Source organism: Cupressus sempervirens, chromosome 3, assembly GCF_028749045.1.
Source record: "Cupressus sempervirens isolate cs-2001-9-10 chromosome 3, ASM2874904v1, whole genome shotgun sequence".
Lineage (NCBI taxonomy): Eukaryota > Viridiplantae > Streptophyta > Pinopsida > Cupressales > Cupressaceae > Cupressus > Cupressus sempervirens.
In genome coordinates, this window is record NC_143120.1 from 892188780 (window position 1) to 892255354 (window position 66575).

Here is a 66575-nt window from a genome sequence, read left to right on the forward strand (position 1 = left end):
TTTTACTTTAGAATTGACCCTTCTATTTCTATCTTATTCTCTCAATGGCGGACTCTTATGTCGCCTGCCTTACACCTCACAACTACCATAATTGGAAAGGACAGATGACTAGATTGCTTATGGCAAAGGGGTTATGGTCATATCTCGATGCGGCTCAGCCAGTTCTACAGAGGCCTTATGAGCTTCTTATGCAACGCAATAAGATGGATGAGGCAATGGGCCTCATTGCAATGAATATTTCAGATGGGTTATTGTTTCACCTGGATGGTTTGAATACACCCAGGGCTATGTGGGACAAGTTTTCAACCTTACTTGGTACAATGAATCAATTCAAGATTCTATAGATAGATGTGGAGTTTACCTCCTTGATTCCTGAATCATTTACTAGCATTGAGGATTTCTTGATGAAATTCAAGTCTCTTCGATCTATGTTACAGGTTGCTGGAAAGAAAAAAAACTAATAATGAGTGTATCTTCCTAATACTGTCCAAGCTTCGAGGACCTTATCAAATTTTCACTTCTACCTTCTACTCCACTATGGATGCTCTAGGAGCACGACATGTTATTCCCTCTTTCGAGACCTTTTGTGACCGGTTGACTCGTGAGCAATCAAAGCTCACTCAAATGGATTCTCTTACAGGTTCACAGTCACAAGCATTGCTTGCCAAGCCACCTCAGAGCACATAGAAGCTGAAGCAAATATCAGATTCCTCATCTCAACACTCTACTAGCCCACCATCTTCTTCTAAGAAGGAGAAACAGAAGACTGAAAGACCTACATGTTCCTATTGTTAGAAGGGAACACATGATGAGTCACTTTGCTATCAGAAGAAGTTTGATGGTTACGAGAAATAGATAGCGGATTTGCAAGCTCTTCTTCAAAAGAGCAATCTTTCCTCTCCATCCTCTTCTGGCTCACAGGGGTCTACTTATCAATCTTCTTCTATCAATCCTACAGTTGGACAAGATCTTGGAAAGGGTCATGCATTACGGGCTTCTTTCACATCCCCTTCACAGGTCCCTTGGATACTGGATTCAGGTGCTTCTCAACATATGGCATCTTCTTGAGAGATCTTCTCTTCTTTTGAGGCTTCTCCTATTCCCCATATTATCATTGGGAATAACACTGTTATGACAGTCTGTGGGAAAGGCACTATATGCATTCAGGATGGCACATTCAATGATGTGTTGTATGTTCCATCTCTGTCTGCAAACCTTCTCTCGGTTTATCAGATTTCTCACAGTGGGTCTAGGAAGACAGTTGAGTTCACTCTAGATTCAATTTTCATCCAAGATAGTATGACAGGAGGTATTGTTGCTACAGGGATAGTTAATCTTTCCACCCATCTCTACTCCTTTTCACACTTTGGTCCAACTTTGCCAGAGCACAACTCTCCTCCTTTGAGAAAGCATCATGTGGTACAGTCAGGTTTCTTGAACCTCTATGTGGTTCCTAAGACTACTGTTGTGACTGCCTTGCTACCTCCTCTTGAGCTCTTTTCTGTTGAGCATAGTTCTTCTTCAACGCTGCTTGATCCTCCAGCTCCATTCATTGAGCCACTAGGTATAGTTGTTGAGGATTCTACAGAGGGCATTCATCTCCTCTTTGATGACAATGTCAACACACCTGTCATACCACTTACATTGGGGATTCCCTTTCAGGATCCTCGTGTCTACTCCTTTGAGCATCAGCTCAGCCTTCCAATGACACCTCAACTTTCGAGGTTCCCTCTACAGTGTCCACTGACTTTCACTCCTCTACATTGGAGTCACAATGGTTTGTTCATTGATCCAAGGGTTCTTTCATTCCGAGGGGGCTTTAGAGCCTCAACCCTCTCTCATGAGGGGGGTTGAAGTCACGCTTTGTACTTATGGCTTTGAGAGAGTCTCTTGAAGTCATACATCTCTTTTTGGAGAGGGGTTTTTCCCACTAGGTTTTCTCATTTACTCCGATTTATAGAGATATCCTCGTACTGGGTACCTAATCAGGCCTTGTTGTCAGGACCCATTTGTTCTTGTTTTTGTTTTCATAGCTTTGCTAGGTAAGCTTTCTCCCTGCTTTCAACTTAAGGGGGGGTATTAGAGTTTTTTTTGCTTATGCTTATTAATTAAATCATATTGATTTAATTATATAAGTTTATATTGCTCTAGTTACTTAAGCTTAATTTAGGTGCATTATTAATTAATTAATAATTAATAATGTGCAGCCTAGTTTTTTAGTTTAGGGTTTGTACCTCACCTTTATAAGGTTAAGCCTTGTACTTTTCTCATTAATCTCTTATGCATTTTTCACATTTGAGCTTTTCTTTTGTTTCCATTTGTTAGCAAAACCCTTGCCTCTTCTCGTCTTTCTCTTCTGTTACAGGTTTTTGCATGCAGGGATTCAAAGGCTTTGTGGATTTGAGTGGCTTATTTGCTCAAATCCTACAATATGCATCTGTATAACCAAGAAGTGCGAAATCGTCATTATGGGGATACCATAAACCAAAGTCAAGAGTACCTTGAATGTACTTAAATATTCAATTAATAGCATTAAGATGGGACTATTCTAGAGTAGATTGAAACCAAGAAACCATACAAACTACTTGCATTATGTCAAGTCTAGAAGTTGTAAGATACAAGAGACTGTCAATAATGGATCTATATGAAGTTTGATTAACCGAAGGTGAATCATCATTTTTGACCAATTTGCAACCTGTTTCCATAGGTGTGCTAACAAGTTTACATTCAGTCATGTTAAATTTCTTCAACATTTATTAAGCATATTTGGTTTGAGACAAGAATAAACCATGTTTAAGTTGTGATACTTGCAAACCAAGAAAGAATGTAAGTTCACCCAAAAGTGACATTTCAAATTCAAATTCCATGAGATCAGAAAAATGTTTTGACAATTCATCATTGGTGGATCCAAAAATAATGTTGTCCACATTAATTTCCACTGCTAAAATATCATCATTAACAACTTTATTAAATAAAGTGTTGTCTACACTACCACAAGTGAAACCACTTATAGTAAGATATTTATCCAATGTAGAATACCAAGCTCTAGGAGCCTATTTTAGACCATATAGTGCCTTTTTTAGGCGATACACATAATTTGGTTTATTAGAAGACTCAAAACCTTCTAGTTGTTCCATATAAACTTCCTCTTCAAGGTAGTCATTTAAGAGTTTTTTTTTAACATCCATTTGATAAACAATGAACTTCTTGTAACTTGCATATGCAAGAAAGATTCTAATAGATTCTATAAAGATTTTAATAGATTATATTCTACCAACTAGTGCAAAAGTTTCACCAAAATCAATACCCTCTTGTTGAGCATAACCCTTACATACAAATATGGCTTTGGTTCTTACCACTTTGCCATCTTCATTTAATTTATTTCAAAACACCCATTTTCCTCCTATGACATTTATGTCATCAGGTCTAGGAACAAGTTCCCATGTTTTAATTTTCTCGATCTAATTTATTTCATCTTGCATAGCATTCAACTATCAAGGATTTGTCAATGCTTTAATCACATTTTTTTGGTTCGAAGTCTGATATCAGACAAAAATGTTCAACAATATGAGCATGCTCATTTGTTTTGCCTTTTCTTCTAGTTAGAATACTTCCTTCTACGTCTCCAATGACTTGAGATTTGGAATGTCTTTTAGCAATAATCCTAGTTGTCATTTTAGTCATTTTCATACCAGTGTTTTTTACTTTAGGTGTTGAACAATTTTCTTGTTCATTTGTATCAAGTGTTTTTGAATTAGCGTCATCTGATTTTTTATAATCTAATATATTTTATGTTCTTTGAAAAGTAATATCTTCAAGATCTTTTTAATAATTATTGTTTATCAAGGAATTTTCATCGAACACCACATTTATAGCTTCTACCATTTTATTCAGCCTTTTATTGTAGCACTTGAAGGCTTTACTATGAGTAGAATATCTGAGGAATATGCCTTTGTTAGATCTAGAGTTAAAGCTTTCTAAAGAATCATTATCCTTTTTAATAAAAACATTTATAGCCAAAAATTTTGAATTTTTTTGAAATTTGTTGTTTTACTATTCCACAGTTCATAAGGAGTATAAGCAATCCATACTCTAATTTAAGCCCTGTTTAGAATATACACAGTAGTGTGAACAACTTCTTTCCAAAATTTGTCAAGTAACTTGGCTTCATTTAACATTGTTCTAGCCATTTCTTTAACTATTCTATTTTTTTTCACAACACCATTTTGTTGTGGTGTACGAGCAGTTGAATACTACCTTTCAGTGCCACATTTTTTGTAGTACTCCACAAATTCTCGAGAGGTGAATTTTCCACCTCTATCTAACCTTAAACACTTCAACTTCATATTAGTTTCCCTTTCCACCATTTTTCTAAAAAATTTGAAGCATTCAAAAGCTTCAAACTTGTGTTTCAAAAAGGTTACCCAAACCATTCTTGAATATTCATCTACAAATAGCATGAAGTATTTTTCACCATTTAAGGATGTAGTTTTAGTTGGACCACATAAATCGGTATGCACAAGTTCTATTGGTCTATTTGATAAGTATTCTTTCATTTTGAAAGATGTCCTTGTTTGTTTATCTTTTACACATTCTTCACGCACATTGGTTGGTTTAGAGGTAATCCTCTAACCTTTTTATTTTTGTTGATTCTAGCAAGATTATCAAAGTTCATATGTCTCAATCTTTTATGCCACAACCAGTTTTCTTCTACTTAACTTACAAGACAAGTATTGATCAATGATGATTCTTGTACAATAGAATCAATTAGATTATAAAGGTTTCCACCTATCCTTAAACCATTAGAAATGACTTTATTCTTTTCATTTTGTATAGAACATCCTTTCGCATTAAAAGAGATTGAGTATCCGCTATCATAAATTCAACTGACACTCAGAAGATTACGTTTCAAACCTTCTACAAAGTACACATCATGAATAGGTGTATCTTTGCTTAAGATTATTGAGCCACGACCTATGATATATGCACCTGAATTATCACCAAAATGAACAAACCCTCTATAAAAATCTTCTAGGGCTTTAAATTTACTTTTACATCCAATCATGTGGTGCGAATAGCCGCTATCCAAAACTCAAGTTGCAGTTTTATGGGCAACTAAGGTTGTTTCAACAATTAGAGATTTTTCATTGATTAGTTTCCATATTTGTTAGGGTTTCACATTTAATTTTCACTAGTTCTCATAATGTCCATAATGAAAACACTTTAACCATCTAATTGTTTTCTTAAAACCATAGTCATTCCTACTCATGTTACATTGATGTGCCTTATGACCAAAAATATTGCAATTGAAACAATGCCCTTTAAAAGAATATTTTGAACCTTGCTTAGAGACTTGTCTTCTTTAAATGTTTTGAGATTTAAATCAATTTGATCAGCCAATTTTTGTAATGACTTATCCTTTTCATCAAGCAACAATTTTTGGTTTTCAATAACCTGATTTGCTACTTCTAATTCTGCTTGAAGTTTTTTATTTATGGTTTCATGATTTGAGATTAATTTCTTTAACCTCTTCAGTTCCTACAAGGATTGAAGAAGTTCTTCTTCAAGATCAACTTCTTCATCTAAGTTGAATGAGGATTCTGATTAACTGGATTCTGGTTTCAAAACATTAATTATTTCAGCCATAAATAACCTTTCTTCTACATCATCTAGATCACTTGATTTTTCATTTGAGTCTTCTTTTGAAAAGAGACTTTTCTTTTTAGAAAACTTTTATGTTTTCTCATCATCATCTTGATCTACATGGGGACATTTTGCTGCAAAATGTCCTAATTGACCACAACTGAAACATTTTGGTTTTCCTTTGTATTTCTTTTTCATTTTTCTAACAAACAATGCTTCTAAAGCATCTGTCAGGTCTGAACCACTTTCATCTTGTTTCTCAGCCTTGAAGGTTGTCTCCTTTGTTGAAGAACTAACTTGATTATTGATTCTCATTTCATAGTCAATTAAGGTTCCTTGCAACTAATGTAGGGTTATTTTTTAGAAGTTTTTCTTCTCTTCCAAAGTGAATATTTTAGTTTCGAACTTATGTAAAATAGACTTTGTGGCTTTTGAAACTATATCATGTTCTTCAATTTTATCTCCTAAACCTCTTCTTGCATTTACTACTACATCTAGTCTCAAAAAATATGCTGCCATGTTTTCATCTTCACTCATCTTTAGCTTATCAAACTGTGTTTTAAGAGTTAACAATTTTGACTACTTGACATTCGCATCTCCTTGATAGATAGTCTCTAACTTAAATATCATTGGCAGATTGACAATGTACTACTTTGGCAACACACCTTTTGTGAGACCACATAGAAGAGCATATCTAGCCTTTTTGTCTAGTGCATATGTGAGCTTATCATTTGGATCAGTGGGAACTGTTTTTGGAACAATGTATTTGGAAATAACTACATTCCACATTCAGACATCCAAAGAATGTATAAAAGCTTCCATCATAACCTTCCATAAAACATAATCATTACCATCAAATAAAGGAGCCCGAGTAAGAGAGGCGCCTTCAGCCTATGTCATTACTTTCAAAAGTCCCTTGGAAAATTCCTATAGGCAAACCTAGGGAGGAACCCTAGCTCTGATATCACTTGTTGGAAGTGGATGTTGTTCTGAGAGGGGAGAGGTGAATCAAAATAAGGTATTTAAAAACTTTTAAACAGATGTGAACAACATATATACAACATTCATTCAAGATTAATTCATTTATACAAGAAATGCAAGATATTAGAGCAAGTGAACACAACTCACAAAAGCTAGAGACACAAGATTTGTGCGGAGTGGAAAACCCTCCAAAATCCTTACGGTTTTTTCATAAGGAAAAAAACCACTCCATGTAAACCCGTAACTTTTATTGAACAACAACTCGCCTTACACCAACAACTTCAACTACACTTCAACCCTTCTTCCTTTACAAAGTATTTTGCATTCAAATCACTTCCTTTACAAAGTATTTGCATTTAAATCACTTACATACATAATTGTATGCAACATATACACACACTTGTGCACATATATAACTTTAAGATCTTGTTTTAAAAGTCCCGGTCAAGTATTCCATGCACAAAGAAATATGCCTATGTTTTTCTTATAAATTGTCGCACACATTCCCTTATTCAGGGATATACAGACAAAATGTTTTCATTCATTATACAACATTGGTTGCATTTGTGCAACTACTTTCAGGAAACTGAAAGAAAAATTCAACTGTTTATCCAAAAACTGATATGATAAACACAACTCCTTGAGAGATAAAATCATCAAATATGTTGTCATTTGGAGAAGATAGAAAACCTCAAATTATTACACGTCCCTCAAATTTGTCAAGAAATACTTTAACTCATCAAGAACAAACCTTGTTTACACAAACTGAATCGACAATTGAATCTTCTCTTTCAAACTTCATTAAAAAATTATAATTTTGGATGTAAAATAAAATAGGTTGCAACAGAATTTACGTTTCCATGTGTAACTATTTAGATCATAACCATTTCCACAGCATTAAGCCTTCAAAGAACAAACAATGCCCAACTTAAGAGTCATTTCATACCTTGTAACCTGAATGATAGTCATCCCTTTCTTCCAAAAACTGTCATTTGAATCTACCCAAATCTGTTTCCTTTAAAACTTTTGAGAAATCCATCTCCAACGCAATAAATTTGAGCACACAACAAAAACATGATCATATACCATTTACCAAAGAACTCTGCAAATAACCAAACCAAAAAAAACTTTCTTCTCCTGTTACACAACAGCACTGAAAATAATACCTTTGTACAACGTTCTGCTTTCAAAAAATTAAATTAGATGAAACACCGTCCACGTTATTCTATAAGCCCACAAGAAAATAACAGAATATGCTTCACAGATCTGTGCAAAGAGAAACATAGTGGCTAGGATTTGAGATTGCCAAACCAGTATCAAAAACAAAATGATATCGTATATGATTACCAAAAAGTTAAACAGAAATGCTAAGTGATTCAAGTCTGTCATACAATCTTGCCAAGTGGCATTAGAAACAACCAAGTCTCATAAACCATAGTTGAGACCAAAGTTCAAACGCACGATCATGAAGGATAGCAATAAATTTCCATGATGTCAACTTAAACTGACGTTGAGTTGTAACCATGGTAAAGAACCGTTTTTAAAAAATTGTGCCACCACAGCATTAAAAAACCTCTTTTAAATGTGCCACAACTTGCATTTGACTATCCAAGAAAATCGCATTGACTCAGCATTGTTGGCGTTCCTTGCGTCAAGGAGAATACATATTCAACACATCACACTATGTAATAAACAAATAAGAAATAAAGACTGACCCCTGTAATTTGTTATTCCTTAACAATAATACATTATCACATTCGAAGGCTTTATATATGTCACTTATCCTAAAATGTATTGACATTTGACTTCATTCAGGTGTTGCCTCTATCTTGTAAGAGGCCATAGAGATGTAACTGTTTCCAATTTTAGCCCCATTAAATTGGAAAATCCAATTTCCACCGATAATGCATCCTTACATATTAACCAGCTCAATATCTCCTTAAGTGTCTCTCGACTCAAATCTCTAACAAAAAATATGACAGTAAAATACTAGACAGCATACAATGTAATATTTGATCTGAAGTTGCTTCTTTGTGTATTTCCTTCATGCAGACTTCTAATATTCAAGTTGCTTCCACGGTTAGTCACAGTGAGTTTGCAATGTCATGTACAACATAAATTGTGAGTGGGGGTAATTAGAACAGCTACGATAGATTATATTTATTGGTATTAATTGATCTTGACTGCAAGATTTTCTTCTCACTATAATTATTTAAACTCTTCAAAATAAATTAAGATGACCTTCATCCTCAGATTTTGAGATGCAACATTTCCTTGTTGTCGACTTTGTCACCTGTTAATAAATATATTACTTTTGAAAGCATGTGTTTCCGGTGAATCTCAAACTTCTTGAGTGGTAATACATTATTGCAGATTTAATGTATTGCCATATTTCAATCACAGAAATCAGCACAAGTTTTTCTCTGCAACTATCCAAATCAACCTGCAACTGCTAGTATGCTTTTACAACACCTTAGATTTTTTATTTTACTCTTTGATATTAAATATAAACATAATTGAATAAATGTTACAGAAATAATGTACACAATGAAAGAGAAAGGTGATGCACATGAAAGGCAAATATCATTGGATTCTTTGCAAGGTCTTGATAAATATACAAGGAGGTTGGATGCTACAAACTCCAAGTTTGACCCGAGGTCTATTGTATTCTGTAACATTTTGTTTGCACCAGTTTGACTTTACAACAAAAGGATAGAAATAAAAAATGTAATGGGATCATGCAACTTCACAATAACCTAATTAACAAAGGAGAATCAAAGACTAAGACCAATAAGTTCATTCATTCACAACTCATTATGACATTCAATAGTTTTATGTAGCCATACAACCTACAACTACCCAACAACTAATCTTTGCATCACTTATTATAAACAATACCATGTTCAAACACTTCTAACAGTAAAATACGGATATCAAAGCTTTGCTAAATCCTGAACTAAGTGTTTTCCTATCCTCGTCGGTGTTTTCCAATGAAAGAAAGTAACAACAAACACTCAATATTATAATCAACATTTAACATAGGTGGAATGAAATTAAAGCATCATTAATAAATATAAAAATGTCCAATTACAACCCGAGAGGCACTTAGTCTGGCAAGGTTGCCACAAAACTGAATGCCTTGAAAGGAATTCAACTGTAAAAAAGAGCTAATGAATATTGAGATTAATCATTCATCTCCTGAGATGTATAATATCTTTACAAACATATCCAGATTCACGATTTGTGAATCTGCCTTAAATTGAAGCCATGCTCGAGCAATGTACACGTTGTTTTATTTTTTTACATTAGCAAGAATCTTCAATATATTAATACAATGGGAAGGTGATTAAGGCTGGCAGCCAAAATCAGAAATAATAAGGGCGTGATCTAGCCCATCTAAGGAAAAGATATAAAATATACATAATCGAGACATCAACTGAACACTTAGTTGGGGATCAAGGCATATCATCTTCTTGCAAGGTTGGAACATAGGCCACTTCTGATAACCGACTATGGTTGATGCCATAGAACAAATAGATTACTACTCCAAGCACAAGCCAGATGGAAACTCGGATCCATGTACTTGCCCTGATTCAACATACAAGAGGCGGTTTGAATTAAATTTTTCATTTCTTTCAATGGTGATAAGAAGAACTTCGTGCGAATTGAAAGAAATATTTTACAAAATGCCACTATAACGATGAAATTTTTTGTTCAAAGTGAATCATTGTATTGGAGAATTCTCAGTCCAGAATTATCCAGTTCTTGAATGATGCCTTCTCTGATAATAAATTGGCATTACAATATTTCATTGTCTCAATATTAACAAGGAGTTTTCTGGTTTAGGATTACCCTAAATTGATTAACAAGTATGTGTTTATTAGAATGCACGCCACTGGAAGTACTGGCACAAATGGGCATATAAATCCTGCACAGATAGACATTGTTAAACAAGGAATACAAATTATGAGTATCTAAAATGCCCACTTTTAAATAGAAGTTCAATTTTCAGTCTTATAACATCCTTTGGCAGGGCATAAAATGGAACGAAAGGGTCGTATATGATGCACACCCCCACTATGTCCAAAGGTGTGCCGTCCTTCATCTTGCTCAATCATTGCCAGTACAATCGAACCACAAAACAAAGAGAGCACTCCAATCACTCCCATAAACCATCGAACCCAACTGCAAAGTCACATAGATATGATAACAATGTTAATCCATACATTAATAAGTCTTCTTATAAAATTGTGCTGGCAAAGATATATGAGGCAAGAATCTCACCTTGGAAACCACTCAGCAGATGCTGTAACAGTAACAAGTAGAACTCCAATGCATACAGAGGAAATGCTCAAGGCTGCAGCTTTTCGTCTCTTTTGGTCCATTAATTTTCTGGTATGGCCTAATAGAAAAAATCAAAGTATAAGTGCTCTAACAGGCATTCGCTTCAAATAGAGCACATGATTAGAATTCTTTTGGATGATAATAATTTGATCTATTAATTTAAGAAAGGAGGTCTCAAAATAAAGACATCTATAAAGACCTATAAAAAAAGGATAAGGGCTACTTGGTTTCAGACTTTCAGTAACTTGCATCAAGCTGGACAAGTCGTTAAAGGAAAGTTCATTATTTCTTTTAATATATCAATAAGAGACAAATGCTTACAAACACCTCCCTCACAGGATAGAAAATAATCAGACGTACTCTTCAACTTTGTGTATAAACTTTTCAGAGAAGCCTAATGATGACGACTGGAAATAGGAACTAAAAAAGTTATCGTCTGACCAGATCAAAGAACATAGTTGAAATGAATCATTGTAGAATGTGAAACTTAAAAATGATACGTACTACTATCATGCATCTCCTTTAAAATCAAAGGGCTTTCAAGGAAAGTGGTAACTTTTTTATCAGGCTCTAGAAAATCTGTCTTCTCTTCTGAATTTTGAGGTTCTTGAGATACCAGTTCACTCTTACATGTAAATTTCTCAACCTTGATTGGGTCTAGAACCATATTTTCTGTGGAAGATTCTTCACTGTAACTTCCTTGAGAAGTCTGTGGTAAGGAAACCACATCTGCTGATTCCTGAGCTGAAGGTGAAATAGGCACCCCATCTGGTGGCACATACCTTAGTATAAGAATAGAAACTGCCACAATTGTAAAGGCAAGTAGTGTACCAACACTGACCTGAAATGAGAAACATGAATGCAGTTATCAAAAAGAAAGCATTAATTACCAAAAAAAAATGTTAATAGACAAATTCATAATAGTCAAGAAATAAAGGATGGTTTCTAAAGGCAATCTTATAGATTTCTTGTACAGTTATAATCATAATTGAAAATTGATTATATGATGATTAGTAGAATTTTAGGTTCAAGAAAAAATGACATCTATCAGATGCTTGCAAGAGATATATTGACACCATTGGAAGCCAACAAACTGCACTTCCAAGATAGTACAGACTCCTATGATAAGGATGGATCCAGTCTGCGCCATTGATTACATGCAATTATTGGCTTCCCAGCCTGTATCATGATACATAAGACACCTCAAAACCATTATTTACGTAACTCACAAATAGTATCGTATATTATGTAGGAGATGGATAGACAATATCATGGTAATTTGAAGAACGTACCTCCACACCAACTTAAAATCTTCAGTTCAGTAAAGAACTACTATATGTAAATTCTCAGATTGCTTTAACCACGAATTTATTTATCTGACAAGAAAAACTACCCATTAAAGGAATTTGCCATTTAACAAATTTATTATGGGACTTCTAGATTATTTTTTATGCTCAGTTCCAAAAAAATACAACTGAAATCAGTTGTATTCATCCACTTCTCTTAATGGCATTTAAGGTATAGCTTTGAATCTCTTGCAGGAGAAAATCAACTTACCCATCATGACATACAGTAACTATTCTTCAAAACTAATAACAGACCTAACATATGAAAGAGCATATACTACAGTTGGGATTTTTCCAATGAGGATTTTAAAGGTGTAGGCTTAAAGCCTCATTTTTTCAGTTCTTGTATTAAGATGTTATAGTAATGCATTGTTGTTATGGAATGTTAGAATCCTATTACAGCACAAAACTCCATTGACTGTTGCTCCTTGATGTTTAACCTTCCAGTTCATTTACATTTTCTAGTTATCACTGTCACGACTCACAACTAGAGATTGCATATTGATTGTGTCTTTTCATTTTTCTAAGCTATGCGGTATGCTTATTATTATCATCCATCCATGTCTCTTATGTAAGTTTTGCTACAAAATTGGCCATCAATATTTAATAGTTATATATCTACACAGAAGAGTGGTATATGTTCATTCCATCTCTGAATTCTTGGATCATTATTAATATTTATACCTCCCACAATTCAATTTCCTTAAAACTCAGTTTAAGTATATTCTTCAATTTCTAAATCATTTCTGTTTAAACTTATTCTTTCCATTTTCTCTTCTAAATTATAAGAGTCGGTTCCCATTTTAAGTATGTGAGACTTCTACACTAGTACCTGAATCCTTCAAAGCAAGCCTACCATAGGTTTGATGAGGCCCTGTAATGCTATCTGTAAATCTTAAATGATATAGACGCCAAAGGTATCAGATTGAAAACTTTTACCACAAATGAGTGCAATACAATCTCTCCTACTAAAGATCATATTGCTGGAAGAGATTATATCATTTCTTTGTTCTCATAACACAGATTATGACTTGTTTTTAACAAATTAACATTTTGCTGCATGTTTATCATTAACTGGGTCCTATAATATTTTTGGGCATATTGTGAACACAAAGGGACAGGCAAGCTAAATGGCAGAGCATGTTAGAGCATAAAGGTCTAAAAATCTCGTTACGACATCGAACAACAGAATCAATGCTCATTCAGAAGAACATATCATAAATGCTAGGAAATTTCTTTTCTCATAACTACCATTCAGAAACATCCATAAAAAATGATCAAAAAAGGGCCTCGTAAGCTCTCTAAGCCAGCCACAAAAATCTAGAGGCCAAATATGTCAAATGAAAAATTTAACAAAGAATGAGAATAATGCTGAATGTATGATATTATATTTGTAGTGTCCAAAGACTAAAGAGAAAAAGATTACCTTTTATGGACAATGCAAAATTTATGACTCTTCTCCCAGAAAAGTATTTTGTTCTATTTTTAGGCTTCATAATCTTCTATAAATAACTTTGGCATATCATGAACAGAAGGAATAACATAGCATCATCAAGCTATATAAAATTTGTCTGATGTAGAATAGAAGAACCAATACTCATTCAGAAGACAACTAAGACATAGAATGGCAGAATCGAGATTTCTTCAGAAGACAATGATTAGCCATAGAAGTCGAATAGACATTCATTCCTAAAATAATAAAATCAGTGTAAGGAATATTATCTTACCATGCCTGCCAATTGAGAAACATCCATTGAAAATGACATAATAGCAGCACTACACCCAGTTAGTAAAGTACTATTGATGGGAACTAGAGTAGTTCTGTTGATTTCAGAGAAAAATGAAGGCAGCAATCCATCTCTAGCCATTGCCATCAATATTCTGGGCTGTCAAATAATACAACATCACATAAGAAATCTGCATTCAGATAGAGTATTAATTGCGAGCTCTGTAATTTAAGTGTTTGTAAAGTTCTAAATCATTTCCACTTAATCTCGAACTTTTCATCGAGGAGTATGAGAAACAGCATGTCGTACAATGATATCATCTCTAGTGTTGTTTACATACAAACAGAAAGGGCATTGCACTAAGATTCCTGGGTGATGCAAAACAGAGAAGAAACTGATGGGGGAAAATGGACAGTTCATCCATCGCAAATAAGTGCTAGTAACAGGGCTGATAGATGCATACACAAATTCTACAACAAACAGGGAATATGTACAGAATCTTCCTTCTTTTCACAAAAGACACATCTACACAAAATCAATCTGATTTCCATGACTTGATACAAATGTATTTAAATCAAGTACACTGTTTATATTTTATTATAAAACGAGCACTAAAGATGATTTTTCTCAGTAATAACATTCGTGAAATGTTGACCTTGAAGATCTGGAGAGAAAAAGAAGAGTAAAAAATGTTTCTTACGTATTATTCCCTAAATGTGTTGTGGATACATTGCTTAGCAAATAAACAAATGAGTAGATAAGTAAAGTTGGTTTGCACCCATAAATTTTAATAAAAGACTAAATTTTGTTTTAGAACATGTCATTATGGCTAAACTTTATAATATTGTCCTAATATCACATAAGATCATCATCTCTGAATGCTGCATATAATAAAAATAAGTATGTATCCTATACTTTCATGCTAATATCCTCATTTTTACACAATGTTGTTCTGTGAACATTTGGCCAGGTTTTTTTTCTGTAAGCCTTCGAATGTTCTTGTGATGTCCCCAATTCCAGACCTTAAAGATATGAGATTGAGTTGGTTTCAATTAAGGAATTAAACTTACAAGAATCAATTGTAAAGTTGACAGCCGGTTTATGACACACCATCAAAGATAAATATGATGTCCAATATATATCAACTTGGTAAGAAAGAGACGAGCATCGCTTAACCAGACAAGAGGACTCTTAACCTGAATTAATGGTATCGTTAATTACCACAGCAATTCATAATTATTGATTCATAGTCAAAGTCATAAAGGAAAGTTAAGAATGATGTATCTTTAACAACAGCCCATATGATGAGCTATCGTTAATCACAAAGATCAGGCATATGACTCAACATGATAGTAGAAGAGAATACCTCACAAATTCATTTCTTCTATCACTTCTATGAAAAGAACCACTGAAATCAAGAAACGACTAATAATCCAATAACGGCAATGACTTCGGTAGCCATCATGCCTGATAAATTGGTCGGCATTAAGGAAAAAGGAATTTACAAAGGATAGATGATAAGCAGCCTCCTATAACAGAATAGCAACCCATGCATGGAAGGAGTTGAAGCCTATAAAGCCGTCATTATCAATGCCAGCAATTAGATACTCAAATGATGGCTGCAAATAGATATTTCAGAAAACCGACCTGCATTCAACATCTCTTACCTACGTCTCATCGATGATTAAGGAAGAGCAATTAAATATTGGACAGCATTCATCATTATATATAAAAATGACATTTTAATAACTAAATGAAGGAATATATTAGTCAACAGACCAAACATGTGCTATCATCAGAAGTGGTGACACTAAAACCATTAACTATTATGAGGAATTGGGTAATTAGAGAGTAATGCTCCCCTTGTATGTGTTAATGTTTGGTAGCTTCAGTCAAATAAATTTTGAGACAATACTGTTGTAGATATATATATATATATATGAATATGAGATATGAGATATAATTTTATATATATAATAAGTATTATGATATGAAAGAGTTGAATATAATAATAATTCATGAAAATTATATATATATATTACTTAATAACGAATAGACATGTTCCATGAAGGGACATGTCTCTTCTTGGCATATTCTCAATATATAAATTCAAGGATTTGCTGCCTTTGGAAAACACATACCTAATATGACAGTGCCAATACATTTGCAGCGATCCTCTAAAACTAACATGGTATCAGAGCAGTGTTGCAATTGTTATCTGATATCGGAGTAGACAAATTACCTTCATCAACAGATTCATTGAACAAGTCACCATTGATATTCCCTGTTAAAGACGGTGGTAAAGGCTACAATTTTTTATTTATTTATGAACGACCAGAGTTATAGTTTATTGTTTGCCTTAAGTCCTTCAAATGCAGAAGTTCATGTCAAATGTGGTTGTCCTCTACGATAATTCTCGCGAAAACAAGTAGATAAAACACAAATATCTTAGGGAGCTAAATGATTTGTCTTATCTGAGAAAAAAAACAAAAAAACAATTTTAAGTGTTGGGCACAATACAATAAATATATATATATAGAATAACCTGCAGAGGCGGACACAGAAATAAAGGGCATCAAATGTCGTTTGTACACATGGCATTGAATGTTTTTAGAAGGAAATAAGGAGGACATGGTGCCGGAGGTCTCACCGCATGCCAAGCAAAATACGAATGCAAACCGGATATAGCAGGAGCATCTGAAGGATAGAAGGATGAAATAGTGATTGGTGGAGCAACAAGAGTGGCGTAGTCAGAATCAACAAACCAATAACTGAAGAAACAGAGTCAAATTGCGCAAGTGGCACAAATAGATGGAAGATTTATATTGCCATTAAAACAAACCCCGTCAACTAATCACGACATCAAGACCCATAAACCACCATCAATACATTGTAATGATCGAGCATTGGGTATCTTAAAACGGGACCCGTTAGAAGACTTCGAGCCTATTTGAAGAGCCAACAGCCCACGTGGACTGCACTGAAGGAGGATATTGCATTTATATATACACAAGCCAGATTTAAAACAGAACTGCCAGCTTCAAATCAATCCAATCGGTTGGTCCAATAACAAATCTGTCGACCAATATATTTGAATGAATATGCTTGATATTGCGAATGTAAGATTAAAGTAAATGTAAAGAGTCACCAAAATCTTAACAGTTTGTATAGGGACATTGCAGAAATATCAAGAGCAGCTCGATAAGGTAAAGGTGAAAATAATAAAGAGTGGAGGAAACTGGACAAGCAACTGGACAAGCAAGTTTAATAAAAAAGTAAAATAAGGTATGAGTATAGTTTTGATTTTAATATACCATTATATTTTATATAAAATTATCTTACCTTATTTCTATTATTGAAAATAGAAAATAAAGAGTTATGTTATAATCATTTATGTTGTTAGTAATAGGCAGGAGTTAAATTACTAACATACAAATTAATGATAACATTCTTATTTGTATTTCTATATTTACCATAAGAGCTATTTGCTTTGATCATTTCCTCCAAGTATGTTCTTACAAAAAAAGGGAGATTGATATCGGATTTAGAGGGGTCTGACACTTCTTTAAAGGTAAAGGTGCACAAAAGATTGACGTTCAGAGAGAGCCTAACACATTCATCAAAAGGAATGGATAGAGGATATGTTTCTATTGACTTTTGAAGATCTTGATTATATGAGAATTTGACTTCATGTAAACTTTTGGTGTTATACATGTGACTACATGATTTAATGGGCCTACCCTCTATGTACATCATGAGGCAGTGACAACTTCTAAATGATTATCCCTTGTATTTGCAAAAGTTATTGGAAGGTGACGATCTTATAATAACTTAAATCATGATATACATTTTATGTAAATGTTGAAACAAATCATGATAGATTATATCTTGCAAATCAACAAGTGTTCGATGTCATTCACTTAAAATTTGCGCATTGTTTGAAGGTATTTGGTGAATATCATGTGTTGATATTCTGCAAGCCATTACTCAAAATATTTGATGAATATCATATGTTGATATTCTAGAGGCCAATACTCATGAAATCAAAATGGTGGAGATCTTCTGATCAAAGATATCCTTGAAATTTGTCATTCCTAATATTACCAATGGTGTAATATTATCATGTGTTTATCCTCCCTAGCTAAGAGGGAGTGTCAATGTTTGGTAGCTTCAGTCGAGTAAACCTTGAGACAATACTGTTGTAGTTATATATAAAGAAATTTATTTATTTATTTATTATATATGAGATATAATATATATATTTTATGAGATATAATTTTATATATATCTAAGTATTATTATATGAGAATTTAATATAATTATTAATCGTGAATATTATATATATATAAACTATAATTAAAACTTATTATTATATTTATTAACTAATAATGAATGGACATGTCCCTTCATGGGACATGTCTCTTCTTGGCATATTCTCAACGTATAAATTCAAGGATTTGTTGCCTTTGGAACACACATACCTAACATGGGAGTGCCAATACATTTGCAACGATTCTCTAAAACTAATAGTATGAAGATGATTAAACATAGCAACAAATACATAAATTATTATGTAATATGATGAATAGCTATTGGTGGAGTTAAATATTTACTAATTAAACTTTATTTAAGCTTATTTAGGATAATGCATTGAATAGTAGTTTGTCATTGAGACGTCTAGGAGTTTATACCCCAATTATGCGCATGGTATTGGAAATTTCACTTTGGGTGGTGATAGTTGTTATCTCAATCCACATTTATTGCACATATCACATTATCATCTTGATCATTGCACATATTTCATTGCGTAATGGATGATGATCCACCTTTGGTGGACATGTGATTTTACCTTGTATAGGTGATAGGTTATCTTCTCCTTATCATTATCTATTATTGTCTTTCCTATATAAGGAAGCCTATTATGTATATTTTATCCATGTTCATGGAATCTATTGATGTTTATTATTAATAATATCATTCTTGCATCTCAATGCAATTGTCTTGCCACTCTCTTGTGGAAGTTATGTTAGTCTTTCATTTGATACTAGGGGTGTTGTCACCTAAAAATCTAACATGGTATAGAGCTCTCAAGGTGTGAAGACCTCTTCTCAAGAATATCAATCTTGGCTTGATTCAATTATGGGTGTAGAATTTGACAATTTGGGCATCATCATTGCATAGTCTATTTGAAAAACATTTGGGGTTTTGTATTTTGTTGACTTTCTATTGCAAGTGAAAATTAGAGCTTGCTGGTGGAAATCAAATGTTGGCATCATATAGAGGAGGTCCAATGTCCCCTAAATCGAATTTTGTTTCATCCAAATTGGTCATCTAAGGCCAAATCTAGAGCCATTTGAATTTTGGAAGTGTAGCAGCGGCAAATTTAGTAAAAATAATTTCAGAGGCGAATTTCAAACAGCGATATCTCTCATCCAGACTCCTTTTCTCAAGCAATTTTTTTTGTTTGGGGTAGAATTTTGTGGTCTACACAGTGGTGCGGGTGATTGCCACTCTACGTTCTGAAGTATTTTTGAAAATCGCAAATCTCAGTTTTGGAACTTCTAATGCCTCGTTTGGGCTCATATGAACTCATTTTTAGGTGCAATTTTTCTTTTAAATGCACAATTTTTTCTGTAATTTCCAGATCTATTATTAGTTTCCAGTGACTGTGATCAAAAATTGTATTTGTAAAATTTTGCTTAGTTTTACAATTGTAATGGATAGGCCTTAGTTTGGTCTTTAGCATAGTGATCTGAGTATATTATAGCCTAATTGTGGGATGTAATTAATTATTGATCTCAATTTGTGATGTGAAAAGTGTATCATTGATGTAATCATGGGTTATGAAACACATCCAACGGTAATACTTTCGACTAAGTATAGTTATGAGTCATGGTCAACAAGAATTATCACACATTGTAAATTCCTTAACCTCTTGCCTCATCTTTATGGACACGTTCCTGAGTCAAAGTTATAGGGGAAGCAATAAAATTCAAGACAAAAGAATGCTTATATTATATATTTGATTACTAATGGCATCAATTTGTCTCTTCAATGACATCCACCCCAAATTGAGAGGTATTCAATGCCCAATGTAATGATCCAAACTGGCTTCCAACTTAATTATTGAACACAACTTATTTTCTTTGTAATTATGAATAGTTTATAACAAAATCACAAGAATCAGAATCGGATTTGAATCGGCAAGGCCAAATCGAATCGTGATTTGGCCATGAATCGGAATCGAATCGCCCATGAATCGGCAAATTTAAAAAACCCTTGAAATTTAATGAGCAGCTTATTTCATAAACCCTTTATCGCTGATTCGATTCACTGATTCACAAAAAATCATTTGGCTTGAATCAAATCACCAAATCGCATGAATCGCATGAATTGCTGTGATTCTTGGAACTATGGTTTATAATGTATTTGCTTTATTTTCAATAAAAATTCGAATCAACAAATTTGAGAAGTTTTGAAAAGATAATAAATTATAGGTAGATTAAACTTCTTCAACACTTTATTTTGCAAGTTCTTTGAAAGCATACATCAAAAATCATAAAATATAGCTATGGCACCTAGACTGCATTTATTCAATCAAACCGTATTTCACAGCATGCTTCCTTATTGATTATAGTGACTCCTCAATGCTCAACCTTTGCAGATGATAACCTTCCCTCTAGTAGCCCACAGCAATGATGAGCAACTATATGAATTACGGTTAGTAGGAAGACCAATTGGAAGGCGTATGAAATATCCCAAATGGATATTTTCTCTGCTGCTACTATAATGTTTGATTATATAAATTATATTTTCCTATAGATTGTTCTTTGATCTTATAGAGCTAGACAGAAGTTGCAGAAGAATGTTGTTTCTTTTTGTATTTTTTAGAATAAAGGTATTACAACAAATAAATAACAGTGACTGATAAAATAGAAGTGATAGAAATCATATGCAGAAAAACATACTAATCTGGAAATGATTCTAAAACCATACCAGCAGAGTTTGATTTATTTCATAATAGTATCAATATAGATGTACTTCAAACAAGGTTGCCGCCAGCTGAAGATGGGAACCAGCTACAGCCAAACAAGTTCAAATGATAAAGCCCAAGTTGTTGCAATAAAACAAATCTAGTCTACTGCAAATAAACACCCCAGAATTCCTCACGTGAGCTACTATAAGGAAACGCCAAGTTGAACCAAATTGCCTTCCCTAAAAATCCACTGCCTGCAAAGTGTGACTACAATACTAGAAATCGATCATCTGCCTTGATTAAACTGTATGCATAAGAACTTTCGAATCTGATCTTGTTAAGGGCTACATCCCAACAAATCTACTCTCAGCACTAGGGTTTGCGTCCTAGGTGAGGAATGTTCTTCCAAAACAATGGCGTCCAAAATAGGCTGACAAAATGATAAAAGATACTCACCTTTAGGTTACCATCTCCTTATATTTCCTCTCTAAGGCAAATCGAACCCTAAAAGAACCCTAAAGTGGATTTCATTTGAACTTTATAATATAACATTATTTCCCTAATAAAGGCATCCAAATAGAAGGAAATCACTACTTTATTAATGACAAGAAGCTCCAAGCATCAAATAAGTCCCGACAAGTGATAATCAAATAGTAGAGACTGAGCTATTTTCAACGAGCTATCACATATAGGTAAATCGATCCAAATAGACTCAAAAAACTCCTTATTACTCCAAAATGGCTAAACACTTAGCCTTATTTAAATTATTAAAATGCTAACTTAGGAGAATATTTAAATATATTAAAATATTTCCCAAGTAGCCAAGAAACAACCCAAACACCTCTAAAACATAAAACTAAGTTTGTCACCTACTTGTGACAAATGTTGGACAACTTGGGCCAACTGGTAGTCTCACCCTCAAATCTAGGGGTACTACTAAAAAATAGGGAACACACCCAAATCTCTTGAAATTGAGACCAGGGGATGATCTCATAGAACCTCAACTCTAGAAACGTCACCACCTCCTCAAAGGTAGGAATCTCCTCCTACAATCAAGGAACTACTCTCAACTGATCTACTACTGCCTATAGTACCAAATCGAGATGATGAAAACCCTGACTGAGTCCCTAATCACCACTGCTAGCCTACGAGACTTCACAATAGACCAACTCTCATGTCACTGCTAGACAAAGCTAAAGAGGGGACATGACAATGTGACTCCTTTCCTTGACACGATTTATTGGGTAATATTGCAGGCCTTCAGCATAGACTCATGGCTCTTTGTCAACTGTCCCAACTCAATTTAAGGGTTGTAATTTGCATCTGAACTTCCAAGAAATTGATGCCTAATCCCTTCAATATCATCAGCATGCATTACAACCTTGGCCGTAGGCATATATGGAACAACAGACTCACAATATCAATTTTGTACTCCTCAGCTTCTTAGGCTGAAAAACGTGAGTCTCCACACTTCCAGAATTTATCAAAACAAGATTCTCCAAGCCACAATTAAACACAGCAGGAAAGAATTCAGCAAATATCGAATCCACTACACTTTAGCAGTGGAATGAAAACACTTCTCAGCAACAGTGATGAACAGTAGAGAAGTTGGGCAAACTTAGCAATACGTCAGCAACTAAATTGCAAAAGAAATTCCAAACCCTTATACATCAACAAAGGCATACAGTTAAGAACCCAAGAAAAAGCCACAAAAGCACAAAATCAAATATATAATCAAGCATGTTTTTCTCAACAAATGGGCTTCTATTTATAACCTCCAAATTCTCTTTTGTTGCCAAAATGTAACTTCACTCAAGAAGCTTCACCACACAACATTAATTAGAAGCTTCCTTTAGATTCTCTCACTTGACTTGGCTTAACTAATTAATAAATAGCACTTTCCAATGATAACTCTCAACTTAAGTGAAATATAAAGTTAAATTATAACTTTATCATAAATCATTTAATAATTAATAATAATTTGGCCACTAAAAATATAATAACTCCCAAAATACTCATCATTTAAATATGTCGTCTGAAATAGAAGTCATACCTATTATTTCTCCATGTGACCAAATGCACTTTCCAAAAATAGAAAGGGTCCATCTCGATCAACACCAACTTACTAGAAATAGTAAGTACACAAAACTAAGCCTAAACGAAGTCCAATCTAAGCCAAACAAAGACCAACTGGTAGCTTACTAAAATGTGGAGAAGATAAGACCCTCCCAAGCCAAGCCACTACCACAAAAGACCCGCTATCCACAATAATTAGCCTACGAGAATCACAACAATAGGCTAATCCCTGAACTCCAATGCTGGGAAAAATGAGGACATTACACCCACACACAATTTGGACAATTATTTGGGAGATTTTTTAAGATCCACATGTTCTTTCTTTGGGGCATGATCTTACTTCATATTTTTTTCATTCTACTTGATGATGCATATAATATTTCCTATGATGATTATATAGTGGAGGAGACTGAAGAATTTTCATATATAGAGAGAGCAAGGATGATCTAGTGACCCTCCTATAGCTTCTACTTCTCTAGTTGAGATCACACATTCATCTCTTGTTGGTGATTCCAATGTTTTATTACAAGACACATCTGTGTCTTCTTGATTGAGATTCTTATTTGCCAAACATTGGTTCTTTGTTTGTTAGTTCTAATTTTGCATATTTGGGAGAATACTTGAGGGGGTTACTCTACTCTTTGGTGACATCATAGATGGAGATACTTCACATTCTTTGGAGATTGAAGCCACTAACTCTTCAACTTCACTTGGTCAGTTTGATGCTCTGATGGAACCTTTGTGCTTGGAGATACCTATTCAGTCTTCAGAGATGTATACTTGGAGACCTTCCTCCCATTTTCACATGAATTGGCTTCTTCATTATTTGATGTTTTTATTTCTTTCTAAGGGGAGACATGGCACTTGTAGGCATTGGATTTTGTTTTGTTTGCAGGTACAATTCATCAACATTGGAGCTTCTTCATTATGCGGGGGATATCATGTCTCCTATCATCCTTCCTCTGGGGGGATTATTCTTTTGTATATACATGATGCATGTAATTCTTGGGGGGTCTTGAGTACTCCATCCATCCATGCATTGTGTGTTTTCATCTCACTTTTTGGGGGAGGGTTTTTTCCATAAGGTTTTCTCTCTTTCTCCACTTTATGAGAGATTGCATTTCATGGATTGCATTGCATATTATATGGGTACCTAGCATTGCCTAGTAGCCATGACCCATCTTGCATTGTGAGTTTAAGTGCATTCCCCTAAGTTGCACTTCAAAGGGGTATTGGTGCAATTAAACATTTAGTAGTTACACTTTACTTAAAGTTACATAGGATAATATATTCCATGATAGTTAGCTATTGAGACATCTAGGAGTTTGCACCTCAATTATGCACATGGTATTGGAGAACTCCACTCTAGGTGGTGACAGCTGTTATCTCAATCCATCTTTAGTGCATATATCACATTATCATCCTCATTGCACATACTTCATTGCATAATGGAGGATGATCTATCTTTGGTGGACATGAGATTCCACTTTGTGTAGGTGATGGACTATCTTCTCCTTATCATTGTCTCTTATCACCTTTCCTATATAAGGAAGCCTATTATGTACATTTTATTCATGTCCATGGAATCCATTGGTGTCCATTATCAATAATATCATACTTGCATCTTAATGCAATTTTCTTGCCAATCTCTTGAGAAAGTTATCTTGGTCTCTCATTTGATCCTAGGGGTGTTGTAGTCACCTAAAACTCTAACAATAACAAATTAATATCTATTATGAGCAGTGATTAAGAATGATGATAGCAGAATTGCCATATCAGCTATCATTAATCAATTGATTCCTGAAGGGTGCGATTAGCCTAAGGGAAAAAGTGGTGACAATGAATAGATATGAGATGGCTCTTTTGAGAACACAACCTATCATACCCTATTGTAATCTATATAAAGATCATAGTTGGAAAACTCTCACTCGGCAACAACTCGCCAAGCCCCCAAAAAACAATTGAGAAAACTCGGCCAATTTTTCAAAAAAACTTGGGAAAATCTCAAAAATCTAAAAACCCACTTATCTTTAATTAAAAATATATATTTTTGCAAAATTTAATGAGGAGATGCATTTAATGAGCTAACTAAAGAGAACACAAAAGAAACTAGCGGAGTTTATATATATATATATATATATATATAAATGCATACTGGGTACAAAATTGCATTCTCATGCAGAATGTTGATTGCAATAAGCAAAATAGTAAATAGTTTGTGTCAAACTAGAAGTAAATACATCATTACAATCACATCTTCCTCTTCCTAGGTCTACTAGCATACTGTAATTCTCTATTTTATATATAATATATATAGGCTTTTTGCCTTTTGTTTTTAACAAATATATATATATATATATATATATATATATATATATATATATATATATATATATATATATATATATATATATATATATATATATATAATAAGTTTTTTTTTTTTTTTTAAATTATAGTTTTCCTAAAAAACTCGGCAATTACTCGAAAGAGTTTTTGCAGGAACTTGGCAATTTTTTTGCTTGCTGAGTCGCGAGTAAATCCGGGAAACACTCGTCAGTCCCAAAAACTCAACGATTATGCCAACTATGATAAAGATACTCAAACTCACTTCAAGAAGGATTGTCCAATAGGAGATCATATAAATAGGTTGGGTACTAATCACATAGGAGGAGAATAATAAATGCATATAAATAAATTTAAATATATATACACAATTGAATTATATATTTAAATGATCTAATTATAAGAAACAACACAACATTGTTAGCAAGTATAAATATCTCATATTGGATGGAATGGGAGATATATAAAAGAGGGCATAAGGTTTCCATCTAAGTAGACCACCTTGGTGGATGTCAAAAGTCTACCACCAAGGCCAAGAGGGTCAAGTTTCTTCTTTTGGGCATAGATTGGGCAAACTAATAACCCACAATGAGGTGTAGATAAGAGGGTATAATTTTTCCATCTAAGTAGGCCACCTTGGTGTATGTCAAGTCATGCCACCAAGGCCAAGACTGTCAAAGTTCCTCATTGGGCTTAGATTGGACAAGTTTAGAACCCCACTACAATCTCCTTGTCTTTCCTACCATGATGAGCTAATCAACTAAAAGAGGTAAAATACAGATGGGAAGCAAGGAAAGCATCCCTCTAAGTAGGCCACCTTGTGTGGATGTCAAAGTCCTACCACCGAGGCCAAGGGGGCCAAAGTTCCACTCTTGGACTTGGTATGGCATTGGCTTGGCCAAACCTATCATGACTCAATTCTGGTGTTCAAGATTCATTCAATAGAATAGAGAAATTGTATTTAAGTTCATAAATCTTTATATCTTTAGCCTGTATAGGTATATCTTATATGTATGCAATTGTGTTCCCTATGTGATTGCAAGATTATAATTAGGAGAAAAAAGAAGAAATAAATTTGTGAGGTTCAACTCCCTAACTCTGATTTGTTGCTGATTGTGGTTGTAGGGTTTAGAGGGGGACATTACAGTGCTAGGGATAACTCAAAGGATCTTGGAGAGCTAGTGTTCAAATTTTCTTGGTTTCTGACAACAGTGTGATGACCAGTTAATATTCTTATTGGTTGCAATGCTATTTAGTATTTGCAGCATGTTTGGCCTTATAGGATGTTCTCCAAAGGTTCTTGGAGAACTCTGCTTCTTTTAGCAAATGCCCATTTTGTCACCTGACATCACTTGTCAGCATCAGTTGCTTCTTGGTGTGACCCTTTTTAGTGTTCAGTGCCATGGTGATGATATCCACAATGTGATTCAAATTTCTTTTTGAATTGGTGGTATATTACTATAAAAGGAGTCATAGGAGGTTATAGTTCAGATCATATAATCAGAACACACGAGAAAATTACAGTTCACATACATGTATAGTTCAGATTGCGAAAGGTCTCTTTGGTATGTGAACAGTCAAAACTGAAACAACAACAAAGGCAGATTAGATACAGCTTTCACCGTATACATCCATGTTGTTCCATCCTATAAGGGGCTGAATTGCGGAAATTCCATCATCAGATTGTAACATGCACCCTTAAATTCTTTTGGTTTGTTTCCTTGCTTTCAAAAGTGTTCAAGATAAAGGTTTTGATGGTAAAGCCACAATGCATTAATAACAATGCAATGGAGATTACTTACAATAATATTAAATGAAAATAATACTCAAATAAAAATAATGAAATATTTAAAATACCCACAACTGGAAAGTAAGTAGCTGGGTACTCCTTTATCCCTCCCTAGGCACATGTACTTTTTATCCAAAAAACTGCATATCCAATAGTCCAGATATACATTAGATATTGTACTCGTGCATGCCCAAAAATCCTTGACTTTCCAACCATTCCACACACTATGTGCTTCGATTTTTTATTCGACATAAATATTCCTAATTGAAGTTTCATAAAACTTTAATCACGCAGTTTTAGAAAAATGACAAACAAAACCTACACCAGATGAGAAAGATGAATGAAAGGTTTTTTCTATTTTAGCAACCCATTTTTTCGGTCCATTGTCCAATGCAACTTGACTTATTTTGCATATGTGAATTGTTTAAACAGCTTTATGTATCAATTATGTGCCTATATTGTTTTTGAAGCAATTCAAATCTGCTCTAATAACTTTTTTTTTAAATTATTAAACATGTGTATATGTTTTTAATGACTGTCGTATCCAGCTGCATCAATATCTGTATTTGTACCTGTATTAATGTCCATGGTACTTTGTTGAAAAAAATTTCATTTTTACTTCTAAGTTTGGACAGCATTATATCTTTAAATAATACCCAGATAGCCAAATTACATCAAAATATGATTACAAACATACCGATTTTCTGCTGTTACAAAAGGAGATATGTATTTGTCTGAAATCAGCATATTGCACTCCCCAAATGATGTCAAAGCACAAGAATATAAGGTTCAACTCCTCCAATTGCAAAGTAATGAGACTCGGACCCGGCTCTGACTCGGCAAGGGCAATTCGACTCATGACCCGACTCGGAGTCGGTTATGACTCGGCAGTGACCTGGCGAGCCACAGTATATTAGTAGAAATACCTTATAAAATATACGATATTTGATGACTTGGCAGGTCAAGGTCACGGGTCATTTTGACCCGGCAAGGTAACTCAACTCACTGACCCGGGTGACTCACGGCGAGTCTTGTTACTATGCCTCCAAGTAATATTGGCAGAAATAGCAAGCCCTAGGTGGCTCCTTTGCTGCTCCAATGAGCTCCAATAATTTTCATTCTAGCCATTACACATTAATTACTGTTTGCTGTAATGACCCTTACTATAAAGGCAACTGAAACCCTCAAACTGGACTTAGGAATTTTGTAAAACAGTTGGCATGTAACCGAATAAGGCTGCAATATTACTAATTGTTGTACAACGAAACCTCAATATATGATGCCAATAATGTATGAACAACAATACCAGATTATAACACTACCAATCTAAGAGATAGATGACAATATGAAGTCCAATGCAATTCTGATTTTATGACAGCAAATAGAACTAATTACAATGAGAGACTGTCACAACTATGCACTTCTAATACATCAAGCTCTTGACAATGCAATGTTATGACATGAACAATAACCCAGTTCAGATTTGGAATGCAAATGACGAAACTTTTACAACAGTTATTAATGACTGGAAATAACTATTTATGCAATGACAGTGCTGACTGTTCTAATCCATAACATGCAATATTTTGGCAATCAAAACTTCAGTTTGTGCACCTGGAATAGCTCCAATTTTGCCGAATATGAATGCTGAATTAATGCCACACGAAGACCTCACAATCTGCCCCAAACCAACTCACAAAATTGCTGCTGCTGCCCAACTGACAGGGCCATACAGGTACGGCCTGGTACGGCTGCTAGATAAAAATATTGCAGCGTTTTTTGTCACTCCAAAAGCAATAAATCTGGGTGCCTAGGGTTGCTGAATAACCCCCTAAACTATGAAATTCATCCGTCAAGCCAATTAGGAGTTATGAGCAAAAACGTGGGTCCAAACCCTGGACTGGCAGTCTGAAAATAATGCACAACTGTGTCTACAAACCCTGTTAATCAATCCACAAATGCTAGGGCACAACTGAAACCCTTATTCCAACCAAAGTAAACCCTTATAACTGAATCTCAATGAAGTCCAAATGAGATGGCTGAATTACCAACTCCTCAAATGCAACAATTCAGGTGATATTTCACACCCTCAAAGTCGCCAATCCAAGAGAGTGATTCGTTTCCAAAGATCAAATAATTTGCAGACCCAAGAGACTACAAATTTGTTCCACAATGGAAGAAGTAGAAGAAATCTCAAATCCAAGCATGTCCAAATAGAGAGGCTCAGCCCTCTATTTATTCACTTTTCTAAGAAGTTGCTAGAACTTCTAGAAAAATCCTTTATAAAATCTCATTATAATGCACTTTTTCTAGAACTTCTAGAAACATCCTTTATAAAATCTCATTATAATGCACTTTTTATAATAAAGTAATTTTATAAAATAAAAAGTGCAACTCAACTTAAAATTATAACATGTAGGCCCCAATAACACATAATAATAAAATATAACCTCTTAACACTTCTTCAAGAGCAAGATATGACCATCTGATCCGCAGAATTGACTCTCTCTCCACACCATTTGCCTACGAGAGTCTGGAATAGGCAAAATCCATGATCAATGTCATGTCGAACTAAAGAGGGGACATTACATTTGCCACAGAAGAGAGTTTTATTGAACAAGAAGAACAGCTTCTTGATTCTTCAAGATTTTTTATCAACATATCAGTGCACACAAGATCCACTTTTATCTAAGTTGTCGGTTCGTGGTTCGGTTCCGGGTTCGGGTTCGAGAACCGGTTCGCTGGTTCAACGAAATTTTGGAAAGGGGTTTGGGTTCGTTTGGGTTCGTTAGTACAAAAACATGTAAAAATTATATATATATATACATTTTTATGAAGCATGAGTTAAAATTAGAATGTAGCATAGTACCATAAACACATTTAAAACTTTAAAACAGCATAAACAATAACATATCAATGTATCATGGTGAGCATACCATCATATAGTAACATAGTTCAATCAACTTCAACATCAAAGATGAAAAATTCAAAACATTTAAAATATCAAGTTCAAGTGTCATTGTTTCACGTTCAATGTTTAACAGTAACTAATAGAACGAAAATTTATTAAAATTCTGAATTTCTAGTTCTAAGTTCTTCATTCTTCATCTTCATCTTCTTCATATTCATCTTCTTCTTCTTCATCTTCTTCTTCATCTCCTCCTTCTCTGCCTACGCTATTACTTGCACTAAGGCCAATGGGATCAGCAGCAGAATCAACAATGGTATTGGCATCAAAGTCATCAAAATCATCAATTGTAAGCGCAGCAGTGGAAGCATTCAAGTCCGCAATCTCTGCATCTACATCCCACTTCTTTGTCTCTCCTTCTTTGTATTCTTGACTCTTGTGCAAAAGAAGGCGCAAGTTGTTATGCACAAATACCAGGTTCTCGGCTTTTTTTGATTGCAACCTATTGCACTTCACCAAGTGGATGAAAGAATAGGTGCTCCAATTTCTTTCTAATGCAGAAGAACTAGCAACCTATAAAGACAACATAGGGTAGGCAATTAAAAAGGAATTAATTCAATCTTATTAAAAAATTCTTTTGAAGATAAAGTGAGCTAATTTTTTTTTAAAATAAAACTTACTTGTGATATAACTTTGATTGCAAGGGGCTGCAATGTTCGGAATTTTTGGCCATGGAGGTACCACCAACCATGAGCATGCTTCTTGAACCGATGACGAAGAGCATCATTACTTAGACCTGTAGCAGTGACAAATGCTATGAACTCATCCATGATTACATCTCTTATATCATCATCAAGAAATATTCTTCTAAATGCTACCTGGTACCCGTCAAACACTTCCATATCTCTATATGGTGGCAACCTTCCTGGTAGATCACAATATTGTGAGCTATAGTATTTGGGGGTCAAGGCATAGGCAAGCAAATGTAATGGAGTGGTCATATTGTTCTATCTTTCATTAATAATTTTTTGCACTTGTTTGAAAAAGGTCTCTTGCGGATCTTGCTCCTGCTCATTTATAACTTGCCTGATCTTCTCAATCATTAAGTCTATGCCATCATAGATCTCTCCAAGGCAAGGCCTATCCATGTCAGTGTACCTAAGAATGCTCATAATGGGCTCGGTCATCTTAAGGAGATATTCCACATGTTCCCACCATGAGTCAGCCAATAGCCTATCCTTTATTTTGTTTTCCCTTTCAGTGTTCTTTTGCTTCCATACACCCCAATTGTTGCTGATTACCATACCTTGAAGTGCATCTTTCACTTGCACAAGTCATCTTGAGATGATTATATGTGATGCAAAACGGGTCTCAGCAACCTGTGACATAAATTAGAGCAAAAAACAACTATTAGATAAATATTTTAGAAAACTAAGAAAAGTATACACATTGGCAATTGCACAAGTAAAATATGAAAAATCAGAAATTGTCAAATATTAAAAATTAAATTACTAATTTGAGTTCAAGTTCATTCACCTTCAATAGCTCCAATTTTGAGTAGTTCCTGAAAAGAGATTGAGTCATGTGGTGGTTTGTGACAAACATTTGTATGTCCTCAGCTTCTTCATATACTATTTTGATCCACTCAATTTGGTTCCCAATCTTTTGTAGCATAAGATTGAGTGAATGGACTGCACAAGGTGTCCAAAAGATATGTGGATATTGTGATTCAACCAACAAACCTACTGCTCTACAATTCTTTGCGTTGTCCGTTATGACTTGGACAACGTTTCTTGCACCCACTTGTTCAATGGCCTCAATTAAGATATCAGCAATAAATGGCCCATCTTTTACTTTGCCCTCACAATCCACCGCTTTCAGAAACATTGCCCCTTTAGGGGACATTGCAAGGACATTGATCAAGGGACGGTTCCTAGAATCCTTCCAACCATCTGAAACAATTGTCACCCCTGTCTCAACCCATGAGTCCCTTATAGGCTTCAATTGATTTTCAACTCATTGGACCTCATCATCCAACAAGGTGGTGCACACTTTCTCATACCCGGAGCCACAATACCCTTTTGAAGCTTCATTGGCACCCCTCAACATGTCCTTCCAAAACGAAGAGCGGACAACATTAAAAGACAACCCATTTGCATAGAGGCATCTTCCCACCTTAATGCCAGCAATATCTCAGACTTTGTTTTGAAAAGAAGTTTCTATTGGCCCCTTTCTTTTGTGTACAATGGGAACAGATTCAGTGTCAGTGGCCATTGTAGTATTGAAGAAGGGGTGGTCTAGTACAATAACATCTAAGGGGGGCTGCATTCCCTTAACTTTTTTACTTTTATTGCTACTACTACTGAGTTCTATTGCCCTGCGTCCTTCTCTCTCTTCTGCTGCCTCATGCTCTTCAATATATTTTAACACGGTGTGATTTAGTATAGGGACACCATTTTTGCCAGGGCATTTCTTGACTCCTCTTCCAGTATAACCACATAGATGGCCTACCACACGATAATAAGAACTATTTCTTTCTACATCACATCCTCGACATCTCGAACGGAATGCACCACCTCCTGGAATGGGTTTTATAATGTCTACATACTTCCATAGAGGAGAATCAGAGTTGGTTTCCATTCTTTGTTCGGTGTTGCCTATTGATGAAGAGGTAGATGACATTACTTTCGAACCTTTCCCTATGGCAAGAAATTACTAATTAGATATATGTTCATAATCTATATGCAAGAAAATGACATTTTGAAATAATGGAAAAGATTCAAGAACTTAGAACATATGAAGATTGAAAGAGAAATGAAAAAAAAATGGAAAAACTAGAACAAAACAATAGTAAATGGAATAAGATCTTACCTCTTGGTCCTTTTCCAGCCATTGCAAGTTTGCAAATGTGTATAAATGATGCACAAACACTTCAAGAACACCAACAAGTCAATCTTCAAACTCCTCCTTGCACAACCGAATGCTTGCTCAAAAACTTATGTGCTCTCCTTCAAGGCAAAACAACCTATTTAGAAACATCAAATGACTATGAGAGAGCAAAAAACCAATTCATAACACCTTTTTAGGGTATGTGGACCCCAAAAATTATTTTAAAATGCAAATAAATCACTTTATTTCCACGTCCGTGGGCGGGTTCTTGGCTGGGTTCGAACCTGATTTGATTTTCCCAACCTGGTCCGCCCGGGTTCGAACCATGGTTCGAACCAGTATTCGAAAATCGAACCTTGGTCAAACCGGACCAGAATCTCAAACCGGTTCGAACCAGTTCGAGGTTCGGAGGGGGGGGAGGGGTACCCGTGTAACTTAGACTTTTATCAATGATCCTTGAATTGATATATTTAAAGAAAAATTTGAGCCTTTTTCACCACTGGTATGTCAGCTCATCTTAGACATATTTCTATGGCACTGAGCTTTCCTACTTTGAAAGCCTCTGGAGTTATGCTTTTTAGAGACCATTTCATCATTTAAGCCCTCATTAGAGGGATCAGCTTTTTGAGTTATTTCTAAGAAACAGAGTCTGTACTGGAGTTCATTTTCCATTATCTCTTATCCATTCCTCCTTTTTTTCCCTATAGTTTAAAATTATACAGTCCAATTGTTGACATTTTGTTCCATTTCTCACTAGTAAAGAAATTTCTCAACAAGATCCTAATAATCTCTTAAAGATTACAAAATAGCATCATTACAATCTTCACACCCAAGCAAGGAGGTGTTAAGCATAAACATTATTCTTCTTGGCCTCTTTAGGCCTATCACTACATATTTGAATGCTAACTTCAACGAGTTGATGATCAGCGAGTGAGCTTAAGTTCCCTTTCAATCTACAATCCTACTCAATTTGGTCAAAACTGAAGAAGTCTCTATTCACATAAAATATGTTGAGTGTACAATACATTCTCTTACAGCCTTTTTGGGAGTTACACCAAGTGTAATACATACCTTTATTCTCATTTAGTCCTTCCAGCAGGTCAAAAAGGTTTACCTTATTGACAATTGTTCATTTTATACCAGAAGCATACCTCATTACCCTTCCAGCCCATATCTCATCCACCAACTTTATCATCATTGCTTTCTATCATATTGAAGTAGCTTCCAACAATCCGAGGGGTGTTAGAAAGGTTGTGTAGCCATTTCAAAAGTTCAATTCTTTCAACATGATGGTTGGGACACTTGGGAGCATAGCAGCAAAAAAAATTGGGGAAAAATCCGGCAAACCAAAACTACAAGAGTTTTTTTGAAAAAATCTGAAAATTTTTGATAGAAGATCAAGGAAATTTTGGGTTTCAGAGAAAGATGAAAAAAAATTATAGAAAAAGAGAAACTTTTTTGAACTTAGCATGGAAATATAAAGAGCAAATAAAATAGAGTTATAAATTGTAGACAATATATTTTTGTCATTTATACTGATATTGCTGATTACATAGGTAAATACTGAACTTTTTAAGAGAAAGTCACCAAATAGTTGTATAATTCTGAGATCAAATGTTAGATGTCTATGAAGCAACTAAGATCAACATTTATGATAATTATTTTTCATTAAAATAAAGGTGACTCTATTGTTCTCTCTAGTGCTCATTAGATCAATGAAAATGTTAAAAGTTTCATCAACTTGAATATTGAAAGCATCCTGAAAGGCTATTAGGATGATGACCAATTTCTTAGCTATATTCCTCATTATTATAGAAAAGCTAATTGTGCAACTGATCTCGCAGCTAACTATGGTCTTAATGGTGATTTCAATAATTCTAATGGCTTGGCCGGTATTCTGGTGGGGAATATAAATTCATATCCCCAACCCGTTCCCAGTAATTTTAATCCTACCCTTCTATTAAATGGGTTTAACATATTTTGATAACAGGGACTTGTTGCCTTGTTCCTCACCTATCGTAGGCTAAGATCAAAAAAGATTCAATTAAGCCTTGGAGGGATTTAACACTTCTTGGAACGTCAGATCACATTAAATGAAGAGGATGTCTCGATAACATAAGTTGTAAAGCAATACAGTCATCATTACCCAGATCTAAAGATATTTAGTGATGAAAGAGGAAGCTAGATACCATCTCTGATCTCCAATTTTCTCTGTTTCATTTTTACTTGACAATCTCTTGTGATTTCTCTTCGTAGGTAACAAATGATTCCCAAAATCAGGTCAGGTTTAGCTGTAAATTGAAGAGGAAGCTCATCCCAAGAGAAAACACAGATCCCTAAGGAATTTCAATTACAGATGAACAGAGAAGATTAATAAAAGAATAATCTAATATTGATGTTCAAAATGAATGCTAGATATGCATAAGTTAGACTTGCTGAAAAAGCCTTGCATAAGTTATAATCTAATTTCAAAATATGCTTTGAACATATATGCATATATTCAATCCTCAATATATATATTTTAGTCTATATTTTAAACATATTATTTCCCAGAAAGGAAAGTAAATAGCAACTGCACTGCCAAAAATAGCAACTGTCAAAAATAGACTTACTAGAAATAGTAAGTCCACAACTGAGACCCCCAAAACACCTTGTCAGCTCACGAGGGTCGCTATTATGAACTAACTCCATCAACTGCTTAGACCTACCAAAATCGGGGACATTACACAATCTCATGTGTTGATATTTTACAGGCCATTACTCAAAGTATTTGGTGAATATCATATGTTGATAATTCGAGAGGCCAATACTCATGATATCAAATGTGATATTGAATGGTGGATATCTTCTGATCAAAGATATCGTTAAATTTTGTCCATATATAACCCAATAACATAATATCTGTGTATTTATCCTCGCTATCTAAGAGGGAGGGCTAATGATTGGTAGCTTCAGTTGGATAAACCCATGAGACTAAACTAAAGATATATATATATATATATAACTGTTATATTAATTAAATAGTAATGAATAGATATGTCCCATGAAGGGACATGTCTATCCATGTGTTTTCCACAATATAAGAGAGAGATTGCTGCTCTTGGAAAATATATACCAAAGAGGCAATGTTAATATATTTGCAGCATCCTAATTAATCAACACCATTAACTTCAGCTACCGTCCACTCACCTTGTGCCAAATATGGAGCTGTGAAACAAAGGCTGGAGAAGGGATTATCTGCTGCTGTAAGTAGTGGAATTGCAGGCTGCACCAGACAATGTTCACAATCCTCTTTACCTACACTAGAAACGGCATCCCTTTCTAGATCCTAATTAACAGTTGAACTTCAATGAAATAAAACATTACTGCAAGGAAATTTGGAGGAAAGGCTTCATGAGAGAGAGCTCACTTGGCTGCAGTTAAATTCTTGTTTGAACTAGATTCTGAATAATCATGAGTTATCCTCCTATTGTAGCGATTAAAGCTGCAAAATACAATATAAATGTAGTTTTGAATTGCCAGATAGACATGTATGCAAAATGTAGCTGCATGCTGAAGGAACAAAAATTGACACACACCTGAACATGATATGGCCTCAATATTCACAGACTGTACCCATTTCCGGACATGAAAGAAATTGGAAATAAAGTCTCGGAAATTTTAACCATATGCAATTTATGAGAAAAAAGATTTGAACCACCTTTTTCCAGCATCCACTCAGCTCATGTTAATCTTGGAGCATTTTATAAGTAGGAAAGAGGCCGTATTATTTGGAAGATATTTAAGCAAGCTTAAAGAAACCTTTACCAGCATCCTCCAAGCATGTGCAGAAAACAGAAATTGTCCAATAGGATATGGAGATCTTTCAAATAATACAGGAATAGAAAGAACTCATCTATGTGTGTGTGTGTGTGTGTGTGTGTGTGTGTAGGAATGACCAAGCATAGGTCCATGAGACTTTAATGTACAAGTATTACAAGAGGAAAGTATGAGGGCAAAAAGGGACCATAGATTCAAGAGCTAACAAAATAAAGAAAAGAAAAACACAAAACTAATGAAATAATCAGTGAGGATAACGTAACAAAGTAACCCCACAAAACAAATATAAATAGATGTGTGAAGGAAGGAGCCCTCAAAATGGTGGGAGCTGATGAAGACCAAAGTTGCCAACCAAGGCTGGAAGCAAATACCACCAAATGTCTGTACTTCAGCATGCACTGGAAGAGCCAATGCCAGTATCATCAATCGCAATTGGAGGATGAATGCAGGATCTCAAAATGCTCATTGGGAAGTGTCCAGGGATAGGAAGATGAGTGTAGACAATCTTATGAAACAGGCAAGACCCGTTTGAGCCTCTCCTAACATCCATGGCCGAAGAATTGTTCGTGGCAGAGGGAAAAACCTGTAATTCGAATTTTCCTCCTGTACTGTGAGCCTGTCAAACTTTGCAAAAATGGTGACCATGGAAAGGCTTTAAATCTTTTGGATTCTTGATGAGTGCATTTAGTGCAAGATATGCACGTGTTATTGCTGATAAGCCTTGGAGATTTTAAAAGCAACTGAATTTGTAATGTGCATCGAATGCCAGACTCATAAACCTCTCATGGAATCTTTGTAACATATAACAATATTTGAGTCCTGGACAAGTGAAAGCAGCTCTTTATCTCATAAAACTAATAATTGTGACAACCATGATAGAGATATTTCTAAAATGCAGTTAATCGGTTGCATCAAAACATGGTTATTTCACAGTCTCCAATCACTATCAAACAGCCACAAATAAAATTTTTGCTATATCCTTTTAAAGTTATTTTCCAATTAAAATTAGCAGGTCCACATTTAGACTCATCAACTTCAGCTGATCCTCTCAGCTTACCAGGCTATGGAGATCTATGAAAATCACTGAAAAAAGATATTTATGTATGATTAATCAGTAGATATAGCAACTAGGCAAGAGATAAAAATATTTTTGTTATTCCTGATATCTATTTTAAGATAATGAGTGCACTTAACTTCATTTTTATTTGTTGATGTTGCACTTCTTGTTTATCTGACTTATGGATGGTGACCATTATTAACCCTCATTAATCCAAAAACAACCAATATGAAATTTAGTATTTTAATCTTGAAGAATTTGATCGAATTGATTCTAGTCATCACAAAATGACCTAAATAGTCCTTCGGTTTAATGACATTTTCCCTTGTGTATATCCGTAATGTTTGCAAGGAAAGAAGATCAATTTAGCACACACACACCTCTAAGAACCTTTTAGCAGGGAGGGGAATGAATATCACATTTCACTTCTTTGGGATTTAGACCATCTAGCCTCTTTCTCCATAGGAAAAGGTTCTGAAATATGCAGTGCCAGTAAGTCACCCATGTCTCACAAAGTCCAGTCAATGTGGTATTAATCCCAAGTACACCCAATCATGCATTAAAATGTTGTATCTATAGCATGCAATTATTTTTTATTAGAAGTTGAATCTTTGTGTGATTTGACCTATGTGGCTTTGAATCATCAAAAGAGGGCCTCCATGAGAAGTCATTTATTCTACTGACACTTTTCCCATTAATGTAAATGATCACAAGGCATGGAAACTCACTTGACACATGAGCACCCCTATGCACTTGTGAGTACTGGGGACGAAGTATGGATCATCATAAGGCATAATACATATTGCATATGGCAATGTTTTTCTAACATTGTATAATTATTAATAATTTCACCAATAATTCTTTCATGCCCACTTTTCAAGGTTAGCAATTTCCTAACACAATTTTGAGAGCCATGTATCTTTCCAAGGTTAAAAATAATCAATATCCATATAAGCAATTTATCATCAAACCTTGATTTTAATGTCAAACTAGAGTATACAAAAAAATGAACAGACCTATCAAGCATAAAAACATTATTACTGTAATCTGTTCCTATCTACTTAATTCTATAAACTTATAAATGATACTAGAAATGTCCAGTTATTTCTCATAATGTAAACTTACATTTATTTCTAGCTTACTTTAAATATTAAGGAGTGTGTACCTGGGGAAGAATGGAACCCATCAATGTAGATGAAAGTGCAGCCACTGCGCCAGCAGTAACAATATACCTAGATGTTGTAGGACATAAATAAAAAACCATAAATTATTGATAGGAAAAGTGTAACATGGATCAATTTTTTTAGTACAATATTACTTGGATAGATTGTTAGCTTAGCATGTCACTTACATCGCCCAATGTAAGCCATGAGCTGAAAATGCAGATGAGATCGGAGTATCTGGGTCCATTAAATAGTATGGTACAATGCCAACTATAACAGAAGACACAAGCATGTATAATCCACCACATATTGAAAGTGATATGCCAATGCCTAGAGGTAAATCACGTTGTGGGTTCTTGACCTACAAAAGAGTACTGATGTATGAAACCAGAGAATAAACCATTGGTATGATATTTCTCCAATTATTTACTGCAGTTTAGATTCTTGGTTGAATGAAAAAAAATATGGCTTAAAGGAGAATTATTTTTTAACATATTTTCTTTGACTTCAATCTAGGTAACTAAAAAACATGTTTTCAACTTTAATTCGGATGACTTTTATGAATGTCATAATGCTGTGTCAAGCATCTAAAAGCTAGATCAAGAATAAAACCTTGTTCTGTTCAACCAGACAACAAACTAGGTTAAATCATACCTCTTCAGCAGTACTAGCAACTGTATCAAAACCAATGTAAGAAAAGAAAACTGTTGCTGCGCCACCAAGCACACCATTGAGTCCGTATGGAAAATAGCTGCAAAAAGTAAACGTATACATGGTTGAATTTGCTACTAAAATGTAAAATTTGAAGGTTTGATAAATTCAAACTAAATAAGCATAATTGTTAGAGATACAAGTCCTCAAAGACAAAGAGTTCCCAAAGGTTTGCAATATCATTCCTCTTTACATTTTAATGGACATCTTCAAGGTTATGGATTTTGTGTCCTGAAACATCAATTTAATAACAGGAAATACATTGTGATTATGCAAGAAACAACCAACATAAATTTCCAACAAAGAAATGCATGTGGACAACCGTAAAAACAGTATTAACGTTGCATTTATAAAAAACAAGGGTCCAGTCAGGCATTGTGGCCAACTTGAAAGGCCGTTTGGTTCTCATGTTGGAGACCAATGTTCAATTCACAACATGGACATCTTTGTGCAAGTAGATAATAGAGTGATATTCCGACTTCAATGTTAGTGTATGGTAGGCCCACCGGTTTAAAGAGAAAAGTAAGGAGGGATAAGCAGCAGTTGTCCTGTAGAAATAGAAGGATAAAGCATTCCAGCTTTACAAGGAGAAAGCATTCAGGATATAAAAGAAAATGACGAAGAAGATGAAAGCAAATTCCCTGCAGTAGGGTAATGGAGATGAGAAGAAGATGAGGTATTCAAGCCATAGCTGCACTGCAAGAGTGGCAGTAAAATTTGAAATATGATTACAGTAGTACCGTACCTTCTTGTTAAAGTATTACTTAAAGTGGTATACCCACAAATGAATTGTTCGAGAAATTAACGATCTCTTTGGGTCTGGAAGACCTGAAGATTCTGGGTGTTTCCCTAGCTGTTAGATGGATTTTAAAGGTATTAGAAGATAATAAGGCTGGGGTGCCATGGAAGGGGGCTTCCTCAAAAATAGAGCTAGAGCCACTTTCTATTTTTTAGGAATATTTTAAAGCTCGCAGTCTCATGAAATGTGTTAAGCTCCAAAATTGAAGGAAGATGGTCTCTCTTTAAAATAATAACAAAAATTTTTTTTTAAAAATTTCTAAAATGATTTTATCACAAAAATCTAAAGTCTAAATATTCTGACAAGTGGCAAAAAGAATTCCTAAGCTGGTGGGGCTATTTCTAGCCACACCCCTTTTCCACCCACTTGCTAAAAAGTAGGGACTCCTATTTTTAAGAGAAAGATTCTAAATAATCCCATAGCAGAACAGAATTTTTTTCATGGGACCACCCTCTTCCTCAAAAATAGAGCTTAAGCCCCCCTCATGGGACCCCTGCCTAAGCCTTGGAAAATTCTGATTAGAAATTACATTCAATTGGCCTCTGTAAACATGCTAGGTTGTGGAAAGATATGCACCTCTGACTCCTTATTTGGCAAATTCTGGGTCAACCCCTCTCATTCTAATGTTTTTAGGTGTATCAGGAGAGCTTGGGAGCCTGTAAAAGGTTTAGTCATTGACAGACACTTCTTTAGACTTTAATAATGTGGAATATAGGATCTGTTGTTCTAGATATATTTGGTGGAACTTGACTCATAAGGATAAGCCTTCTGCACTCTTGCTCTCCTATGTTTTGGAGCCAAAAAGCAATTAAAGATTTTTAAAATATTCTTGAAAATGATATCTTGAGATCTCGGTCTTCTTTAAGTACAAAGTTTGAGCTCCCTCACACTCACTGGAGAACCTACACAGAGCTTAGAGAAGCTTGTAGGATCCTGTATTTTCCTATGGATAATCAGATTCAAAAATGATCAGTAATGCTAAATGCTGCAACGATATTGTTTTGCACAAAGTTGATAGTAAGCTGATGTATAACACTTTTGTGAACTCCTAGGAAGTGTTCAGGCATCTCAATGCATACTGAAATTTAAGCCTTCGCCCTTAATTCGGTCCCAGGAAGTGTTCAGGCATCTCGATGCATACTGAAATTTAAGCCTTTGCCCTTAATTTGGTCCAAAGTCTTTAATCAACTCTCATATAAGGTCCTTGAGCATAAAAAGGCATGCTTCAGATGGTTGCTGCTTTTCACAAAGCTGCCTGGCTTTGCCTTCTTCGCATCCTAATTTTACTATTTGTCCCATTTGCAGGGGTACCTTAAAATATTGGTCAATTTTTGTTTTGCTCCTTTGAGAGAGAAATTTGGTCTCTCTTCTTGTTTGGGTTGGGTAATAAGGGGGTAAATGACAATCTGTAAGTTTCAAATTCTATTTGGTCCTATTGCTGGCCTAAGGGATGCTTGTAACTGTATTTTGGCTATTTTTTCAAATTTTTAAGTTTATCTGGACATTTAGGAATGAGGATTGGTTCCAAGGCAAGAAGAGGTGTTCACTGAGTCTTCTCAAAGACTCAAATTTCACATTATTTCTAGCAGGTTACCATTGCCGTGGCAATTTATAAACAGAAACTTCCGGAGTTGATTGTCACGGGCAACGCTACCTTCAAACAAATCAGAAGTCAAATATGCCATACATTCGCTATTTTCCAGGGAAGGTAATAAAGAATCCATGAGGAACAGTCTGGAATTTCAGAAGAGATTTAACAAGAAATATTCCAGGAAGACTTTGATGGAAGACCTGGGTTTCAAAGATAAACAAATTGCCTATGATGATGATGCAACAATATTGTTAGCTAGAATGATGTAATATCTGAAATTGATCCTCCTGTTGGATGGAATAACATGGATATCTATACTAAAAGTTGTAAAATGTAAACTGTTACATTTCTAGGCTTTTGTGGGCACTATATGGCCTATATGTAAACTGTTCCATTTTGCAAACTGCTACTGTGTTTTGATGGTTAATCTACTACAGTAAGCAGATGTTGTATCCTTTTTATCCTTTTAGTAATCTATTACCAATTCAAGGCTACGTTGCACACGTACCCTCCCCTCCCCCTCCTGGACCAAGATAATTTCAAACCGGTTCGAAGTTCGGGTCCAGTTCGACCAAGGTCCTCTTTTTTCAGACCTGGTTCGATCTAGTTTGAACCGGGTTCGAACCCAGGCGAACCACCTTAAAATAATCGAACCCAGTTTGAACCCACTGCTACAGACGGCATTTAAAGTGTTTTAGTTGCAATTTTTTATAATTTTTTGGCGTCCATGAAACCTAAAAAGGTGTTATTAATTGGTTTTGTGCCCTCTCATTGTCATTTTATGTTTCTAAATAGGTCATTTTGTCTTAAATAGGTTTCTAAATACCATTGTTGATTTTGCTGCTGATCCCATTGGCCTTAGTGCAAGTAATACCAGAGGCGGAGAAGAAGAAGATGAAGATTGAAGAACTTAGAACTAAGAATTCTGAATATTAATAGATTTTCATTCCATTAGTTAAACAATGAACATGAAGCAAGGATACTTGAACTTGATATTTTAAATTTTTTGAATCTTTGATGTTGAAGTTGATTGAACTATGTTACTATATGATGGTATGATCACTATGATATGTTACTGTTTATGGTGTTTTAAAGTTTTTGTTGGTTAAATGTATTTATGCTACTATGCTACATTCTAATTTTAACTCATGCTTCATAAAAATGTATATATATACAATTTTTACATGTTTTTGTACTAAAGAACCCAAACCCCTTTCCAAAATTTTGTCGAACTTGTGAACCAGTTCTCGAACTTCAAACTTGGAACCGAACCCGAACTGGCAACTTAGATTCAAGGAAAAAAGGATCTCATGACATCATAATTTAACACCTTCAATGTGCTTGCTGCCCAACATCTCTGCATGCTATTAGCTTTTGTGTATGTCTTGGACTGCTTCTACCCCAAACATTGAGCTGCTGATTCAAGGGATGGTCACTTCATTCTATCCTCCCAATTGAAATTGAGCTTTCCTTACTCCTAGTTCTCCATCAAAAATTGATTTGCCTCTCCAATCTCAATTGAGAATGGGAAACAAAAAGTGAGTTAAAAGTTAGTATTCAGAGTGCCTGCCACCTACAGCCAGATGGATGGAAGCAAGAACGAAGGAATCATATAGCCCTTTGGTTTTTCTACAGCCTCTTACATATTACACTGGCATAAGAACCTTGGGCAATAGAAAAAAATTTAGTTAAGAGATTGAGATGGCAGATTTAAAACATCGGATAAAGAGTACAGTTTCACCCTTAGAAGGATAGAATGAAATGCCAAGTAAAAGATAAGTGAATTCATTGAGTCATTAAAGATGAGGATCATCCCATTCAGATTATCTGAACACAGGTTTTGCATTTCTTACAAGCTTTAACCTTCTACTTTGACAATATAGACAAATGTTGCCAAGCAGCAAAGAAACCATTGTATTAACTTTGCTCTTGCATTTGCATTCCTGTGCATAAACTAACCCTTCAGATGAAATCATGAAACACATACTTTTAGTCAAGAGAAGTGCAAGGAAAGGAGGCAAAAAGCATTATTGACAAACCCTACATAGAAAGAGTAGAAGGAGGCAGCAGATATCTAATCTCAAATTTAATTGTTTTATAAGCAAGTTACAAAATCATTAACAAATTCAAATTGTACAACTCTTACTATTATAGTTCACAGAAATGACTCACTTACTGTTGCGTGTAATGAATGCATTGTAAGGGGAAGGGGAAGTTGCGCAATCAAGGTCAGAATATTGCTTGGCTCATAGTAGTGTCCAAGGGATGTGTATTTTGTCAAAATTCACTAAGCTTTATTTTCCCTACATTGTTGTTATTGCATTAACACAATGCATGCTGAATGGAGCTTGAAATTCAGTCATCATCATGGCAACTGCTCTTGCTTTAAAACTAGCGCATAGCATACTGGAAATATTTTAATTTTCCAAATAGATAGAGGATTGATTTTATTATTAAAACTTTGGTTAATGATTGTCATAGTTGTATTAAGGATTCCCAAATGTCAATCAAAGTGACTTTAGCTTCTGCTATGTACCTTTTATGGCAACTTTGTACATCCCATACCTTGCATTAAGATCTGATTTTTTTTACTTGTGCCAAATATTTTCATCAGTTAATCATATTATGATGCCACTTATTTTTTTTGGAAACTTGGAAGAATGAACTTTTTGCACTACAAAGCAAATCACACAACACAATCCATCTTTTAATTATTTTTGGTTCTGGCTATGCTAAAGTAATTTTGGTTCACAGCAAGTCTCTTGTCTTACTTCTTTCTTTAATCCATTATGAAGCGATCTCCAGCGCTAATTCAATTTTTGACTTCCAATATCTAATTCATTTCTTCTGTTAACTTACAAGCCTTTGGTATCTAAAGAATACCACTCAACAATGGTTTACACGTAAAAACCTTTTTCTGTTACAGATTCAAAAATGGCAATCTTGAAAGAGATTACATAAATAGAAATGTCTCACCCATTAGCCAGCTCATATCCAGGCCAACCATTCTGAAAGCCAATAATACTGCCCGCTACAATGACGAATATCATGACACATACATTTGCAAGTGTAACAATGGCTTGAACAGTTGCACTCTGTCACCCCCAGAATTTCTGAACTTTAGAAATATATCTAAGACAAATTTCAAACTATAAAGTACAAAATTTTGTTAGATTAAATAAAACTTCCAAGCAAAATACTACCTCTTTAATTCCCACACATAAAAGTCCAGTCACAATAATTACAAGGATTGCAGCACATGGATCAACTATGATGCCAGTATCGAAAAAATGGTGACGAACTAAAAATGCTGGCAAGTTATCTTCCCCTCCAAAGAATAGAGCCTGAAAATTAAATCACCATTAAGTATTTAGAGCAATATGAATATTCCTAGAAAGATATTTTTATTTTATATCCCTTAAGAGGCAATATGGATCAGTTCCTGCAAAGCAGTTTCTCTGGCATAAAAATGGAATAGATTAACTTGCTCTAAATAATTTTCCAAACTAATTATGGCTTGTAGATTTCATCTTGACAATGGATGACCTAAAACATCAAATTTTTTTAAATATTGTATCACAAGTATATCCAGAAGTGTTTCTACCATGTATCTGCGTACTTTATTTCATAGAAAACCACCAATTGAAAATATAATCTTGAATTGCCATTACAGATCATTTTGGCCTAAGAAGCGTCAAATGAGAGGAAAAGTAATCAATAACTCCTTAATATGACTCTTTCTTAATATATAGGCAATCAATCTTACAACAATATCAATATATAATATAACTCACTCAAAAACACCAACTATGAATCTTCTTAGACTAAAATCACATTCTATAGACAATACACTAAGCTAATCACAATAATAAAGAAACACATAATATACAACAATACAAATCAATATAATGATTAACATTCTTATTATAAGTTAGGCTCTATACCAGCTTATGTTGTGATTAGCATTCTTATTATAAGTTAGGCTCTATACCAGCTTATGTTGTGAAGGTCACCATGAATGGATTAAAAAGAATGTCATTATGGATGAATGTATTGGTGTTAGAAGTCATGAAAGGAAATGTTGACAACTAGGAAGAGTCTGTAACAACCAAGATATAGAGCTAATTTCAAAGTTTCCATGATGATTCTTTGGATCTTTGCATGTTCACCCTTTCAATCAGGTTTTTTCAATTTAGGGCAGATTTTTAGCGACTGAATCTAATTACTATCGCCATGTTAACAATAGATGATATGATAGTGCAAAGCTTAAAAAACACATGATAGGAAGCACCTAAGTTACTTGTATAGGTATGGGTATGGGTATGGGAAGCCATTACAACAACGTTTTCCCCTCAGGTACACTACATGTGTATGTATATGTATATATAAAGTTATAAACATACATACACATATATACATGTACATATACATTCACACACATATATATATATATACAAAAAAACTTAAAAGTTTAAAGAAATATACAGAATTGTAAAATTACATACATTTAATAGTATGGTACTTCATCACTGATCAATGCCAAATGCCAATTGATAGTTCAGAGATTCAATATTGTATCATATGCCATATAATCTATATCAGCTGCCCTTCAAAATACTGAAATGAGAAAAGAGAGAGTGAAGAGAGCATGAAATATCCCAAACTCGGATACTATCTCCAATCTGATTTGGGAATACAAATTTTGACATGTTTTGCATCATCTCATTGCAAACTAAAACATACAAAGAAAACAATATATATTTCCAAGGAAATAAGCAATTTCAAAGACAAATCTATTAAAAATGATTTCAATGTAAAACATGCATAGCTGTTACATCGAAAATACTGTTGTTACAATGCTATAACATGCATAAATTTTACATGCAACATATCCACATGATTCCACTCCAATATCATCAAGCCCCTGTGAGATATGACCAACTATAGCATATGGAAGAAGATTGAATGGCTTGCAAGAAGAGTGACCAATACACAATTGGTGCTTCTGCTGTGAACAAACCCACAAAATAATCACTAGAATGTGAGGAACTGAACAATGTAATGCCCCTGTGAATCCTGAAGCGAATCCACCAAGGGGGCTGACCTGGATTTCTATTAAAATCACCAAACCATCTAGGGTTTCCGTCCTAGGGTTTTATTAGACCTCCAAGCAAAGCTTCAAGCTCATGTAGAAAAGACTCAAAATAAAAATAAAAATCTCTAGAATACCTTCACAATTCCCTTATTTCTCCTTTTCCATAATTTGAGAGGAATACTTTATCTCATTTCCCTCCAACAAGCAACTTTATGTTGTAATTTAAAGTTGTCATTATAATAAAGTCACTTTATTAATTAATGTGACTTTCAATAATTCTTATTTTATTATTGTCACTTGTAATTAAATTAATTAAAATGAAGTCATCCTTCTAATATTTAATTTTCCTGTACAACTTTAAAATTATTTATTTATTTCACCGACATTTGGGACATTACAGTCCTTTCATGGAGATTGGCTACCCTCAAGCAATCTGCACCTGCATATTACAGAGCAAAATGATCTTCGTATTGAGCAAAATGATGTATATGGGATCTTAGCTCATTTAGTAGCATTCAATGGATCAAGCTTCCTAGGTACTCTATGAAGATGAAAATTAAAGGTTACAGACAATCTAAGACAAACCTTATCACCAAATTCTCCTCTATTATATATTCTATATGAACTTCTCATATGGTAGGAGAGGTATTAGATCTGCCTGAGCTTTATTTTGCACATTCTAATGGGACCAATTATTGTTTTTCTTTGAAGGAGCATCCAAGTTGTCTACTCCAAAAAAATGATATAATACAATCTACTTTAGTTAAATCCTCTCAGACAGTAATCATGGCCCTCGTTCTTGTTGATTTTTTTAACTTAAAAGCTTTTACTCTCCCAAGGTACTAAAAAAAATTAAATATTTAATATAATAAATTATAACTATGGTAAGAAAATCTACAGAATAATTTTAAAGATACCCACATAGGTATTACAGACAGAAGTCAGAGAACAATGTCGCATATAATATAATGAAACTCAAAACAAATGGAATTCTAAATTAAACATTCATCAAACGAGCCCTTTCAAACTAATGGGATTTTTTTGACAACCAATTCTGCAGCAACTACTACTGAAGTGCTACAATATACTAGTATAATACATGCAAAGTTTCTATGGAAACCACATATAGCTTAAGTTTTCTAGGAACTTCAAACTTTTTAGTTCTAGTAATTGTAAATATCACATGAAATTGTAAATAATAATAATGAAATGTGGTTTACCAGATTGGGAGAGATCCCACGGGCAACAGCAGCCCCACCCACTGTATACTCCAATATAAGTGCCCAACCAATCAGCCAGGCAATCCTGGAGGACAAGATCATCATAAGATTGTTTCACGAACATCACAAAACATATATCAAAAGAATGAAGTAAAATGCTAGTTACAAATTTGTTGATTTTATATAAAAAGAAAAACTAATCAGACAAAAGGTATAGACTAATCTCAAAGAAAAATTGTTGACAATGATTCCTGATTCTAGGTGTTAAGAATTTAACATGATAATCTCCAGGTCTATAAGTGCAGATCGCACTTATTCTTCTAAATCTAGATGTCTACAAATGGCTCTATACACTCTCATTCATTCCTTTATGAGGCGGCGACTTTTCCAGATTTGTTTGCATTAATACTAACCTAACACAATGTGTTAGTTAGTGACTAATATTAAACTGTCTTAAAGTCGCTGATTATGAGAAAGGTTATGAAAGCCGACCAAGGATAGGGACATGCCCTTTGAGGGTGAAGTCTCTTGGTTTAGATATTCAGATGGATGGTGATGCAGTTTTGAAGTACACACAAACAAAATTAAGTCTGCTCCTTCAAGCATCTCCATCCAGCGAATTGTAAATCAGAGTTACTCTACTTCAATCAAGATCGATTATAGAGTATTGGATCTGCATTAAACAAAGGTGTCAACTTCCTCAACATTTCAGAACATTCAGAATAATAAGATATCATTCTCAGAAATTCAAGACTGAATCAAAATTCTGATCCAATGTTCAAAGAATTTGCAGAGACTTTACATGGTATCAGAGCCAAGTTATCAGATCTAGGGCTCTTCAAAATTCAGTTATCAGACTTCATATATATTCAGTAGTTTTCTCCTATCTTCAATGGCATACACAATCAGACCCGAGGACAAGTTCGATGGGAAAGAACACTTTGAAGCCTAGAAATTCAGAATCTTGATGATTCTTGAAGAGAAGAATTTTAAACAATTTGTTGATGGCGCATCCAAACAACCCCCAGTTGAACCTCACAAATCTATATGGAGCAAAGGAAATAGAAAAGCTATTCAAATCATCTTGGATGGAGTTAAAAACGATATTGTACCTATGCTTACAAAACATCAAACTGCCTTTGATATGATGAATGTATTACAAAATGCATATGAAGTAAACAATACAACCAGGGTTCTTGCGTTAAAAAGGCAACTAAATCACATTCAGATAAAGAAAGGAGAACCGATAAATTATTATTTCCTAAGAGTTGCTAGTATTAGAGATGGACTATCAAGCATAGGAACCATCATTAGTGACACAGAATTAACATTTATGGCTATAGATGGATTGCTAGATTCATGGGAGACATTTGCACAAGGAATAAGTGCCAGAGATCAGCTTCCAGACTTTAATAGACTCAAGAATGATTGTCTTCAAGAGGAATCCAAAAAACTAAAGAAAGGAGGGAAACCAAACGTAGAAGATGAAGAATTTCACGTTCTTAATACAAACTCCTATAAGGGCAAGAAGAAGCATTTCAAGAAGAAAAAGGGAAATCAAAAGAATGGAAAGCCCAAGAAAGATTTATCTAAGATAAAATGTTTCAAATGTGAAAAGTTTGGACACTACAAATCTAATTGTCCTGAGAATTCTAAACAACAAGCAAATTGTACTAATGTTACTAGAGAAGAAGATATCTATGATCCTGAGAATTGAGTATTGTACTCATCACTACCAAATGAAATTTCAAGTAAAGCATGCGTAATTGATAGTGGATCTTCTAGACATATAACGGGATACAAAGAAACTCTAAATTCTTTGTCAGAGAAGGTTAACGGTGAAGTTACCATTGGTGATAACTCAGCACACTCCGTTGAAGGAATTGGAAATTGTACTTTGAAACTAAAATCAAGAAATACTCTTCTTCTTAAAGGTGTACTCTATGTACCAAGGATTAAAAGAAACCTAATCTCAAATTACAGCACTTGAAGATGATGGACACAATGTTGCGTTCGTGGATGGAAAAGTATTAACTTGGGCTAAGAACTCTTCCATCAAGAAAGCAAAGTTAATTGGTCAAAGAAAGAGATATTTGTATGAATTGAATACAAAATCTAGTCAATCCATTCAAGCCCTAGTTCACGAAGCTGAAGATTCAAATGAAATATGGCACAGAAGATTAGGGCATCTAAATTTTAAAACTTTATCAACTATGAAAAAGATGGTTACTGGACTACCCAAATTAAATAAAGACCACCCTAGTATTTGCAAAGAGTGTGCTCTGGGTAAAAGCACCAGAAGTCCCTTTTATGATAGTACTAGGAAAACAAATAATGTACTAAAATTAATTCATTCAGATTTATGTGGGCCTATGTCTGTTCCTTCTCTTGGAGGATTCTGGTATTATATCTTGTTCATGGATGACTTCTCTAGGAAAACATGGATTTACTTTTTAAAATGCAAGGAATCAAAAGAAATCCTACAAAGATTTAAAGAATTCAAAGCATTAACTGAAAATCTTTCAGGACATAAAATTAAAACCCTTAGAACTGATAACGGAGGAGAATATACCTCAGACTTGTTTAAAAGGTTTTGTAAAGAATCAAGGATTAAGAGGGAGTACACTGTTCCTTATAACCCAAAGCAAAATGGGGTAGCAAAAAGAAAGAATAGGACAATTATAGAAGCTGCTAGGGCTATGATTTTTGACCAAAACCTAGAATATTATCTTTGGGCAGAAGCTTCTTGTACTACCGTATATATTCAAACAAAAGCCCTCACTCCTATCTTAAAGATAAAACCCCTGAAGAAGTATTTACTGAAGTAAAACCCAATATGAGTCCTCTTAGATTTTTTGGATGTCCTGTATATATCCATGTTCCAAAAGAAAAGAGAACCAAGTTAGAACCCTCTGGGAGGAAAGGTATTTTTGTAGGGTATAGTGAAACTTGTAAAGCATATAGGATTTTCATACCTGGACAGAAAACTATTGAACTTAGCAGAGATGTAATCTTTGAAGAAGATCTTGCATTCAAAAGAGCCATAAGTTTTGATGAACCTTCTCCTTTATCTAGTTCTGAAAGAAATAGTGAATCTGGGTGCCAGAGGGAGAACTTAGAAATCGAAGATGAAATTCAAAATATGAACCTTGAAGAAAATTCAAAGAAAAGACCACTTTGGGCCATTAAAACAGTTGAAGCAGCTCAAGATTTTGTTGCACCTTCTGGAACAGTTAGAGAAAGCAAAAGACCTAAAAGATTCTCTGGTTATATAGCTAACATAAGTGATTTATCCAAAACAAAGCCAACCAATCCCTCTAATGTTATTAAACATATAGCTTGGAAAGAAGCTATGACAAAAGAATACCAATCTATCATGAAAAATGATGCTTGGGAAATTGTTCCAAGACCTAAAGGAAAATCTATTGTTTCTTCCAAGTGGATATTTAAAATAAAGCATGTTGTTGAAGGTAGTATTGAGAAGTATAAAGCCAGATTTGTAGCAGATGATTTTCTCAAAAAGAAGGGATTGATTATGAAGAAACCTTTGCTCCTATTGCCAGATATACCTCCATAAGAGCAGTCTTAGCAATTGCCACATCAAAAGGATAGAAAGTAAATTAGATGGATGTGAAAACAACATTCCTAAATGGAAAGATTACAGAAGAAGTATATCTAGAGAAACCCAAAGGATTTGAAACTCATGACCCTAACATTTTTGTTTGTCGGCTCAAGAAAGCTCTCTATGGGCTTAAACAGGCGCCCAGGGCTTGGTATGAAAGAATTGATAAATATCTCACCGGCTTAGGATTCTCCAAGAATGAAGCCAATCCAAACTTATATTATAAAAGAGATAAAAATGATATGGTAATTCTGATATTGTATGTTGATGATTTATTAAACATAGGTGATGATCATCTTATAAATCAGTGCAAGAAAGATCTAACTAGAAAATTCGAGATGAAAGACTTGGGGCTTCTACATTACTTCCCAGGATTGGAAGTACGACAGAATTCTGACAGTATCATACTTAATAAGGGAAGTATACATCAGATATTTTGAAGAGATTTGGAATGTGGAATTGCAAATCTATGTCTTCTCCAATGGAGACTAGTTTACATAACTTAAAGAAGTAGCAGCAAAATCACCTTCCATAGATTCTACTCTCTACAGACAGATGATTGGGTCCCTTATGTACTTAGTAAATACAAGACTTGATATTTGCTATGCAGTTAATGCCTTAAGTCAGTTTATGTGTGAACCTAAGGAGATTCACCTAGTTGTCATTAAACACATTATGAGATACTTACAAGGCACTCTTAATTTTGGACTCAAATATGAGAGAGTTGCTTTAGATTTGCATGGATTCACCGATTCTAATTGGGCTGGAAATGTTAAAGACAGAAAAAGTACGTCAAGATGTTGTTTCAGTTTAATTTCAGCTATGATATCTTGGATATGTAGAAAGCAGTCTTCAGTAGCTCAGAGTTCTACAAAAGCCGAATACATTGCAGCAACAATGGCCTCTCGAGAAGCAGTCTGGCTAAGGAAGTTACTTGTAGGATTATTTGGGTAAGTCATGAATCCTACGATTATTCATTGTGATAATCAGAGTTCCATCAAGCTTTCAATGAATCCAATTTTCCATAACAAGTCCAAACATATTATAATTCCTTACCATTATGTAAGAGATATGGTAGACAGGAATTCTATAAAATTGGAATACATTTGCACTACAGATTAGACAGTGGACATTCTCACCAAACCTCTATCTAGAGTAAAGATAGACAACTTCAGGAGAAGGCTTGATATGGTTGAAATGTAATTCATTTGTATTTTTCAAATTATTAATAAAATGATTTTATTTGTTAGGCTATTGACTATTATGGGCTTCACCATTTGTATTCATTATTTAAGAGGTGACGATCTCTGAGATAATGAACACTTGCATAAAAGACATTATAAGAGATGGCAATCTCTTAGATAATGTGCTAAACAGTAGAGTTCTACTATAAGATCTAGATGAGTTCACGATCATTTTGTGATATAGACATTGCAATGTCTATGAGTCATAATTTGGATAAACGAAGAATTTTAGTATTCTCCGAGTTTATACTGTATTCTAGTAGATCTTAAACTCAGGATCTTGTTGTGATATAGAAATACCAGTTTCTATGAGTCACAACTTGTATAAATGAAGAAATTAAATTACTCTTCAGATTTATCCTATAACTTATCACTAGTAGCAGTGATTTGTCATATCACAGATTGAGTAATATGACATTGTGTTATGTGTTCTATGATATCACATACTAAGAAGATTCAGACAGATATAGAGTATTAATTCTTGCTTATTCATCTGTATTGATGTTGCTAGATATAATATCTCTCTATGTGATTATCAAGTTAAGAGGGAGTGTTAAGAATTTAACATGATAATCTCCAGGTCTATAAGTGCAAATCGCACTTATTCTTCTAAATCTAGACGTCTACAAATGGCTCTATATACTCTCATTATTTCCTTTATGAGGCGGCGACTTTTCCAGATTTGTTTGCATTAATACTAACCTAACACAATGTGTGTGTTAGTGACTAATAGTAAACTAAGTCTTAAAGTCGCCGATTATGAGAAAGGTTATGAAAGCCAACCAAGGATAGGGGCATGCCCTTTGAGGGTGAAGTCTCTTGGTTTAGACATTTAGATGGATGGTGATGCAGTTTTGAAGTACACACAAACAAAATTAAGTCTGCTCCTTCAAGCATCTTCATCCAGCGAATTGTAAATCAGAGTTACTCTACTTCAATCAAGATCGATTATAGAGTATTGGATCTGCATTAAAAAAAGGTGTCAACTTCCTCAACATTTCAGAACATTCAGAATATTAAGATATCATTCTCAGAAATTCAAGACTGAATCAAAAGTCTGATCCAAAGCTCAAAGAATTTGCAGAGACTTTACACTAGGAAGTTCAATGTTGACTACCACCTCACAGATTGATCATAATATACCAATCAATCATTATGTCCCTCATCCCACAAGCAAGATACAAAATGTAAGGACCATGAATGCAGGGTACCCTCTTGTTATGCTTCAGAGATTTCAAAGTTAACCTTGAAAGATAAGAAAGATAAATTAAGACCTTAACGCCCTTGTGATCCAAGGTCCTAAGCAAGCATCATTGTCAGAAAAATGAAAAATAGAAACATGACGTTTTACGACTATCAATTTGAGTTTATGTCTGAGGCCCTCTATCCATTTGAGTTTCCCACAAAACCATCTCTTGAATCAGTTCCTTCATCTTCCTCCAAAACTTCAATTTCAATGGCAAATTATTCCAAAATTGAATTATATATGTATATCCAGACTTAAGATCTCTCCTGGAATGACTCTGAGAATCAAAAATGAATTCCGTTCAAGCTTCACAAATTCATGATGATATTTATGTTTGAAATTTACCCTTCCCCAACACAAATGTATGAATAATGATATGCACTGCCTGCAGATGGACAACGACTTGCAAGTTCAGCATAGCAAAATGCTGAAAGGGCAGCAGCTATTCCAGCTATTAAAAAGGAAATGGTAAGTGCTGGTCCTGTGTGCTCTCTAGCAACTTCCCCAACAAGGACATATACACCAGCTCCAATTGTCGACCCAACACCTGCAAAGATAAGAAAGAGAATGCATAAGTGTCTCTGTATGGGTTTGTTTGATATAATCATTGAAATGTTTTTTTATTTCAGCCCTGCAAATTGGATCATTCTATTAATGAAGATGCGTATCATATATGCACACAAAAAATTATAGAGAAACATGCATCTTTCCTATGTAAGCCACATAAAGTTTTTGTGCATAAAAGACATAGAAAAAAGCCATACAATAAAACAAAATGGTTTGCAGATATAACACTAAAACCCCCAGAGGAGCCCCCCATGTTTCTGTTCCTATTCAATGCTTCCACATCAACTTATAATCAACCCTTTACCCTTTGCTTTAGGCTCTAAATCAAAAGCAATTTGTTAACTTCCTTTGAAAAGATAGATAATGTGGCTGGACCCTTTCAAAGTTTGGACATGATCTTGTGATTATTTGGTTGATATCCTATTAAATATGATATTACTTGGGCAAAATATCTCACCCCATCAACCGAATTCTCTTGGAAATGTCCCCTACAAATTCAGGAAAAACTGCAATCTTATACCTTCAGCTTCCGGTAGAAAGGTGTTATTAGTTAAACATTTTACACATCAAAAGTTAAAATTCTCTCAGATAAAGTTCAGCTAATTGTCTTTAAAATGAAATTCATCTAGATTTAGAAGTCAAGGCAATAGAACATTCTACTTGTATAGCTGATTTACATAACAAGGCCCTCTTTTTGGTATGCTCAACCACCTTCTTGTGCTTCTCAAGAACGTTCCCAACACTTGATATCTACAGAACTTCAAATCATGGTACTCATGAGGGGCAACAAGCCATTATTTAGTTTGTTGGCTTCTCTTTTACTATCTCTTCAGGAATTTTAAATTTCAGCACAAAACATATACTTCTTCATTAATTTCCTACTATGAATCAAAATCAAGCAAGCCATATATCAAGATGACAACATCCAGTCATTGCGATTGATATGTAACTTTCAGTCATCTTAAAATTCTTGAGTTGATACTGAATTCCTCTCATGTTGAGACCATTTCAATGATAGTGAAATGTAAACAGCAATAGAAGCAAAAAACATTTAAGAGATGAAGAGCACAAAGAAGGAGAAATCAATTTGAGACTGAATTGACTAAACAACTTTAAAAACCAAGATACCAATTTTGAATTTCCAAAATCTCATTTCCTTATGTCAGAATTATACATTAAAGATAGTAGTTTTCCACAACCCATAGTATTGTAAGCTATTGTTTCTGAGAAGGATTGTGATTTCCTTTTTGCATTAATGTTTCATATCACACTCCATGATCCATTATCAGGATGAGAACAACATGTAGAATTATACATTTTAAGAAAAACGAAAAATCGAAATTATAAATATTATTGTGTATGTTTTCCATGGAAAACCTGCAATGCTTCGTTAACCAAATTTTTATATTTCCAATTTGAAATGAGGAATATGAAAACCACATCCTTAAGGAATTTTCTTTTTCGAAATCAAAGGGATATTTATGAATTGAGAAAATCCATTTTCCACTGATGCCGGTTGATATCACTAGTTTCTATGTGATGAGACCATCCAGAAAAATCATCACCAGCAAACCAACAACCCAAGTAAAAAGAAGTTAAGTCATTAATAACTCCTTTCTTCTTACATGGTGTGAGTGTTCCAAGGGTTGCTTGCATTGCTTGTCAAGAGACCTAGCTTGTCTCTTCTAGGCACCTATACACATAGTTCCTTGATCGGTTTAGGTGATTAACTAACACCAATCCAAACTCCTCTCCAAGATTTTGATCCTTTGTGCTTACCCTCAGAAGACCAACACTCTGTTTTAGTACTCTTCTCCGCACTCACTTGAAGGATCCAAGTGTAACTTGCTCTCTAACTACATCCCTCATTGCAGGGTCATCCAACATCATGAGATCCGTCCATTTGCTTCCAATTGTGGCCATTTGGAAAGATCTTTAGACCTCTTCCTTACCGATTTCAAGTTTTTGACTCAAGAAGCCTAATTAGGCCTAGTTCCAATTAGCCCTAGTAATCCACTAATTCCTCTTTCTTACAAAAACTCTCCAAACACCCTGATAAATAAACTCCAGATTTGAACACACATTTGGAGTCTCTAAACGATTTTGTAGGTCTTAAAAACCTAAGTTGTCCGTACAGGTGATTCCTATTATATAGGTCAAATGGGACTAAAAGACCTATTTCCTAGGGCTGGACCACAAACTTGTTTGGAAACCTATCTAAATGGATTGGTAGGACCTCGACCTTTAGGATGTGTTAAGATATGACTATCCCCTTCCTAGAACTGTACTTGTTCCATACAGTACTTCTATCCCCTGCATGAAATCATTGATTCAGCACTGTCAAACCCCTAACTAAACCTTCCTAGCTCGCCTAGGGCTTGACATTCAAAATAGCTTCCCAGCTCCTCTGGACTCCTACCTTGCCATACATCATGTACAATGACTCCACTCTAAGACTCATCCACATTTACAAAGTTTCAAGGGTTGAAACTTAAGTGGGAGTCATGAAAACAAAAACTGTCTTCTCAGGACCAGCACACTGTCAAAACTGAATCTGAAAACAATTTATTTAACCCTCTAAAACTACTCTATTCAACTTACTTACTGAATGAAAAACTCTTACCACTAATCTCAGAATACTATACAATCCACAAAATGAACTCTTCAATCCATCTTAACACACTATCAACACTAAAGTCAAGAAATTGCTGGAAAATACTGTTGCAGAGCTATATTGCACACATCAAACTATTACGATTCCACTTCTCTCTTCAGATTCGAGTCTTTCCTTCTTCTTAGATGCCATCTCCACCATTCTAGACTTGTTGGTCAATTTCCCACTCCCTATCCTTAAGGGAATCCACGGTAACCAAGTTGCATGCAACATTTGCAATAATTGCAAATGTTGTCATGACAACTTCTTGACAACATTTGGCATCTTTGCCATTATGCCTCCTTCCTGCTTCTTAGGATCTTTAACCTCTATATTCCGGGGAACCAACATCATTTATGGCCATGAAGCATCTTTCTCACCACTTATATGTTTTTAAAACACATTTAAGACTCTAATCCACTACTAAGCTTTTAAGCATAAGAAATTAAAATGCTACAAACAATGACTAATTGTGTGACCTAAGTCCTAATGACTAACTCACTTAGCCCACATAACAAATGACCTTCTAAGGTCTAAACACAAACTAACCTAAGCTCTTGACTTGGCTAGAGTCAAGTACAAGCCAATATTTTCAAACAATGGAGGTTTCCTAGGTGTGCTCCTGCACCACTACAGGAAAGAAAATCAACACCATTTCTTTGAATACTATTTTATTAACTGTTTGATAAAACTCTTCCTTCGCTCTTTTCAACATTACTTCTCAAAGACAGCAGAGTCAAATTGCTGTTTCTTTTAAATATATGTCAAATCAAACAATTTCTCTTACTTTTCCCCTCTCAACCTGCAAACTAATTGAGAACTACTTCAATACGATCTCACAGTGAGCACCAGATGCTCCATTCTGGGTAGAACAGAATGATTAAACAACTACTGTCTCGGATTCTCTGTATTTCATTCTGGGATAATTTCTGGACTGTTGCAATTATCTAACTTGTTAGAGGACAAATTGATTCTCCAATGGAATGTGGGTATTGATTTGGCTTTATTAATATCATCAGAAGTCCCTAATGGACTAAAAATATATATAATTTTTAGAGCAAACTCCCCTTGGGATTCTTTTCTCTTCAATGGCTGATCTATTATATAAAAAGGCTACAACAGTGATTTCTCGGAGAAAGCGTGATATCTGATCGTGAATTAACTTGTCTGTCTGATAGGCATTGATCCATATATTTTAGCACAAATATACTTCTAGTTGACCGCAGAACTTTAAAAAAGATATAATTGCTTTGCATTAATTTTTCTACTAGAACCATCCTTATATGAACAATAAATTAAGCAACATGTTTGGTGAACTGGTATAGTGAAAACCGAAGTAATTGCCACGACAGTTTCCATGCACATGCGCTATTCTACACTAAAGGGCATAAATCTTGAAAATACCAGTTGAAAGCCCCGGCAGAATCTAGCATTATAGACCAGTTTCGTTCGACATGGCTTCCACACCTAACCGTAATCTACGTATATGGCGTATTCCTTTGCAAAAGTTTAATAGCAACTAACTAACAAAGCACCGAACCGAAAGACATCCTTAGCGCAACAAACCAGGTGACAGTACAGATCATAAACATAGTTCTAGGAATAAACAAGAAAACATATTTAGATTGAAAATATATTCCAAACAACGACCTAGATAACAAAATCGATTCAGAGCATATTTAAGGCCACTAGCCAGAAAAAAAATTGGACCGGAAACATCCTCTGAGCAACGATCCAGCTGACAAATTGGATTGACAACATCTTCACATCAAGATAGCAAATGTAAATTTGGACTGACAACATCTTTAGAGCCACAACAGAGGCCAACTTTTGGATAGTAACATCTTTTAAGCAACAACTCGGAATAGGATTTGACTTCAAAACCCCTTTTCTACTTTCTTGAGGCCAAATTACTTCTAGGTACAACTAAATTCCCACGAGAAATGGCATGGATGAAGAATTGAGTAGAACGTGGTAAAACACGAATACCCAACATAAATTCAAAACCAAAGACAATAAGAACAAAAAATAGTTCGGTTACGTTACCAATGGGAATGAGCTGAAACACAGAAAGGTTTTTGGCGAGTTGATCACCACGAGCCTTAGAATGAGCTGAATCCACCTGCTTTCTCCTCAATAAGTTCTGCAATCCCCATGGGCTCTCGGAGAGAAACCCAAAGAAACCCATGAAAATTCAAACCAATAGAAACGTTGAACAAGCTGCCAACCAATTCAAGGTTCAAATCAGCAAAACCCAGAACAAAATTGAAGAGATTTGGGTTCTTCTCGGCCCATAAACTTCTTCACATGAACCGTGCAACTTAGACAAAGCGTAAAGAATCTACAATTCTGTGACGCCAGTATCTAGAATCTGCATATCCAGTGTCACAAATTCAACATCTGTCCAAACACTAATGGAAACTGCTTAAAATGAACTTGATTTTATGGGTGACCGTCTCTCATTCCTATTCTGATCCACTCCTTTTTCAGATCTTCCAAGAATAGAATTTAATGTGTCATTCAACTACCCAATAGTAGTCGTCCGTCATACGATTGCCTTATTCCCGGGCTTCCATGCATGGGAAGGGGGAATCTGACGTTTTGATCAATAAGCCAAAACCAATTTCATTGACGCGTAATTTGTGAGTTGTATTCGACGATTTGCAGATCGGAGTATTTGGGCAAACTCAAATATCCACGTGGCCTTATCAACTGACATTACGTACTCTCGTTTGTCAGGACCTCCGATCCAATGTGCTCGAAACCGAGCAGCTCATCGGACAATGATAACGGATGGCAATTGCTTATACTCGTAACCAGTTGCTACCTGAGGTAAATCAATGTGAAAGGCATTTAAATATACGCTTTTGTTCTTTTTTTCTTGTTTTGTTTTTTTTTCTTTGGGGTTGCTTTCACTTTTTCCCTGGTTACTTTCGTTTTCTTCTTTTTGGGAATATTATTTTGTTTTCTTCCTTTTGAGAATATTATTTTGTTTGTATATATATATTTGGGAATAGTATTTTGTTTCGGGGTATATATATCCAAACAAAATACTATTCTGAAAAAGTAATCAGGAAAATATATATATCTCCAAACAAAATACTATTCCCAAAAAGAAGAAAACCAAAATAATTAAGAAAAAAGTGATATATATATATATATATATATATAAGTGGAACTTTGTTTTTAAATTATAAAAAAGGTTATTTTAGTTATGTGTGGAACTTTGTTTTTAAATCATAGATAAAAAAAATCCTTCCCATATACTTAAATTATTTTTCTATTAATTTTTCATAATAGATTTTTATGTCAATTTTTATTATAATTGAACTTATTCATAGTAAATTATATTTAAAAAATAGTTTTATTATTAAATATTTTGTTTTAAAATATTATTAAAAACTATTATTTGTTATTTGATTCTTGTAGAATTTTGAATTTATTTCATTTCATTGTTCAAAAGTTAAGTGGATATAAAATGATGCTCATATGTCTTATCATAGTTTTAGTCAATTTGATGTATATACATGTGATACATGATTATTTAGGAAAAATGATCAAAGTTGTGCCCAAAAAAACAAAAACAATGAACAAGACCAAAATATCAATACAGAGTTAGATGTCAATACCTTGCACCCACTCACACTAATACTCACTGTCTTAATCCTTAGCAAACTTAATTAAGTGTAAAAGAACCTAGTAATAGAAGAATAAATAACCAACTACAAAATAAAAGCCTACATTGACAAATCCACAATCAATAGCATTATTATCAATGACAAATTTGATAGTTGTCATCCTTGGTATATATATTTGAGGAATTGGAAGATAATGAAATTAAAGGAGGCTCTTGACACATTGGACAACATCACAGTGTTATCTATAAACTATTGACACACGGAAGGTAATTACATGGTTGATTACCTTTCAAATGAAGGCATTGAGCAATTGGAATAATTAACTATTAATAAAAATATGATATAGTGGTTGAGTCTCCAAAGAATACCACTAAATAATTGTTGGAGTTGATAGTTACCTAGCAACTCCCATAAATCATGAGGTAAAAGCACAAAGTTGTGTCACCTTTTTGTAAAGAAAAAAGATCTCAGAACGCTAATTGTTCAACTTTAATGACATAAAAATAGTATTTGCATTGAGAATTTGAAGATGATGTAAACTAATGAAATGAGTGAAATTGGATGAATTTTATGCCTATAATTTTTATTTTTATTTTGAGTAAGAATTTATTCATTTTTTTAGTTTTGAAGTCCTTTTTAAACTACAAAAAATATGGGGTGTAGTTCCCATCAAACAAGTATATGCAAATACAATACACAGTGAGAGAAGGATAGGAAGACTCCATGTAACTCCCCAAGCACTATCATATAAGTACAATAAATTTCCTCGCACATAAGAGGGAAGAGGATGATAGGAATTACACCCCCCCCCCCCCCTTCATAAAAAATGGTTCATATCACAATTATGAGAGTTTGAAGATAGATCAATGTCTGTTGCCTTCAAACAATGTCTTCTCTTGGAAAGAAACAAAATTACAAATTATTGAAGAAGTCATCCTTAAAAGATGGATGAAAAAAAATTCAAATCTAATTGTTGTGTGTTACTAATAACTACTCAAATTTACTCATATCAAAAAGAAATGATGTCAATTCATAAATCAATGAAGTCTAATGTAGAACAAGCTCTATGGATAATGAAGATGAGATAACAACATAACAACATGATTGTGTTTTTCATCAAAGAAATAATTTATATTATTTTTTATTTTTAAAATATTGTGTTATTATTATCTAATTAAATAAGTAAACTACATAATTTTTAATGATAATAACTAAAATATCATGTGTTTAAAATTGTTTCTTAAAGTTGTCATTGGTTTGTTTGTATGATTTTGAATTTATTTTATTTCATTGTTCAAAAGTTAAGTGGATTTTTCAAGAAAATTTATGGATATAAAATGATGTCAATAAGGCTTATCTCATGTAGTTTTGGTCAATTTGTTGTTTATATGTCATATATGATTATTTAAGAAAAATGATCAAAATTGTACCCAAAAATTGAAACAAGGAACAAATAATTGAGTCAAAGCTAAAGCTTAGCTTCTTGATTATATTTGGTCAATCTTGTTTGAATCTCAAAAGATGAATAATTATAAATAGTAAATAGGTAGTGTCAACTAAAAGAGATGAAATTAGGAGTGTAAATGATACAAGATCAAAATAACAACACAAAGTTAGCCTCTAAGAGAGAAGTGCAAATTTTAAAGAAGTAAAATATGTGAAATGAAATTAGATGGAATAAAATAAGATAGGAGTATAGATATATATAGGAAATGAGATAGGTGCAAGAAGTGGAAAATACAACCAATGGAGGAGACCGCCACAATATCCTAAATAAGGTAAATGTAACTCTCATGGAAGATTTCAGCACATTGCACCCACTCACACTAATACTTATTGTATTTATCCTTAGCAAACTTAATTTGAAGTGTACAAATCCTCATAGTTAGAGATTAAATAATAAACTATAAAATAAAAAGCCTCCATTAATGAATCTCACAACCTTAATTACATTCTCATCAATGACAAATTGACAGTTGTCATCATTGATGTATATTTGATGAATCAGAAGATAATAAATATATCAAAGGAGGTTCTTGATACATTGGACAACATCACAATGTTATCTATAATCTATTGGCACAAGGAATGTAATAACATGGTTGATTACCATTAAAATTGAGGCATTGAGCAATTGGAATAATTATCTAAATGAAAATATTGTATAGTGGTTGAATCTCCAAAGGATGCCACTATATGACTATTGGGGGTGATAGTTAACTGGCTACCCTTAAACACTAAGGGAAACATTAAGCTTGGAAAAAGTAAGTGTGAGGCCCCTTCCCCAGTACCATATTATAAACCCTAAATAACACAAAAATGGTTAGAACTAGGAAGCGTAAGGAGGTGAGATGTCATGTCTTTGTCTCTCATGCATGGTATGTGAATTATAGGTTGTTACCATACACCTTATGATAGAATGATGATAAGTAGGTTCCAAGATTTAGGCATGTCATGATTGGCATCCTTCTCATTAATATTGGACCTGAGATCTTATTAAGACTGATATACATTGTATTCATTATTGTCATAAGTATCATATTCAAAATTTTATCAGGTTGGTAAGCTAAGACCCTATGGAATAAAGACCTGAGATGTTATAACTTAGAAACTATGCCGATGGGTTCATAGTATGTTATGATCTATTAGGATAGTTGTTTGAGGTGGCCATTGTGAAAAGACAAATTAACACCCGCCCTTGGGAGTACTAGTAATAATGATAGACATAAATTGTTATCAATTTAGATAAAGGACTACTTGGTAGAGCTCGACATGATGTAAATATAATAAGTCAATTGTTGTACAAGTGGCATTAGGTGAATAGGCTACAACAAATTATGATTAAGATGAAGATATAATATATTTACTAACAAATATAATGGGTTTACCTAATGACTGATTTTGAACCTATGCAAACATGATTATAAAGACATCTTGATTTGCCAACATTAGTGATTTTAGAGACATATGCCTTATCATGTAATATCTCATAATGATAATGAGATAGTGTTAGTAATTAAACTATATTTTTAATTGAATCAAGGACACTAGTTGTGATGATTACATTTTGGTGGTTTTAATCTGAGAACTAAATTTCATGCTAGCTAATTTAGCAATATGGATTCAACATTTCGTCATTTACGATATGTATTTTATATGACCTCCTTGGACTACTAATGCTCGAGTTTAGTGTGCAGGAAGTGGAACCATGGAAATTTTTAGGGAAAAAAAGTTCAAAACTTATGTGAACATGGTTTAGCCAAGGCGAATCTTTGGAAGATTCAAAAGCCTCGTTGTGATGTATTTTATTTCATAAATGTAAGCTTGCTTGTGTGTGAAATTTTTAATCGCAAAGATGTATTAGAGACATGCCATGATGATGTGGAATGTGCTTTTATGTGTCACTTGACACTTGTGGATTTTGTGTGTTAATGACATGTCATCTAGGGTTTTGGTCATGGTGCCATTTTACCCTAAAACTAATTACCTTGTTAATGATTAAGTAAACCCACTTGACAAGGGCTAGGATAGGTCATTATCAAAAAGAAATTCTAATTTAGACTTGACTAGGGTTTTGAAGGGTCATCAGGTGGTCCCAAAGTGTCTTCTATGTGAAAATAAGTTACCCATATGATAGTATAACATGTTAGGGACCTTATTTTCACTACTATAGTGACTAGACAGCCTAGGGGGGCCCTTTACCAATGCCTTCTTCCACCAATTCGAAAATGGAGTTGTCACATGAGTTCTTTCCCATGTTTCCACTAAGTCAAAAATAGCAAACTTAGGGGAAGACAAGTTTGTAAGAGGGAGTGGTTTGGTGTTTTTGCCAAAATAGTTAGTAGGAAGGCCTTTCTGGAGAGTCTTGGACAAACTAGTAGGGTGTTCACCCACTCTCTGAGTTTAGAGATAGTTAGGGTTTTGGAGGGAGGTTAAGGGAGCTCTTCATCAACTATCATTTCCATTAGCTTGGACCAAGGTTGGTGCTCAAACCATGACCATGTTGTTTTAGCATTGTATAATGAATCTGCAAATATGGAGCATTGTTATGGGATCTTGTATTGTATTGTAATCCTTGTGTTCTATTGTGATTGTGCATTGTGTTTCATACACTTTTCTTGATTTTCTTCCTTTATCTCCTTGTTTTGTTTGAATGTTGAATTGTTCATGGGTATGAAAGCTTCACTCACCCTTGGGAGGGAAGAGAAGCCTTGGGTGAAGGGGTTAGTTGGGCTCAACATTGTAGTTGAGAAAATCTACCTCATGTTGAGGAGTTGTTCTTTCTTTCATGGAATATGGGCTCCATTGAAGCCATATGCCTTTTGTTGTTGTTTTTTTGGAAGTATAAGTGTATGTATATAAGAAGGAGGAGATTTTATGATAGCCTCGTGAGGCAAAAATGCAATTACAATTTGATTTTGTGTTATGGATATGGCATTCTCCTCCTTGAAGAGTCCTCCTTCACCCAATGTGTTAATGATTCCAATGGTGAATCAATGTGCAAACCTTGGAAGGAATTGTTAAGTGTTATGTTATATGTTTTCATGCATTATCAAATGTTATATGTGTGTTTCCCATTTGGGCTTTGTTTTCCCTGCTCAGTGGGTGGCTTCATAAAAGCCTAGGATGGGAGGTGAGCCTCCATGGTTCTTGTTTTGTGTTCTTTTTGCACGTTATAAGGATGTGACCTATGAAGAAGTTAGTGTTTCCCCCTTGGAATTGTTGGAGAATCAAGTTTGTGTTGATGTGTCATGTAGTTGAAGAAATCAAGGAATCCATTCTTCTTATGTCATTTTGAAGTGTGTTGTGATGGAAAAATCTCAATTGTGGTTTATGTATTGTGAGGGGGATTTACACCCTGTTGTATATTAATGTAAACGAGTAAATTGAGATTGAATGTTATGCACATAAATGACATTGTAGGAAAGATAATATCTTATCCATAATTGTTTAGGTAGGAAAGAAATAGTTCATGTGTAAAGGAAATACTCATGGTTGTGAAGATTATGTCAAAGTCATGTAGTTGAGCTACTTCTCCTCATGTGGGTTCATGTATCAATTAAAACTTAAATTTTATAGATTGCTTACATAAGAGAAAATATTGTATTAGTTCTTCAAGTTAAAT

General features: G+C 34.4%; 1 protein-coding gene across 2 annotated transcripts; it reads right to left on the bottom strand.

The window, feature by feature from the left end:
- Positions 1 to 9667: 9667 nt before the first annotated feature.
- On the bottom strand, positions 9668 to 60674 carry LOC149569669 (cationic amino acid transporter 2, vacuolar-like). 2 transcript variants are annotated; one of them, XM_089822387.1, is made up of 14 exons: positions 59859 to 60674; positions 54938 to 55139; positions 48481 to 48565; positions 45369 to 45509; positions 45142 to 45260; positions 39719 to 39815; positions 39253 to 39425; positions 39067 to 39133; positions 14042 to 14200; positions 11473 to 11809; positions 10909 to 11026; positions 10697 to 10809; positions 10477 to 10552; positions 9668 to 10212 (listed from the first exon to the last, which is right to left on the bottom strand). In XM_089822387.1, the coding sequence occupies exons 1-14, from the start codon at positions 59998 to 60000 to the stop codon at positions 10080 to 10082; spliced, it is 1962 nt and encodes a 653-aa protein (XP_089678513.1). In that variant the 5' UTR covers positions 60001 to 60674; the 3' UTR covers positions 9668 to 10079. The 2 variants fall into 2 exon arrangements, with proteins under 2 accessions (XP_089678513.1, XP_089678514.1); XM_089822388.1 differs by having other exon boundaries at positions 11599 to 11809; positions 59859 to 60641.
- Positions 60675 to 66575: the final 5901 nt, after the last annotated feature.

Excerpts from the sequence above, each read along its gene's own strand:
- LOC149569669 (XM_089822387.1), bottom strand. The coding sequence starts at position 60,000 with ATGGGTTTCTTTGGGTTTCTCTCCGAGAGCCCATGGGGATTGCAGAAC. Across the intron at positions 39,134-39,252 it reads CATGGCTTACATTGGGCGAT|GTATATTGTTACTGCTGGCG; the intron begins GTAAGTGACATG and ends TACAACATCTAG. Across the intron at positions 11,810-14,041 it reads TTTCTCAATTGGCAGGCATG|GTCAGTGTTGGTACACTACT; the intron begins GTAAGATAATAT and ends TTCTCATTTCAG.